The sequence below is a fragment of the Primulina eburnea genome, chromosome 3 (genome assembly GCF_022965805.1).
Source record: "Primulina eburnea isolate SZY01 chromosome 3, ASM2296580v1, whole genome shotgun sequence".
In the NCBI taxonomy this organism is placed as follows: domain Eukaryota; kingdom Viridiplantae; phylum Streptophyta; class Magnoliopsida; order Lamiales; family Gesneriaceae; genus Primulina; species Primulina eburnea.
The window spans coordinates 52,836,992-52,897,973 of record NC_133103.1 but is presented as its reverse complement, the minus strand read 5'-3'; the positions used below and the strand labels follow the sequence as shown (position 1 = coordinate 52,897,973).

General features: G+C 38.0%; 3 protein-coding genes across 9 annotated transcripts; 2 read left to right on the top strand and 1 right to left on the bottom strand.

Moving 5' to 3' along the window:
- Window positions 1-19,213: 19,213 nt before the first annotated feature.
- Window positions 19,214-22,142, top strand: LOC140827928 (uncharacterized). The gene is made up of 6 exons (XM_073190887.1): window positions 19,214-19,486; window positions 20,120-20,356; window positions 20,526-20,637; window positions 20,719-20,893; window positions 21,048-21,288; window positions 21,708-22,142. The coding sequence occupies exons 1-6, from the start codon at window positions 19,312-19,314 to the stop codon at window positions 21,998-22,000; spliced, it is 1,233 nt and encodes a 410-aa protein (XP_073046988.1). The 5' UTR covers window positions 19,214-19,311; the 3' UTR covers window positions 22,001-22,142.
- Window positions 22,143-22,806: 664 nt separating this feature from the next.
- On the bottom strand, window positions 22,807-28,960 carry LOC140827925 (protein FAR1-RELATED SEQUENCE 12-like). 7 transcript variants are annotated; one of them, XM_073190883.1, is made up of 4 exons: window positions 28,843-28,947; window positions 28,084-28,184; window positions 27,815-27,917; window positions 24,833-27,454 (listed from the first exon to the last, which is right to left on the bottom strand). In XM_073190883.1, exon 4 carries the CDS (start codon window positions 27,444-27,446, stop codon window positions 25,152-25,154), a length of 2,295 nt encoding a protein of 764 aa, XP_073046984.1. In that variant the 5' UTR covers window positions 27,447-27,454; window positions 27,815-27,917; window positions 28,084-28,184; window positions 28,843-28,947; the 3' UTR covers window positions 24,833-25,151. The 7 variants fall into 7 exon arrangements, with proteins under 7 accessions (XP_073046981.1, XP_073046982.1, XP_073046984.1 ...); XM_073190885.1 differs by having other exon boundaries at window positions 24,833-27,434; XM_073190880.1 differs by lacking the exons at window positions 27,815-27,917; window positions 28,084-28,184 and adding an exon at window positions 22,807-22,821 and having other exon boundaries at window positions 25,133-27,454; window positions 28,843-28,934.
- On the top strand, window positions 23,077-24,456 carry LOC140827926 (glutamine synthetase leaf isozyme, chloroplastic-like). The gene is made up of 5 exons (XM_073190886.1): window positions 23,077-23,199; window positions 23,285-23,322; window positions 23,418-23,577; window positions 23,860-23,920; window positions 24,101-24,456. Exons 1-5 carry the CDS (start codon window positions 23,110-23,112, stop codon window positions 24,238-24,240), a joined length of 489 nt encoding a protein of 162 aa, XP_073046987.1. The 5' UTR covers window positions 23,077-23,109; the 3' UTR covers window positions 24,241-24,456.
- Window positions 28,961-60,982: the final 32,022 nt, after the last annotated feature.

The window sequence follows — 60,982 nt, the reverse complement described above, 5'->3', positions numbered from 1 at the left end:
TCTCATGTGAGATCGTATCACAGATTTTAATTTGTGAGACGGATCAACCATACCGATATTAACAATAAAAAATAATACTCTTAGCATAAAAAGTAATATTTTTCATAGATGACCCAAATAAAGATCTGTCTCACAAAATATGACCCGTGAGATCTTCTCACACAAGTTTTTGCCTCATATGAACAAGGTAGCTGTCAATTTTTCGAGTCATTCCTAACTTGAAAATATGTATTTTTCTAAAAAAATTTGTCATAGTAAAATGATATTGACATTAATCATCTTGTTTTAATATTGATTTCTTATTAATTAGCTCCAATTTTATTGGGAAATAAACTAATTACAAGATTTCAACAACATTATTTTATTTGGCAAAAATCTTTTTCTAAAAGTCAAGAAGTGTACTATAGAAAAAAATAAAAATAAAAAATGAAGTGGCTATTAATATTCGAATCCTAAATGGCCACAAATTTATTGGTATGGATGTAAATTAAAGATTGAGGGTTTGGTGTAGGGACATTGTGCACCCTTACACTACACAAACATCACATGGAAAAAACCATATCTTCAAATCTTGCATTCATTAAACATCATTGCCAACCGTGTAATCCATCTTATTTGAATCCCATCTTTCTTCTCCTTGTTTTACTTAAATATCTAGATTTTTTATTTTATATAAAACATAAATAAGTGGGGGTCGATCGGGCTCGATCGATTTACTACGTAATCAAATTTACAGATTTAATGCATGTGTCATTTTATTTTTATAAAAAAATGCGCGATTTTTCTGTAGAGATATCGTACTAAATTGTCGTGTTTAGCTCAGTCGAAGAAGGAGAAGAGATTTTCTCCCTTTGTTTTTACCTTTATTTCATTTTCTAGTTAAATTAATGCATATAAACACGTACAATATAAAAAAGAGAGAGCCAGTACTGTTGGGATTTTATTGAGGATGATAGGTAGAGTAGATACACATTTTTTTCCTATATATATGTATATATATGCATATGTACTACACATAATGAAATTTCGATCGATCTCGAGCTGATTCCATTCCTCCCAAAATTGTTACAACTAGAACGATTTTTTCCGGACCAGGAGAAATACTAGCACATGCAGATGTATAGAGGGAAAGTCAAGAAACTGAATAATGATCATATAATTAAGTTGAAATTTTAGTAAAAATAAAAATCTACAGTAATTTGGTCCCTATACTCTGTGTGGAATGACAAAGCTAATTCAAATGATGCCCACGAGCATGCAAAAAGGAGTGGCAGAGAAGGGTTTTCAGACTACGACATGATGCCTTATCTCTCTAAAGCAAGAGAATCAAAGATAAGATTTCTAACAACATTTTTCCATCAATCTGGGCCCCTAATTTGATAGATAAAATAATAAATTTTTTTTAAATTCAAGTGGTGTCGTTTATGTATATGGTCGGTCCACTCTCCAAATATGTTGGGTACAATAATTGTCTCTGCTAGAGTAATCAGACCGTGATGTTTGAGCTGTTGTGCGGTTTAAAAGGTTTGAGTTGTAACATTACCACTAGCTATAGTTTTTGATAAAGCGGTAAGTACTCGGTCCTACAAAATGTTACCTTCTAAAATGTGGTAAATATACAATGTAAAAAGATAGACATGATAGGGACAAGGGTAGTATATATCTACCATTGGAATGTTGTGTGGATTGATTCAAGAGAAAAAAGATTTGATCCAAAAAAATGTAGTGGTCTAGTTTTTATTCATCATTTATGCATAAATTGCATTTTACAAGTACAAAATGTATAGAAAATTATTATTATTATTATTTCTACAACTGGAGATGTGACCAACTGAAACACCTCCGTCACAATATTCTCCTTTTTACGCAACATTAATAATTTGCCTTTCTTTATTTGACAATGTCTTCCGAATTCTTTGTATAATTAAATTTGATACAAGAAAATGTTGAGCTTTAGTGCAACAAAATCGAGTGATGGCAGATGTATGGTGTTGCTTGGTATTCAATTATATGATTTAATAATGCATGGAGAACGATTGTTTCAAATTTAATAATTCATTATTGATTAGTTTGTTAAAAGCAAAAATTTAATACATCATTACATACATCATCAAATACTAATTTTCAATATTTACAACTCTTATTTTCAACACTCGATCTCTTATTTTCAAAACTCTCATTTGTGATGATGATCATGATACAATGATTGTCTTCATTACGTGTTTTATACTGCATCGTTAAAAACCTTACTGGGAAAAACCCATTGGAATAAAAACCATAGTAAAGGAAAAAGAGTGTAGTCACGTAAATTCTCCCTCATGTTAACACGAACTATTATTCACAAATTTAATAGATTGTGCATCCCAATATGTTTTCTGAATATTGTCGTATGAAGTGCCTTTGTGAAAAGATCTAATGAGTTTTCACTTGACTGGATGTGATGAATATCAATATCTTTATTCTTCTCAAGCTTTTGGGTGAATGCAAAGAACTTAGGGGGATTATGTTTAGTTATGTCGTTTTTTATGTATCCTTTTTCATTTGAGCAACACATGCAGCATTATCATCATATAGTGTCGCATGTTTCTTATCGAATGATAATCCGTATGAGATTTGGATATGTTCGATCATTGATTTTAGCCATTCACGACTAGCTTCATGTAGTACAATAATCTCGGCATGATTTGATGAAGTTGTTATGAGTGTTTGTTTTCTGTGAATACAAGAAATTACAGTGCCTCTACGAGTAAATACATATCCGGTTTGGGAACGTGCCTTGTGTGGATCAGATAAATACCCAGCATCAGCATAACCTTATGCTTTGATTGGTATATTTTGAATACAAAAGTCACAAGTCTGTCGTTCTCGTAGATAACATAATATATGTTTAATCTAGTTCCAGTATCTCTTTGTTGGATATGAGCTAAATCTTGCCAATAAATTTACAGCAAAAGATATATCAGGTCTTGTACAATTTGTAAGATATATAAGGGCACCAGTAACACTTAGATATAGTATTTCTGGACCAAGAATAACTTCATCATCTTCACATGGACGGAATGAATCATTTTCTATGTTTAATGATGTAACAACCATTGTAGTACTTAAATGATTTGATTTATCCATATTAAAATGTTTAAGGACCTTTCTGTATAATTTGACTGATGAACAAATATTTCACATTCTTTTTGTTCAATTTGCAAGCCCAGAAAATATTTTGTTTTTCCAAAGTCCTTCATTTCAATTTCTTCCTTTAAGTACAACACAACTTCTTGAATTTCCTTATTTGTTACAATGATGTTTAAATCATCAACATATACAACAATAATTACGCATTCGAATGTTGTTTTCTTAATGAAAACGCAAGGGTATATTGAATTGTTTGCATATCTCTTTTTGATTAAGTGTTCACTTAGCCGATTATACTACATTCGACCGTATTGCTTTAACCTATATAATAATCTTTGCAATTTCACAGAATAACATTCTTTAGGTTTTGAACTTTCTGCTTTAGACATATTAAATCCTTCGGAGATTTTCATATATATATATTACTATTGAGTGATCTGTATAAGTAAGCCGTGACAATATCCATAATACCCATTTCCAAATTTTCAGATACCACCAAACTCATCAAATATCGAAGCGTAATTGCATCCATAACAGGATAATACGTTTCTTCATAATCAATTCCAGTTCGTTGAGAAGAACATTGTGCTACAAGTCCAGCTTTATATCTTACTATTTCATTTTTCTTATTTCGCTTGCGAATAAAAACCCATTTGTACCCAACAAGTTTTACACCTTCAAGTGTAAATATTATAGGTCCAAAAACGTTACGTTTATTCAGCAAATCAAATTCAACCTGGATGTCGTCTTTCTATTTTATTCAGTCATGTCGGTTTTTACATTCACCAAAAGATTTTGGTTCATGATCTTCATTGTCATTTATAATGTCAACTGCCACATTGTAAGAAAATATCTCATCGATTTATTTTATATTTTTTTGGTTTCATATTTTTCCAGTATTAATATAATTGATAGAGATTTCATGATTCTCATCAGTTTGTGGTTATAATAGAACATTTTCATCATCATGTATTTCTGCCGGAATATCATTCTCTATTTTGTGATTATCGTGTTTGTCTATGCTTTTTCTTTTTCGATAATTTTTATCCTTAGAACCAATTGGCCTTCCAGGCTTCAAGTATTTAATGATATCATCAGTGTCTTCAATTTGTTTCTTTAGAATTTCAATTCGAGCAAGGGAATTTACATCATGTATATGATTTAGTTTCTTTTTTTGTGTCTGCAAATGCATCTGGTATTTGGTTTGCTATTTTTTGCAAGTGCACAATTTGTTGTGAATCTTTTTCACATTGTTTAGTTCTTGGATCCAGATGTAACAATGATGATGTATACCAAGTAATTTTCTTTTCGATATGTTTCGTTTCTCCCCCTAACGTTGGGAAGATTTCCTCATTAAAACGACAATCAGCAAAATTTGTTGTAAACAATTCGTGTGTCTGAGGTTCAATATATCGAATTATTGATGGACTATTATAACCAACATAAATTCCGATCTTTCTTTGAGGCCCCATTTTTGTTCGTTGAGGTGGTGCAATAGGCACATATACCATACATCCAAAAATTCTCAGATGAGAAATGTCTGGTTCTTTATCAAAGACAAAGTGCAATGAGGAGTATTTATGATATGCACTTGGTCTGATGTGAATTAATGCAGCAGCACGTAAAATTGCATGTCCCCCATATAGAAACATAGAGTTTTGTTTTCATAATAATTGGTCTAACAATCAGTTGTAGAAGTTTAATGAGCGAGCTAGCTAATCCATTTTGTGTATGTACATGAGCAACATGATGCTCAACAGTGATTCTTATTGACATACAATAATCATTGAAATTTTGAGAAGTAAATTCATCAGCATTATCAAGTCTAATTTTCTTGATTGTATGATTGAGAAATTGATTCTAAAATTTTATTATTTGAGCAAGTAATCTTGCAAATGCCACATTCCGATTTTATAATAAGCATGCATGTGACCATCTGATGGAGGCATCGATCAATACCATAAAATATCTAAATGGTCCACATGGTGGATGAATTGGCCGGAAAATATCACCATGGATACGTTCAAGAAACATGAGGATTCATTTTGGATTTTAGCTGGTGATGGTCTTATAATAAGTTTTCCAAGAGAACATACTTTTCATTGAAACTTATTATTTTGAAAGATCTTCTGGTCTTTCAGCGGATGATCATGTGTATTTTCTATAATTATTTGCTTCATTGTTGAACCAAGATGTCCTAATCGATCATGTCAATTATTCAGTATTGAAGAATTAACAACTACCATGTTTGATTCAGTTGGTCTTATATGTGTATAATGCAATCCAGTATGGAACATTGATAGTTTTCAACTACATATTTTTTTCTCGATTACATGTCGTAAGACACATATATTTCTCATTTTTTTTCATTTATTGTCTAGTATCATACCCATGTGAATATATGTCATTAAAACTCAACAAATTTCTTTTCGATTGTGGTAAATATAAATCATCATTTATCATAAATTTTATACCATTAGGTAACAAAAAATGTGATTTACCACAACCTTTAATCAACTCTACAGGACCTGATATTGTATTCACCATTGTTTTTATTGGTTTTAGTTCCAAGAAATACCTTTTATCTCTGAGAATAGTGTGTGTTGTACCACTATCAAGTATGCAAACTTCCATATGATTAGTTCATTGTTTAGCTCTTTTTTTTTATAGCAGTTTCTATATTTGAACTTCAAAAAAATGTAATGAGAAAAAATTACTGACAATACATATGTAATTTATTGAAAAATATAGGACATATCATAATTATACAATAAAATATTAGCCATATGAGCACATGAAAAATAAAATATTTTACATTTCAGTTCCACCAATATATTGATCATTTTCATAGAAATCATTCAAAAAATCTGCAGTATCAAAATGAGTTGAATAACTCAAATGGTCACTGCGTATAGTGAAATTGGTCTCTTTTTTGAATAACTCAAACGGTCACTGCGTATAGTGAAATTGGTCTCTTTTTCTTTCCCTTTATCAATTTTTTTATAGAGTTTACAAAGGTGCTCGGGGGCTTAACAAATACGAGACCAATGTTTTGGAGTGCCGCATCTAAAACAAGAACTTTCAAATCGTTTTGAATGGTTTTCATTAACACTCATGTTCTCATGATGCCTTTTTCAGTGGATGGTTTGCGTGTCACGGCCCATGTTCTTAATTATTATTTAATTACCAAACAACAAGGATTAAATGGTGTAAACAGTGAAAACGAGTTTAATACAGAAATTTCGGCATGACCTCCCCGTAAGTAGGACATCCCAAAAATTTCAGAACACACCAACAACAATATACGCTCGAAATAACATCAAGTTCACAATCAACCAAACAAATATCCTACAGCCGCAATGTCCAGGATTAGACACAACATACCAAAAATAAAATCCAAAACAACATAAATACATCATCATACAGCTACACATGGCATCTCCCTGGCAATTGTATCAAACCACTATAATATATAGATATCTGGGAACTCTGACTCAAACCAAATGACTACTGGGTACCACTTGCTGACGCTCCACCAGATGCGTAAAATCCCCTGGAATGACCTGATATGGCATCAAAAACAACCACAACATAAAAAGAAAGCAGGAGTCGCACCCCAGTACGACAAACCAGTAAAATCACGACGTATATAAAAGACATGAGATAATACCAAGTAAATGAAATGGCATTCGATGCTTGAATGGTAACAATGGAATAACGGATACCAAATGGAATCCAAACGAATAGCATCATCAACAGTAATAGTGGCCACCCGTGCCAGGAATGCAACATCAAATCGTCGCTTATCCATGCACGTAGCATCGGGAATGCGAGTAGCTAAGTCGCTCGTCCCTAGCTGTCATCTGAGAATGTGGCTAATCCAAACCCACTCGTCCCTCTGATGACTCAATATATCTCAATAGAATCAACATAAATCCCCGTCAAAGGAGTCAAGGCTCAATATGTTATGCTAACATAATTAATGCATGAATGCAACAGAATAAAAATTCAAGGCACATAATAGCAAACAATATTCACCGAATATTCTTACACGACAATATAAGCGTCATAATGATATAGGTTTGAGCATACCTCAACTATAACTTACAATACCACAATAATTTCTTAAGTACTTCCTGATGAAACTCGTCCAACGATATAACCTACAATATAAATTCGCTATACACTTCAATATAATGCATTCCAACTGACTAAAACAATTTAAATCGGAGCGGTTAAAATTCAAATTCCGGGTAGCCAACAAAGCCCGTTTAGAATATGAAATTCCAAGCTTAATACCTCAAAAATCAAGGCTAAAACGCACGACTATGATCTTGCGAAGGTGGCTCGCCGGGAACACTATTCAGACGCCGGAAACCTAGCTGAAAAGTAGCTGGCAATTAGCTGAAAACAGGGAAATATAAAGGGCTTCTACTCCTTGCTAAATAAACCCACATCAACAGAAAAATTGAAGCTAGAAGCTCACCAAATCGAACAAAGAACGAAACTCAGCTGCTGCCCGAACGCGAAGGATGAAGCTCTGATTTCTACCGATTCATGGCAGGAAAAAAGTTAATAGAAGGAGGGAAGAAGATTGCTAAACTGCTGCACTAAAAAATCCGACTGCTGGCGGCGTTGCTCAACGGCTGCAGATACATGAGAGAAGCGACGAGTTGCAAGGCAGATGAATAGCTTTTAGGACTGAACGATCCTGCTATCCTTAAATCAAATGGGTTGGTTAATATATTATTGAAATGGGCTGGGCCCAACTTAAGTATTGGGCTCTCACATTGTGACACCTTTTTGAGATGAATTATAAAAGTAACTATCTCAATCATGGCCGCTACCACGACCACGACCACTTCCACATCCATGTCCACGACCTCGACCTCGACCAAAACCTTGTCTTTGAATTTGGTTTCTAGGTCTAAATTCATTTTTACTTACAGCATTTACTTTCTGGAAATGGAGTTGATCCAGTTGGTCGGGACTCATTATTTCTCATTAGCAGCATGTTGTTCTTTTCCGCCATAAGAAGACAGGTGATAAATTCAGAATATATCACAAATCCATATACTCTATATTGTTGTTGTAGAGTTATATTTGATGCGTGAAAAGTGAAAAATGTTTTTTCAACCATTTCTGATTCTGTAATCTCATGTCCACAAAATTTAATTGCGAGATTTTTCAATACATCGCCGAGTTGTAATCACTGACTTTCTTAAAATCTCGGAATCTTAACGTATTTCATTCATCACGTGCAGTCAGAAGTATAACTTCCCTTATTTGTTCAAATCTTTCTTCTAATTCTTTCCATAAAGCCGTTATATATTTACATTTTTAAAATTAATCAAGATGTTGACGCAAAAATATAATAACCTTTGCTTTTTCTTGTGATGATGAGATACCATTTTCTTTAATGGTCTCACTTAGACCCAATTACTTAAAATGCATTTCTACATCGATAGTCCATGACATATAATTTTTTTTCCGTAATATCGAACGCAACAAATTCGAGCTTTGCCAAATTTGACATGGTGGTACTAGAAAAATAACAATGCATTTTATTAGTTAAGTTTAAATCTATTAATATGACAATAAAAAGTAACAGATAAATTGTAATTATAAATATTCTTAAAAACAAAGAAAAAACAAAATACAAGACTAGTGAGTATAATAACCAAAATAATTATAAAAAATAACCTTGAAAAAACAATCTTCTTATTCTTCGAAAATGTTGATGAAAAATTTTTTTAGGGAGGAAGAATAAGTTTGTAGTGATTGACTGTGTTCATATAATCATATTTATAGGGTAAAACTAGTCGTTTATAACCGTTTATGACCGCTACAAAAATTTAAAAAAATAGATGTATGTATATGTAAATTTTATGGTAATAATATGATGTATATAATGTTAATAATGTTTAAATAATTATGTATATCATTTCACAATAATAAAATGAGATGTCAGGGGACTCCTTTTATATAACATTGTGACATTATACAAATATATATAATTATTATATAACACAATAAAAATATATAAACAGTGAAATAATAGGGACTCCTTTTATATAATATTGTGACATTATACAAATATATATAATTATTATATAATACAATAAAAATATATATACAGTGAAATAATCACATCACCTTATTATAATGAGGTGTCATAGACTCTTTTTATATAATAACATGATATTGTTCAAATATATACACACACACAATAAATAAATAGTAACACAATAAAATTATATAAGCAGTGTAATAACATAATCACATCACGATATTATAATGAGGTATCATAGACTCCTTTAATATAATAACATGATATTATATATTAAATATATACAAATAAAAATAAATAAACAGTAAAATAAATATTATTATTTTGTTACATTTTTCTTGTGTTTTTTAGCTTGGAAAAATATGGATCGAAGAACTGAACCTTCGAGTATTGTGCTGATAACGTGTTAAAAATAAAATTTACGGTAAAAAGTAAAAATCTCAAACTCACAAAATGTATTAAACTACACATTTTATAATATATTGTGTAATGCCCGGAATTTTGATCCCAGTAATCGGTAATTATTGATTTATAATTTGATATGATTACGAAAGGATTAATCGGGACACGAAAATACGATTACATGTGAAATTCGAGAATTTTGGGCAGAGAGTGTGGCGCCCGAGCGGTGATTTTTAACCGCCCGAGCGCCAATGTTCAATAGGAAAATGTTTCGGGCAGAAAGTGTGGCGCCCGGGCGGTAGTTTTTGACCGCCCAAGCGCCAAGGCGTGACAAGCTGAACACTTGGACAGAATGTTCGGCGCCCGAGCGGTAGTTTTTGACCGCTCGAGCGCCGCTTAAAATAAGTGAAATTCTGGAGAAGACACGTACGGATTGCATGCAATATATATATATGAAACAAGCTTCGTTTCTCCTTCATTATTTTCGAGAAAAGAGTCGAGAAAAGTCTCTGGAAAGTAGTGGGAAATCCTTACGCCTTTTCTGAGAAATCCGTCCGTCTGATTTTGAATCCGACTTCGGTACTGAGTTCCTAGGAACGTAGGCTACAACTGGACGTAAGTTTTGCTACGTTTTGACATGATTTGAAATTATGCTATTGTCAGAATGGAATAGGATTCATATATGATGTTCTTGACATGTTAGACATCATAGAATCGAAGTCAGATTAAGAAATAGACTGATTATGGAATTGTTATGAATTTCTGATTATAATCGGTTGATACCAGAAAGATTTGAATTGTGGCGGGATTACGGATTGTATGGGATATGAGTTATAGATTGTAACTGTTATCTGGTGAATTGGTATTGACGGGGATATTAAATTGTACCGTTATACCATTGATTTTGAATTAAATCCAGATTGATCAGATTGTTATGGAATTGACTAGTATATTGATATGAGATTATTGATATTGTCAGTACCAGACAGATTGTGAGTTCAGGACTTTGACTGAGCCAGAAACCGACGAAAGAAAGGTATATGTCAATGTGGTATTGGGAGATGGACTTGAGTCGGTTTAGACTTGGGTTTTCCTAAATCACATACTTTACTTTATTGCATTGATATTTGCATTGAGTTGATTGATATACTTGTGCTCTTGATTTTAGACATCAGGTATTAGACGAGTAGTCTTATGACACAAGTGCCGTTAGTGGTGGGATCGCCACGGGCACATTGCACGATGTCATAAGATGGTGTATTGGCGGTTGTGCCAAAGACTGTCACTGGATGTTTGGCTATCGATGTGGATAGGATGGTGGCTTTTTCTATTACTGTTAATCAGTATTGTATCGATGTGGATAGATTAGTAGCTCTTCTATTACTGTTAATCGATGTCATATCGATGTGGATAGAATTAGAGTTGCTTCTATTACTGTTAATCGGTACTATATTGATGTGGATAGAATAATAGCTTCCTCTATTACTGGTAATCGATACCGTATCGATGTGAATAGAACTGGAGTCTTTTCTATTACTGTTGATCGATACCATATCGGCGTGGATAGAACTGGAGTCTTTTCTATTACTGCTAGTCGATATACGCATGCCAACTTCTGGAATCGGGATCCCTAGACTAGGACTGAGTCTAGTCTGAATGATGTAGCTACGAGTATTGTCGACAGTTTGATATTGATTATGTTTCAGACTTTGTTACATATATCTGTTACCTGATTACATGTTTTATATTGTTTATATGATTGCATGTTTCGTTGATTTATACTGGGAGTATATTCTCACCGGTTTATCCGGCTGTTGTCTTGTCTGTATGTGTACTTGACAACAGGTGGGACAGGTTCAGGGTCGAGAAGATGAAGAGAGAGATCATGATTAGAGTGGTGGCACCGGACTTGGACTAGAGCTAGGGTTGAACACTTGATAGTAGTTGTCAAACCCTAGTTTGAATAAATGTGTTGTAATACAGGACTTGTATTTTATATACTGATATGTATATATGTTTTAATTTCACTACGTTCCGCATTTTAAAAAAAAAATTAGACCCTGTTTTTAATTGATTAAGTAGTCCCAATTATGATTAAGAACTTGATTAGCGTCGGGGTCCCCACAACAGGTGGTATCAGAGCGATAGATCCCTTAGACTGAGATAGAAGCTAGTGAGCGGGGTAGATTGATTTTCTTTCCTGCTTTTGATTGCTAGCATGATTCCTGTTTTAATATATGCTACCTGAATTATCTGATATTGATATGGTATTGTATATTATTGGAATGGATCAGCTGTAAGATGATCCGAGGAGGCTTGAAACAGGATTATTGTTGGAATTGCTAACCCTTTTGGTTATCAGCTATGCCTCGGAGAAGAATGCCAGAACAGGGGAGTACCTCGAATCCTCCCATGGATGTAACACCTACAGCAATGGAGAAATTGCTGAAAAGATTTCAGTCATTCCATCCACCGACTTTGAAAGGAACGGAGAATTCCGTAGAATGTGAGAGTTGGTTGGACGATATTGAATCGTTGTTTGAATCTTTGGAATATACTGAGGAAAAGAGGGTGAAACTGATCGGACACCAGTTGCATGACGTTGCTAAACACTGGTGGAACACGACAAAACGGGCTTTGGAATTACGAGGTACGGCTATTACCTGGAATGTGTTTAAGACTGAATTTTATCTACGGTTCTTTCCAGTTTCATATAGGAAGGACAAGGGAGCCGAGTTTGCAAACTTGAAACAAGGCCAGTTAAACATTGAGGATTATGTGGCTAAGTTCTCTACTCTGCTCCGATTTGCCCCTCATGTGGCTGGGAGTGATGAGGCCGTTGCAGACCAGTTCATAAATGGTCTAAATCCTGAAATCTTTACCCTGGTGAATACCGGGAGGCCAAACAATTTTACCGATGCCTTGAACCGAGCCAAGGGAGCCGAAGCCGATTTAATGAGACAGAGAGAGGCCTCGTTTGTGCCTTCAGCACCGAGATCACAGCTGCCTCCACCAGCTCCCCGATTTGAGAGCGGCGGTGGAAGTGGGAAGAAAGACTTCCTGAAAGCTATGGGGAAGAAATTCAAGAAAGCTGGAAGTAGTTCATCCAGTTCGAGTGGCTCTAGACAGACTGGTCAGGGCTAGAGTTACACAGGACCCTACTGTAGCACTTGTGGAGGGAAGCATTCCACCGAGCAGTGCCGAGGAGTGTTCGGCAACTGCCGCATTTGTAAACAGCATGGACACTTTGCTCGAGTGTGTCCACAAAGAGGTGCCCAGGGATCACAGGCAGCTGAGTCATCTGGATCAGTGGCCCAGACAGGGAGACGACCCTCTGCCGTTCATTCCTTTCAGACAGCACCGCCTCCCCAGTCTCATCTGAGGCCAGGAGGGGGCCAGACCGCGAGCCATCCTCCTAGATCGCAGGCCCGACTATTTGCTTTGACTGAGGAGCAGGCACAGGATGCACCTGATGATGTCGTGGCAGGTAACTGTTTTATTTCGGGTTATCCTGCGTACGTATTGATTGATACTGGTGCATCGCATACTTTTATTTCTGAGAGGTTTGCATTGAGTCATGCGTTGCCTATTGAGTCATTGTCTGCGGTAGTGTCTGTCTCTTCTCCGTTAGGGACATGTTTGATATCAGTGAAATCTGTGAAACCTTGTATACTGCAGTACGATGGGCATACGATTGAGTTAGACTGTATTGTGCTTAGTTTATCTGATTTTGATTGCATTATCGATATCGATATGTTGGCCAAGTACCGAGCTACAGTCGATTGTTTCCACAAGATTGTTCGATTCAGCCCTGAAATGGCTGAGGAGTGGAAATTTTATGGTAAGGGTTCTCGTTCTAGAATTCCTTTGATATCTGCAATGAATATGACTCGATTGTTGCAGAAAGGAGCGGATGGATTCCTGGTATATTCAGTTGATTTACTGAAATCGAGCCCATCATTGGCGGATTTGCCAGTGGTGTGTGAGTTTGCTGATGTCTTTCCAGATGAGATTCCTGGATTGCCTCCGATTCGAGAGATAAACTTCAGCATAGAATTGATGCCAGGAGCCGTCCCGATTTCGAGAGCTCCATACCGGATGGCACCAATCGAATTAAAAGAATTGAAAGAACAGTTGGAGGATTTACTGGCCAAGGGGTACATTAGACTGAGTGTGTCTCCTTGGGGTGCTCCAGTACTGTTCGTGAGAAAGAAAGACGGGTCGATGAGACTTTGTATCGACTACAGGCAGCTGAACAAGGCAACGGTAAAGAATAAATATCCATTGCCTCGTATTGATGATTTATTTGATCAGTTGCAGGGTTCTTCGGTGTATTCCAAGATCGACTTGAGATCTGGATACCATCAATTGAGAGTCAGGGACTCTGATATCTCTAAGACTGCATTCAGAACCAGGTATGAACACTATGAATTTATTGTCATGCCTTTTGGTTTGACTAATGCATCGGCGGTATTTATGGGATTGATGAACCGCGTCTTTCAGAAATATTTGGATGATTTTGTTATCATATTTATTGATGATATATTGATTTATTCAAAGAATATGATTGAACATGCTAATCATCTGAGGATTGTGTTGCGAACTTTGAGGGCAGAGAAACTGTATGCTAAACTGTCGAAATGCGAGTTCTGGTTGAAACAGGTGGTATTTCTGGGACATATCATATCCGGAGACGGGATATCAGTTGATCCTAGTAAGGTTGAAGCCGTGATTAGTTGGCCGAGACATACGTCTGTACCAGAAATTCGCAGCTTTATGGGTTTGGCAAGGTATTACCGACGTTTTATCCAAGATTTTTCGAGTATTGCCAAGCCTATTACACAGTTAACTCAGAAGAATGCTCCGTTTAATTGGTCTGAAGACTGTGAGACCAGTTTTCTTGAACTGAAAAAGAGATTGACCAGTGCGCCTGTGTTAACGATTCCTTCAGGCACTGGTGACTTTGTCGTTTATTGTGATGCATCTCACCGAGGATTGGGTTGTGTTTTGATGCAGCGGAGGCATGTGATTGCTTATGCCTCGAGACAGCTGAAACCCCATGAAACTCGTTACCCAATTCATGATCTTGAATTGGCAGCCATTGTCTTTGCCTTGAAGATATGGCGACATTACCTCTACGGTGAAAAATTTGAAATATATTCTGATCATAAAAGCTTGAAATATCTGTTTTCACAATCCGAATTGAATATGAGACAGCGAAGATGGCTGGATTTATTGAAAGATTTTGATTGTGAAATCAAATACTATCCGGGGAAATCTAATGCAGCAGCAGATGCACTAAGTCGAAAGGTATGTTCTCTATCCTTATCGACTATGTGAGTCTCGAATTTGATTAAGGACTGCTGTTTGTCTGGATTAGTATTTGAGACAGATAAGAGACCAATGAGATTATATACTATTCAAGCGGAACCAGAGCTGATTGTGAGAATTAAAGAAGCTCAAAAAGTTGATCAGAATATACAGAATTCGATTGCGATGGTCAGAGCTGGACATCGATCGGAATATCAGGTTCAAAATGGTATTTTGTATGTGAATAATCGTCTTGTTGTGCCAAATGTTTCGAATTTGAGACAGCAGATATTGACAGAAGCGCACAACAGTCGATTTAGCATTCATCCTGGTGGCCGGAAAATGTATAATGATTTAAAGACACAGTATTGGTGGAAACAAATGAAAGCGGACATTGCTATATTTGTATCAAAGTGTCTAAATTGCCAACAGGTGAAAGCTGAGAGAAAGAAACCTGGAGGACTGCTACAGAGTTTGTCCATTCCTGAATGGAAATGGGATCACATTTCCATGGATTTTGTGACGCAGTTACCGAGATCCTCCCGAGGTTATGATGCGATTTGGGTCGTGATTGATCGATTGACCAAATCCGCATGTTTTATTCCATACAAGATGACCTATAGATATGATCAGATGGCCGATATCTATGTCAAGGAAGTGGTTAGATTGCACGGAGTGCCAAAGTCGATTGTTTCAGACCGTGACCCTCGGTTTACTTCGCACTTCTGGCAGAGTTTGCAGCAAGCTCTAGGTACGAAATTGCATCTTAGTACCGCATATCATCCACAAACTGACGAACAGTCAGAACGGACGATTCAGACGTTGGAAGATATGCTGAGAGCAGTAGTGCTTGATTTTAGCATTAACTGGCAAGATGCATTACCTCTTTGCGAATTTTCGTACAACAATAGCTATCAAACGAGTATTGAGATGGCTCCATTTGAAGCGTTGTACGGAAAGAAGTGTCGATCGCCTCTTTATTGGGATGATATCTCTGACGTTCCTACGACTGGACCTGATATGATCAGAGATATGACTGAGAAAGTACAGTTAATTCAGAAGAAAATGAAGGCAGCCCAGGACAGACAAGCCAAATATGCCAACCTTCGACGTAGACCGTTGGTATTTGAGGCTGGAGACCGAGTGTTCCTGAAGATTTCACCTTTCAGGGGTGTTGTCCGATTTGGAAAGAAAGGGAAGTTGTCTCCACGATACGTCGGTCCTTATGAGATTCTTGAAAAGATAGGAGATCGAGCCTATCGACTTGCATTGCCGCCTTCTTTATCTGGAATACATGATGTCTTTCATGTATCAATGCTGCGGAAATATCTCCCTGATGAGTCTCATGTTATTCAACCAGACGAGACTGAGCTGGACGAGACATTGAGTTATGTCGAGAAACCGATCCGGATTATCGATCGTAAAGAAAAACAGCTCAGAACGAAGATAATTCCATTGGTGAAAGTACAATGGACTCGTCATGACATTGAAGAAGCAACTTGGGAGACTGAGTCTGATATGAGACAAGAATCCCCAGCATTGTTCCACTGATGTAAATTTCTTATACAGTTTTGTATATATACTACTTTTGATACGAATGAGATGCCTGTGATTTCGGGGACGAAATCGTATCTTAGGGGGGGAGAAATGTAATGCCCGGAATTTTAATCCCAGTAATCGGTAATTATTGATTTATAATTTGATATGATTACGAAAGGATTAATCGGGACACGAAAATACGATTACATGTGAAATTCGAGAATTTTGGGCAGAGAGTGTGGCGCCCGAGCGGTGATTTTTAACCGCCCGAGCGCCAATGTTCAATAGGAAAATGTTTCGGGCAGAAAGTGTGGCGCCCGGGCGGTAGTTTTTGACCGCCCAAGCGCCAAGGCGTGACAAGCTGAACACTTGGACAGAATGTTCGGCGCCCGAGCGGTAGTTTTTGACCGCTCGAGCGCCGCTTAAAATAAGTGAAATTCTGGAGAAGACACGTACGGATTGCATGCAATATATATATATGAAACAAGCTTCGTTTCTCCTTCATTATTTTCGAGAAAAGAGTCGAGAAAAGTCTCTGGAAAGTAGTGGGAAATCCTTACGCCTATTCTGAGAAATCCGTCCGTCTGATTTTGAATCCGACTTCGGTACTGAGTTCCTAGGAACGTAGGCTACAACTGGACGTAAGTTTTGCTACGTTTTGACATGATTTGAAATTATGCTATTGTCAGAATGGAATAGGATTCATATATGATGTTCTTGACATGTTAGACATCATAGAATCGAAGTCAGATTAAGAAATAGACTGATTATGGAATTGTTATGAATTTCTGATTATAATCGGTTGATACCAGAAAGATTTGAATTGTGGCGGGATTACGGATTGTATGGGATATGAGTTATAGATTGTAACTGTTATCTGGTGAATTGGTATTGACGGGGATATTAAATTGTACCGTTATACCATTGATTTTGAATTAAATCCAGATTGATCAGATTGTTATGGAATTGACTAGTATATTGATATGAGATTATTGATATTGTCAGTACCAGACAGATTGTGAGTTCAGGACTTTGACTGAGCCAGAAACCGACGAAAGAAAGGTATATGTCAATGTGGTATTGGGAGATGGACTTGAGTCGGTTTAGACTTGGGTTTTCCTAAATCACATACTTTACATTATTGCATTGATATTTGCATTGAGTTGATTGATATACTTGTGCTCTTGATTTTAGACATCAGGTATTAGACGAGTAGTCTTATGACACAAGTGCCGTTAGTGGTGGGATCGCCACGGGCACATTGCACGATGTCATAAGATGGTGTATTGGCGGTTGTGCCAAAGACTGTCACTGGATGTTTGGCTATCGATGTGGATAGGATGGTGGCTTTTTCTATTACTGTTAATCAGTATTGTATCGATGTGGATAGATTAGTAGCTCTTCTATTACTGTTAATCGATGTCATATCGATGTGGATAGAATTAGAGTTGCTTCTATTACTGTTAATCGGTACTATATTGATGTGGATAGAATAATAGCTTCCTCTATTACTGGTAATCGATACCGTATCGATGTGAATAGAACTGGAGTCTTTTCTATTACTGTTGATCGATACCATATCGGCGTGGATAGAACTGGAGTCTTTTCTATTACTGCTAGTCGATATACGCATGCCAACTTCTGGAATCGGGATCCCTAGACTAGGACTGAGTCTAGTCTGAATGATGTAGCTACGAGTATTGTCGACAGTTTGATATTGATTATGTTTCAGACTTTGTTACATATATCTGTTACCTGATTACATGCTTTATATTGTTTATATGATTGCATGTTTCGTTGATTTATACTGGGAGTATATTCTCACCGGTTTATCCGGCTGTTGTCTTGTCTGTATGTGTACTTGACAACAGGTGGGACAGGTTCAGGGTTGAGAAGATGAAGAGAGAGATCATGATTAGAGTGGTGGCACCGGACTTGGACTAGAGATAGGGTTGAACACTTGATAGTAGTTGTCAAACCCTAGTTTGAATAAATGTGTTGTAATACAGGACTTGTATTTTATATACTGATATGTATATATGTTTTAATTTCACTACGTTCCGCATTTAAAAAAAAAAAAATTAGACCCTGTTTTTAATTGATTAATTAGTCCCAATTATGATTAAGAACTTGATTAGCGTCCGGGTCCCCACATATTGTATGCTCAATTGTGTTGTTCTTCAAAAATTGAGAGACCTATTTATAGAATTTCTTTGAAAATAATCCAAAAATAAATATATCATTACATACATCATCATATACTAATTTTTTTAATATTTACAACTCTTATTTTCAACACTCAATATCTTATTTTCAACAAGATTTTATTTGTAGATATTTTTTAATTTAATATGGAAAATTTGGGCCGGTAGATCCACTGGGCCGAAATTTATTGGGTTAGGCCCACGACTTTGCATATCCCACCAAAATTAAAGATAATGAATCTTTTTTGTTTATATTTGTGGTTACACTATTAATTAAAATTAAATCTCAAAGTAATAATATATTGGTGGAGCTTATTTCAAGCATTTATTTTATTTCGGATTATATATATATATATATATATATATATATATATATATATATATATATATATATTATATATATTATATGAAGCAAATCTCATTATATATATATATATATATATATATATATATATATATATATATATATATATATATATATTATATATTATATGAAGCAAATCTCATTATATATTGAATATTTAGCATTATTCTTATTTTAAATAGGTGATTATTTAATTATTTGAAAATTTTTTTAGGAATCAGAATATTCCCATGTGTGTGTAGCTGCTTACAACATCAACAGGTAGAGGTAAAGCGGGAGATCGAAGAAGAGAGATGTCGTGCCTCGCATCGTGCTGTGTGTCGTTGACGTGCGGGCTCTGTTCATCGGTGGCGTCCAGCATCACCAAGCGCTCTGCCAGAATCGCATACTGCGGACTCTTCGGCTTTTCTTTGATCGTGTCTTGGATTCTTAGAGAAGTAGCTACACCTGTGCTTAAAAAAATCAGCTGTGAGTGTGTTTTGATTGAAATTGAGGGGGGATACAGTTTTAATTTTTTGCTTTTTGGGGGATTCTGAGCTTCGCGGGGAATGGGTTATCAGTGGTTTCGGCTTTTCTTGGTCATGTAGCGTGTTTGTCTCGGTTTTACTTTGGTTTTCTTGGCATATTCGCAAGTGTGTTGTTTCTGTGGGGCTCTTTGGTGGACCTATTAACCAAGGGGTTAGCTTCTTTGGAGCTGAAGAAGTTTGTGCTTTCTCTTTTTGAGAAAAAGATTGGATAGCAACGGTTTTATGTTCTTTTTTATGTATGAGATAGGGTACTAATGAGAGGAACCCTGAACACGTGTTGATGTGTGAATAGATATATAAATGAATTGATTTATTCAGTTTGCTGTTTATGTGTACATGAGACTGCTGGAATCTGATTATCAATAATCGAGTCGAATCAAAATTTTGTCTTTATTTGCTTACTTTGCAATGGAGGAAGTAGCTGTTATTGCTTGAAATATTTGTGCAGTGTCCTCTTTAAAGTGTCCAACTTTTGTTTCTTGATCAGTCCATACATGCATGAGTTGCCCGGTTTAAGATCATCATTTATGCGTGCAGACTGAGATGCTGGTATGATCTTTGGTGTACTTTGTAGGGATAAACACTTCAGACAACCTCCCAAAAGAATGGTTTCAAATGCAAGCTGTTCTTCGTGTTGGCTTGGGGAATTTCTTGTTTTTTGGAATACTAGCCCTCATAATGATTGGAGTGAAGGATCAAAATGACAAACGCGATTCATTGCATCACGGTGGATGGATTGCTAAGATGCTGGTTTGGACTTTGTTGGTTATCCTCATGTTTTTCCTCCCGAATGCCATCATATCAATATACGGTCGGCCGCCTCAATCCCTTTTTTGCAATATGTTATATAGATTTTTTGTAGAAGTTTAGCTAGTATTTGTAATCTTTTCTTACAAATTCTTATTGAAATGCTAATATTTATCTGATGCCTGATGGTGACATATTATTGACGGCCGGGGGAAAGCTTTTTGTTTGTATAGGATTTATTTCGAAGTTTGGTGCTGGGCTTTTCTTATTAGTACAAGTCATAATATTATTAGACGCCACACATTCGTGGAATGATTCATGGGTAGCCAAAGACGAGCGAAAATGGTAGTCCAAATAAAAATCATATTCTCTTTTTAATCCTGGCTGTTTTTGGTCTCCTGATAATTCTATCTTTGTTGTTTTCAGGTATATCGCCTTACTTGCTGTATCAATAGCATGCTATCTTGCTGCATTTACGTTTTCGGGAATTCTATTCATTTGGTTTAACCCTTCCGGACATGACTGTGGCCTTAATATCTTTTTCCTCTCGATGACCATCATTCTTGCTTTTATCTTCGCTGTTGTTGCATTACATCCCAAGGTGAATAATTATTTTCTATATATTATTGTGTTATACAACTTAAATTTTGAAAATTTTACGATATAAATTAGAAATAACACAAACCTGTTGCATGACCAGCTAGGAAAGCACTAGTTTATTATTTTTGAATTGGTAAAACTTTTTATTTCGACAGGTTAATGGCAGCCTCTTGCCTGCTTCGGTGATATCCATTTATTGTGCTTACGTTTGTTACACTGGACTCTCTAGTGAACCTAGAGATTATGTATGCAATGGTCTCCACAACAAGTCAAAAGCCGTTACCTTGAGTACCCTTATTCTTGGTATGCTTACTACAGTTCTCTCAGTTTTATATTCCGCTCTTCGAGCTGGATCGTCGACAACCTTTTTATCTCCACCAGGTTCACCCAGAGCAGGTATGTAAAACTGGCTTGGAATCTTATTAACTTTTCATGCTTGTAGTATTTGCTTTTTCCAATTTATCTTTTGGAACTTTGTTAAGAGACGTTTGGCTCACTTTTAATTATCAAAACCTTCAAATGGTAAGATATTATTGTTAGTTCCACATATTTACTCTTTTATGTTAATTGTAATTAATTTAATTCTTATTAAGGACTAAAAATATCATGATCCTATAACTACATGACTGCAAATGTCGTTTCTACCTCGTTAATAATGTCTCATCTCCTAATCTTATATGTATTTTATTTCAAATGTACCTTCCTTGACAATGATACTGTCTCTTACATTGTTCAAAATCTTTGCTCAAAATATTGTATGTATATTTTTTACATAGATTTTTATAGAATTTATGTGTTGCAACATTATGTGACAGGTGACAAGAAACCTCTTCTCGAGTCAGACGAACTTGAATCCGGTAAAGGAAAGGACTCAGAAGCACGGCCAGTTACTTACTCTTACATGTTCTTTCATCTGATATTTGCTCTAGCTAGCATGTACTCAGCCATGCTTCTTTCTGGTTGGACGAGCAGTTCAGAAAATGCAGACCTCATAGACGTCGGTTGGACGTCGGTTTGGGTTCGCATCTGTAGCGAGTGGGTCACAGCTGGATTGTATGTGTGGTCTCTAGTGGCTCCATTGCTGTTCCCTGATCGTGAATTCTACTAAATCTTTGTTATTATGTTTAGATGTTAATATCAGTATGCGTGGATTTGCAATGTGGTGTGCGAAGATTCTAAATAATCACATGTTTTATTTTATGTATATGGAAATGCTTATTATATGAAAAAGTTTCCGGTGTGGCTTCCCATTTTGGCTTTTGGTGTCTTGAATACCTCTAAACTTTTGAACAATTTTAAAAAGTTAAGTTTGAATATCACCCTACTTTTAAAACTATACAAAAGTTTATATTTAATACTATTAATTTTTTAAAGCATATAATTACACAAAATTTATTTAAAAATCTAAAATCAATATGTCCTACGACTCATTTCTCAAGGAACATGCAGAACAAAATTAAAGGAGAAAAAATTAAAGCAATTAGACAAGATTCATAAGATAATTGAGATTTAGACAATAGTAAGGGGCTAAGTTATCTCCGAAATATTTCATGCGGCCTAGCTATCACATGGGAGAAAATTGCAAGTTTGATGTCTTATAATTGCTTCTTTACGACTTTGGTTATTTATGATATTGAATTTCACTTTTAATCGGTTTTTATTTTATTTTTATAATTTTGATATTTTTCTGACATGACATTGAGATGTCGTCGAATTAACATTGACGTTGTCCTGAAGTGGTGTCAAGTCTGCATACTTGACGTGATATGATGCTGACCTATACAATGCATCATCGAAAATTGAAAAAAAATATGATTAAAACACAATTTTAATAATATAGAACACGTCACAAAATGGCAATTTCCCTGTTAATAAAAGTCCACGGAGCACTGTTGAATTTGCATTGGAATCAGCAACGTTTTTGGATTTCTGTTGGCCAAATTATATGTCTATCATTAGAAAGCAGATGAAATTAGCTCTGATTGTCATGAAGTGAAAATGGAATCTTGTCACAGAAAGTTAAAAGAAAGTTTTAACAAAGAATCTTGGTTAAAAAGAGAGACACCATAATTTTAGGGACAACCGCCTTTTTAACCCCGCCATGCTTGGTCCTCCGCGCATCTTATAGTTTCATCACTTCAATATAAGAAAAGTGGCAATCCCCGTAATAGTGATTTCTGTGAATATTATATTCAGAAAAATATAGAGCACGAACAAATGTGTAATTATATTTTAGATATGTTATATATCCAGAGAATAACAGAACAAGCAGGAGTTGTTCTCTCGCTTGACCCAAAACCAATAGAGGTACCATTTACATTAAGATAAACATGAGATTTCTTTCTGGGAAAAAGCAAGAAAATCTAAAGTAGTTTCTTATTGGATCATTCAGGGTGATTGGAATGGTGCAGGATGCCACACCAATTACAGGTATCCACTAATTTTATTAAACTTAACAGTCCTTCAGCATGCTGAGGTTATTTGGTTTGGACACGGGTAACAAACAATATGTTGGTGTTTTTCAGCACAAAAAGTATGAGAGAAGAAGGAGGTTTTGATGTAATAAAGAAAGCGATTTTGAACTTGTCGCTTCGCCACAAAGAGCATATAAGTGCTTATGGAGAAGGAAACGAAAGAAGATTAACGGGCAAGCATGAAACAGCCAGTATCAACACATTTTCTTGGGTATGTGTACTTAAATTACATATGTATACGGACTCGAACCCAAGGTTTAGGCATTGTGAAACCAAATGCTTTACCAGCAAAAGTTCCACCTTGAATTCATACAAGATGGAACACATTATCTTGGGGGTGTACGCTTAAATTACACATGATACACCGGATACCTACAGTGCTATGCCATTGCATATGACACGGATCCATGATCTAAGCATTGCAAAACCAAATTCTTTACCAGCAAAATTTCCATATTGAATTCACCCATTTTGCTTTTATATTTATATGCAGGGTGTTGCCAACCGTGGATGCTCAATCCATGTGGGGCGTGACACTGAGAAGAATGGCAAAGGTAATAGATGACACACCCTACATTTACCTCAGAGAAAGCAAATCGATATGGATTTCATTTATGCCAAAGTTAGGCCTAAGCTTTCTTTTATGGAAAAATAAACCTACGGCAACATCTACCAGTCCTAAGGTTTAGAAAAATTTAAACTGATATCAAATGTTAACTATTATTTTCTGATAGGTTATTTGGAAGATAGGCGCCCAGCTTCTAACATGGATCCATACGTTATGACTGCACTGCTTGCCGAAACTACGATCTTGTGGGAGCCAACACTTGAAGCTGAAGCTCTTGCTGCTCAAAAGCTCTCATTGAAAGTCTAAGCCATCAGATATTCAAGTAAACTGGCATGGAGTTAACAGGGTTTATGGGCCAAGGTGCAAAATCGTGTTCTGCAGTCGAGTAATCCCTTATGTAAGATGTTTGTAAATAGGGGATTGAAATAAGAGTCATGCTAATGTGCTAAAGGTTCCTTCAACTTATATTGTTTGAATTGGTTTATAGGAATATCTTGATCTTGGACTGTTTGGCACAATTCATTCTTATTTGGTTACCATAATCTATTGTGTTTAAAACCTATACTGTTTTGCAGCATCCCCTGTTAATTGCTCTAAGAGTAAGTGAACTAAATTGGTGCCTCGTGAAGCTTAATCTAATTACATAAGAACTATTGAGGTTAGAATGAAACAGACACCCTGTCATGGGTGGTTAATCCTACATTTAAACTTATTGTAAATTCACAAACAACATTTTGAGTGATAGTAGTGATTATTAGGCATTGACTAGTGCTTATGTAACACCACACTCAACAGATTGCCTGATGTAATGTACCCTTAAGAATACTACGGTAACGATGGGAAACAAGGAAAGAAAATAGTGAAAACAAAAAATATGGTAAGATGGAAAGCAAATAAATCATCCTATAAACAGCTTAATGCAACAGTTGCTTGCCTTTGCATCCAAAAAAGAAAAGGAAACGAGCACATTGAGGTTGACACAATAAGTTCTGTAGTGATGATATATTCAAGATTAATATACATGAGATATAAATCAAGCCAGCTAATTTGCTTTTAAAGAAGAGAGAAAAAGAGCTACAATCAGTGATATTACATGGTGTCATGGCTGAAAATGTGCAAAGCAAGAAGATTACGTAAGAGTTACCATGTTTGAAGATCAGATGAATATTTTATTAGAATGACAAAAGATCACTCTAACCTGTTTTTTGTGATATTCGCTAGTTCTGCCAACAGAAATTCCTTCTACCCTCCTGCATGATCTCAAAGGCAAGTTTGTATCTTTCTAAAGATGCAACTCCTGCTTCGATATAATTCCGGGCCTCTTCTCTTAAACTCCACAGCATCAAAGGTTTCAAATCTTGCAGCCCACCTCCTGAATCAATATCTCTTATTATACCATATTTTGCATTTTTACTCCATCTATGCAAGATATAGCGAGACGGAAGTTCCTTTATATTCATTATTTGAAACACCTTCAAAGCATGCCTACAAAGAATACCTTCAAACTCAAACATTCTACAGCTACAACTGATATTCATATTTGACGTATTAAATGCAATGGTGTTCCTCTCATCACGATTTCCACACTTTTGCACCAGATATCTATTAATGGATCCTTCAACATTTATCTTTATTCCAACATAACTAAAGCATTCCAGAAGCTCTTTCTGAAAAACTTTGAACATTGAGACAGTGTAAAGAGTTCTACATTGCTCTTCTATCGGGTCTTTTGTGTGCAGAATTGCTTGCAAATTATATGAATTGAAATCTTCCTTTTTTTCCTCTTCACGGCAATTTTCCAGAGCTTTCTCATACCGTACAACAAATTCACTCAGAGGTGTTTCTGCAGTCAAAAGTGTACCGAAATATGACTTTAAGCTTCCGTCCACTGGGATTCCAGCAAAGAATGTTCCCTTTATGTACAAGGGAACCCAACTTTTACGCATTCTATACATCTCTTGAAGCCATGCATTCTCTCTCAGATTATATTTGTTCATAATCATGTTCCAAGCAGAATCAAATTCACTGGCTGTCTGACTTTGGAAAATGCAAGTTTCATATTCATATTTGAACTCAGTATTCATGGAGAGTAATGCACCCAAATTCTCCTGCTCTTTAGCGAGAATTTGCCAGGCAGAAAATCGATGATGTGTCCCAGGAAAAACTTGTGCAATTGCACGTTGAATGTTCGTGTCCTGATCGGCTATTATAGACACAGGGCGGCGTCCCAACATTGCTGTAAGCCAAGCCTTGAAGATCCAAGTAAACGACTCCTCGGATTCATCAGCAATTAAAGCACAACCAAGAAGAACAGGTTGGCGATGATGGTTGACACCAACAAATGAAGCAAATGGCACCAAATAATTACTTCTCTTGTATATTGAATCAAACACAATTGCATCTCCAAACTGAGCAGAGGAAAACCTAGATCGAGCATCAGCCCAGAAAATATTCATACCTTTACCATCACGGATTTCCACAGAGTGAAAGAACCCTGTATCTTCAGATTGCCGAGATTGAAAGTATTCAAGAAGCGTATTATACCAATCACTTCCAATTTTGCTTTCATGAACTCGTTTGACAAGGCTAAGGCCTCCATTTGTTTCGACCAAATCCAAGTTTTCCAAAACGCTGCTTCCTTCCTCTCTATATCCCTTCGATGCCACAGTCACCGGTCTACTAGGAGCTGTTGGACTGTCAAATTCATGATTGTGTTCTTTCTGAAGACGATCAACCACCCACCTTCCCGATTCTTGTCTTTGAATTCTCATGTATGCTCCACAGCCAACCCTTGAAGGATGCTGACGCCCTTCCTTTGAGCACACAAATCTTCTAGATGTAATTGATCCATCATGTTTAGAGCGGAATAATTGGCCGATCCTCACTTTGAACCCAGCACTAGCAGCAAAAGTGTTGTAGAATTTGTATGCTTCATTGGCAGAATTAAATTCAAGACCTTTGTAAGGTTCACAAGAGGAACCTACATATTCATCCATCCCTTCATTTCTGCGCCTTTTTACATCAACTTCAGATAGATCATCATTCTCATATGATCTGATTCCTGTCCTACTAGCTCCACCAGCAGATGATCGTGGAGTTGGAAAACTCTTCCTCTGTACCTGTGGTGGAGAAAGTTCTCCAGAGACTTCAAACTCATGATTGTGTTCCTTCTTTATATTAGCTAAGACCCATTTCCCAGAATCTACCTTCTGCACTCTTATGAAAGCCGGACAACCAGTTCTTGAGTTTGTCTGAAATCCCTCCTTCGAACACACAAATTTCCGGGAAATGATAGCACCATCAACTCTGGATCTATACAGCTGCCCTATCCTGATTTTGAACCCCAATTGACTAGCATAGGTATTGTAAAATTCTTGTGCCTCTTCAGCCGAATCAAACTCTAACCCCACATAAGGTTCCATCTTAGATTCTCCATCATTCCTATGCCCATTAATTCGAGGTGGAAGCTGTGTTCTAACAGTCATGATATTTCCCAGTACCTCCAAATTCATATCAATTTCTGCAAATGTCAGTAACATAAGAAATTATAAAAGCAAAATATGCTATGTGCACATGTATTCAAGCTTATCTAACAGTAGACTGCTTTTGAAAAACGAGTGCAATCACGGAGGTAATAGGCAGATACGAAAACATAAACATTACCTCAAAAGGCCAAAATACACATAAATGCAGGAACCATACGGTGTTATGGTAAGGACTAAATAAATAAATCTTAAAGCAATTTAACCTTAGTAAAGTTCAACATGATGATTTTGAACAGAATAATCAGTCTACACACAACGAGTTAACAAAATTCTTAGAAACTGAAGAATGAAAGAAAACCAATTCCAGAGAGTTCATAGGGTTCAGCGACACGTACCAAATTACACCCAGTTTGAAATCCACATAAACTGAAATTTGTTATAAAGAGTGCAAGATTGTATATCAGCAGAAACTGGCCACCAGGTTTTCTGGAGGACTACCTGCTCAGCATACAATATCATCAACTTACAAGTGTAACAGGGAATAAACTGAAACTGACATCAAATATAGTAGGTGAAACCAAACTTTAGAAATAAGGATTGCTGATTTGGGTGCCAGCAGATTAACTGAAATGTACAAGTGTAACAGGGAATAAACTGAAACTACCATCAAATATAGCTGGTGAAATCGAACTTTAGAATAAGGGTGACTGATTTGGGTGCCAGGAGGTTAACTGAAATTGTTGATGGAGTTCAACTGTCCGAACACTACATGATAATTAAAATGTTACAATTTAAACCTGGAGTTCATGTCGAGTCGCCCACCAATAAAATAAATTTCCATACACGGATCCATCTTGCAGAGGTAACAATTATAATCAATAAAACAAATCTTTACGCCCAGAAATTGACATAAAAGATGGAAAAAGCTCATAGATTCATAAACCCCGTGAATTAGATCCCATCACAGAGTTAACTACACAAAACTTTCATACACTAAATAGATTCCAAAGCTACAATTTACATTTCTTCTTTCCTCCCAGCTAAACTCTACCAGTTAAAAAAATATAAATCATAACGGCTAGCCATAGACTCAGCAATTGGCAGACCTAAAAGAAATCAACCAAATTCCAAAATCCTGACCAACCAGTTCAGTACATACAAGAAGCGTCACAAAATGCACAGAAAACAGTGACGACCAAATGTTTGGAAACAAATGAGGAACACCGAAAAAACAAGGAAATAAGCAATCAAAGTTCACAAAAAGCCGTGAACCCACTAGAAAGGAGTTAAAAATCCAAACTTTTCAGTTCCCAAAAAAATGAAGATCGATCCAATTTCATCACACTCCAACAAAGATCACACACATAGGCACAAAGATCAAGAAAATACATGAGTACAAATTAAGAACCAATTAGGGATTTACCTATTGCACACCCAAGGAGCTGAATCAAACTCCCATACAAAGGGTTCATCCCATGTCAAATATCACAAAAAAATGGGCGAGCCTCGCTTAGCAACTCCGAATAATATATATATATATATATATATATATATATATATATATATATATATATATATATATATATATATATATAAATATATATATATATATTTAATATATATATATATATATATATATATGTGTGTGTGTGTGTGTGTGTGTCGGGAAAACGAGGAAAAAGGAATTCACGGAAGAGTTTATTAAGAAAAAAGAGTGAATGTAATTTATTTTTTCATCTTTTGTTTAAAATTTGTTTAAAAACTAATTTTTTTATGGGCAATTTGGAAAAAAATACATCTGCACATGATTTACTTAAGATTCAGTACCTATCAGTTTTTTTTCTATTTTAATACCTGACAAAAGACAAACTTAGTTTTTAGTACATGTTTCATGCATTTTTACCTTTTTACCCTTATAATTAATAAAAAAATATATATATAAATACATATTTTTGTTTGTTATCTTCTCTTTCCACTCATGATCGATGCATTTGGATGATATGTATATTTAATTTAAAAAATTTTTATTTAAAAAAAATAAATTCACAACTAAGAATTGAATTTTTTGAAATACTTAGTTTTACTTACGAAATACTTAATTTAAATTTTAAAATACTTAATTTAGTAAATTAAATACTCAGAATGTGTATTAAAATACTGGATATTTGAATATACAACGCAAGTTAACCAAATGCTCTCATTTCCATCCAAGATGCATTTGGATGACACGTTCATTTCATTTAATTATTTTTTTACTGTTAAAAAACAAATTTCAACTAAGCATTGAAGTTTTTCAAGTACTTAGTTTTACTTGTGAAATACCTAATTTCAGTTTTAAAATATTTGATTTGGTAAATGAGATACTCAGAATGTGTATTAAAATACTAGATATTCAAATATGCAATGTAAGTTCACCAAATGCTCGCATTTCCATCCAATATGTATTTGGATGACATGTTCATTTCATTTAATTATTTTCTTTATTTAAAAAACAAAAACAAATTCGCAACTAAGCATTGAATATTTAGAAGTATTTACTTTTATTCGCGAAATACATAATTTCAATTTTAAAATACTTGATTTGATAATTGAGAGACCCATATAAAAGTTAATAAAATACTGGATATTTTAGTAGGCAATGTAAGTTCACAAAATGTTGGCATGTCCATTCAAGATGCATTTGGATGACATGTACATTTCATTTAAATATTTTTTTATTTAAAAAACAAATTTGCAACTAAGCATTGAACTTTTTCAAGTACTTAGTTTTACTTGCGAAATACTTAATTTCAATGTTAAAATACTTGATTTGGTAAATGAAATACTCAGAATAAGTATTAAAATACTGGATATTAAAATATGCAATGTAAGTTCACCAAATGCTCGCATTTTCATCCAAGATGCATTTGGATGATATGTTCATTTCATTTAATTATTTTTTTATTGTTAAAAAACAAATTTGTAACTAAGCATTGAACTTTTTCAAGTACTTAGTTTTACTTGCGAAATACCTAATTTCAATTTTAAAATACTTGATTTGGCAAATGAGATACTCAGAATAGGTATTAAAATACTGGATATTCGAATATGCAACGTAAGTTCACCAAGTGTTCGCATTTTCATCCAAGATGCATTTGGATGACATGTTCATTTCATTTAATTATTTTCTTTATTTAAAAAAATCGCAACTAAGTATAGAACATTTTAAAGTACTTTCATTTAATTATTTTCTTTATTTAAAAAAATCGCAACTAAGTATAGAACATTTTAAAGTACTTACTTTTATTTGCGAAATAACTATTTTCAATTTTAAAATACTTGATTTGGTAAATGAGATATTCAGAATGCATATTAAAATACTGAATATTCGAATATGCAATGTAAGTTTAACAAGTGCTCTCATTTCTATCCAAGCTATATTTGGATGACATATTCATTTAATTTAATTGTTTTTTTATTGTAAAAAAACAAATTTGCAACTAAGCATTGAACTTTTTCAAGTACTTAGTTTTACTTGTGAAATACCTAATTTCAGTTTTAAAAAACTTGATTTGGTAAATGAGAATATGAGATACTCATAATGAGTTTTAAAACACTGGATATTCGAATATGCAATGTAAGTTCACCAAGTGCTCGAATTTCCTTCTAAGATGCATTTGGATGACATGTTCAAGGAGTTTTCAGCAGCTACAAAGCTTTGAAAGAGAAAAATAGGCTTGAAGCAAATGTTTGAAGATTCCAGGCAATGTTCTTCGAGAGAGTAGCCTCTGATAGGAACGAGTAGCATAATCCGTGGATTTACAATTTACATAGAAATATGAAGTCAGATACCCGTCGATAGTCATAGTCAAGTAGGTCGAAATAAAACGACATGCAATTCACCCTTGATAAATAATTAAAGAGATTTAGTTACTTCATTAAGTTGAATTAGTTTGACATAGCTTGAAAGGGCATGTTCAATTGGATAGGAAATCTCTTCGAAAGAATAGATCATTGTCGAACGAATTAAGTAGATTAGCGAGGGGTAGGTGAACCGAGATTCTCAACAAATTCATTTCTCATTGAACTTTAATCAATCATTCTAGCTTATTTATTTCATCATTTAATCTTTGAACCATTTCATTGAGTTTTTATTTAATAATTGTAGTAGTAAACAATCATCTGAAGTATCGCTGCTAAAAATTGAATAAATGAGAATAATAATTGAGAAATACAGTCCTTAAAGGAACGATAATCATACTCTTGTACACTATATTATTACTTGATATCGTGCACTTGCGATTATTTCGAGCTTGAATATTATTAATTTTTACTAAGAATTTTACAATGAAAGATTTGCTCGATCACTAAGCATTGAACATTTTGAAGTACTTACATTTACTTGTGAAATACCTAATTTTAATTTTAAAATACTTGATTTGGTAAATGAGATACTCATAATATGTGATATATTACTGGATATTTGAATATGCAACTTAAATTCAGTCATGGTTGGTTTTTCCAACTAAGATTTATTAAAATACTTATTCATGTCATTTAAAGAAATGAACACAGTTCAGTACTAATCGTGGAGTAAGAGTAAGTTGTTTGTAGATCAAAATAAGCTTGTTTGTTGATCAAAATAAGCACTTACTTTTAACAAAAATATAGTAGCATACTTGTCCCGGAGTAAAAGTAAGTTCTTTCTTTGTATATCGAAATAAATTGTTATTTTTATTTAATGAGGAGTGATGAACAATGTATTTGTTAAAATTTCAATTGCATTGAAATTTCATCATGATGAATATTGGAAATATCCAGTATTTTATTACCTATTCTGAGTATCTCATTTATGAAATCAAGTATTTTAAAACTGAAATTAGGTACTTATCAAGTAAACTAAGTACTTTAAAAGTTTCATGCTTAGTTGGGAATTTGATATTTTTTTTTTTACAAAATAGACATCACATGAGAATGATATATCGTCCAAATACATCTTTCGAGGAAAGACCAATAATTGGTGAATTTACGTTGTATATTCGAATATCCTGTATTTTAATACCCAGTATGAGTATCTCATTTATCAAATTAACTATTTTAAAATTGAAATTAGATATCTCGCAAATAAAAGTAAGTATTTGAAAAAATTCAATGCTTAGTTACGAATTTGTTTTTTTTTTTTTTACAAAATAGATATCACATGAGAAGGATATGTCGTCCAAATGCATCTTTCGAGGAAAGACCAACACTTGGTGAACTTACGTTGCATATTCGAATATACATTATTTTAATACCTATTATGAGTATCTCATTTATCAAATCAAGTATTTTAAAATTGAAATTAGATATTTCACAAGTAAAAGTAAGTATTTGAAAAAATTCAATGCTTAGTTACGAATTTATTTTTTTTACAATAAAAAAATACTTAAATGAAATGAACATGTCATCCAAATACATCTTCAATGAAAATGCGAGCATTTGGTGAACTAACATTGCATATTCGAATATTCAGTATTTTAATATTCATTCTGAGTATTTCATTTACTAAATCAAGTATTTTAAAATTGAAATTAGGTATTTCGCAAGTAAAAATAAGTATTTCAAAAAGTTCAATGCTTAGTTGTGGATTTGTTTTTCTTTTAAAAATAAAAAAATATTTAAATGAAATGTACATGCTATCCAAATGCATCTTGGATGGAAATGAGAGCATTTGGTGAACTTACATTGCCTACTAGAATATCTAGTATTTTATTAACTTTTATGAGTATCTCAATTACCAAATCAAGTATTTTAAAACTGAAATTAGATATTTCGCAAATAAAACTAAGTACTTGAAAAAGTTCAATGCGTAATTGCAAAATTGTTTTTTTTAAAAATAAAAAATAATTAAATGAAATGAACATGTCATCCAAATGGATCTTGGATGGAAATAAAAGCACTTGGTGAACTTGAATTGCATATTCGAATATCTAGTATTTTAATACCTATTCGGAGTATCTCATTTACCAAATCAAGTATTTTAAAACTGAAATTAGGTATTTCGCAAGTAAAATTAAGTACTTGAAAATGTTCAATGCTTAGTTGCGAATTTATGTTTTTAAAAATAAAAAAAATAATTAAATGAAATGAACATGTCATCCAAATAGATCTTGGATGGAAATACAAGCACTTGGTGAACTTGCATTACATTTTCGAATATTCAGTATTTTAATACCAATTCTGAGTATGTCATTTACTAAATCAAGCATTTTAAAATTGAAATTTAGTATTTCCAAGTAAAACAAAGTATTTCAAAAAGTTCCATGCTTAGTTGTGATTGTTTTTTAAATAAAAAAATATTTTAATTCAATGTACATGTCATCCAAATATATTTGTTAATTAGGAGTGGAAAGAGAAGGACTAACAAAAATAAGAATTTAAATAGTTTTTTATTAGTTAAAAAGGGTAAAAAAGTAAAAATACTTGAAACAAGTAGTAAAAACTAAGTTGATCTTGTGTCAGGTACTAAAATACAAAAAAAAAACTTGTGGGTACTGATTCTTAAATTAATCATTGGCAGATGCATTTTTCTCAAAATTACTGTTTTTTTATTAGTGTATTTTAATTTTATATATAATACAATTTTTAATTTAATTAAATAAAAAAACTTCCTCGACTAAATTTTTCTATCTTTTCTGACTCAATCTTAGATTTCATTTTATTTTTATCTTCACAAAAAATACTTTTCTTCTCAATCTTCTATCCTCTCATTTTTTGGCTAACAATTAACCACGAGCAACAAATCCAAAAAAAAAAAAACTATATATCAAAAAAGAATTATTTTGAAATATAAAATTTTGTGGGTCTCGTCAGTGTTCATGACCCAAGATGAAGAGCTTCACCCTGGGTTGTAATGCCCAAGATTTTATATCATGTTAAATTACGATTATAGATGTTTAATCGAGATGAGTATGGAATACTAATTTAATGTGATTATTAAAGGGCTATTACGAGACCAATCGGGCCAAGCATATGAATTTCATATTATGTGGACAGAGAGTCTGGCGCCCGAGCGGTAGTTTTTGACCGCTCGAGCGCCAGTGTTCATCACAAATATGTTCCGGGCAGAAGGTGTGGCGCGCCAAAGGTGCATTTCGAAAGTTCTCGGGCAGTGAGGGCCGCGCCCGAGCGGTAGATTCCAACCGCTCGAGCGCCGACCGTAATTCACAAAAAGATAACACGTTGCTCGGACATGCAACGTAGAATATATATATGTATATACAGATAAACATTTACAATTCAGAAGAAAGAAAAGGAACGAGAAATCTCCGTGAAAATCCTTACGCCTTTTTATTTCAATCCGTCCGTTAGATTTTAAATCCGACTTCGGTACCAAGCTCCTATCAACGTAGGCTACAACTGGACGTAAGTTTTATTACGTTTTGACATGTCTTGGAATTATGATGTTGTTAGAATTGAATACACGTCATATATGTTGTTCTTGACATGTTAGAAAGCGTAGAATTGAAGTCAGATTAAGAAACGGACCGAATATGGAATTGTTATGATTTTCAGAATGAAATTGAATGAGATGTGATATCAGATTGCACAGGGATTGATTATAAATTATTAGAACTGGTATATACTGGTTTGGTATCGCCGGTATCGCAAGATTGTACGGTTGTACCGTCAGAATTTGATAAAACAGAGATGTTGTGATTTGATTAGAATATTGATACAGAATATATTGATATGTCATTGCCAGATTAAACAGTGACAGACTTTGAATCGAGACTTCAATTGTATCAGATCGACAGCAAGAAAGGTATAAATAAATGTTGATTCGGGATTGCACAACTCGAGTTAGGTTTGACTTGAGTTTTCCCTAAATCACATACTTTACTTTATTGCATTGATATTTGCAGATTATCAGATTGATATGTGCATGTATTGACTTAGAACAGGGTCAGAGTCCGAGTCTAGGGCTGACAGCCTAGCTAGGGCAGAACCGCCGAGTCTTTCTCAGAACCGATAAGACTCTAGACTTACGGTGTATCGACGAGCTTCAGATGTAGATCGACGTCTATCTCAGACACACTCGATACAGAATACCAAAGTCTAAATTAGATTGGGATCCCTAGATTTGAGATAAGATAAGATTAGATCACGATTCATTGATTCATGTGGTCAGATTAGATACATGCTTCGATGTTTGTTTATGCTTTTATATATGTTTTATATGATTGCATTTAATACATTGTTTATACTGGGATATTTATATCTCACCGGAGTTATCCGGCTGTTGTCTTGTTTGTATGTGTGCATGGCAACAGGTGGGACAGGTACAGGGTCACAGAGATGAAGACAGACTGAGATTAGAGTGGTGATACCGGACGTGGACTAGCGCTAGGGTTTGAACACTTGATAGTAGTTGTTGAACCTGAGTTTGTATGATTGTATATTTTATCAGATTTGTACTTTTATACTGATATGTATAGGAGTTTGATTCCATTACCTTCCGCATTTTAAAAAAAATAATAATTTAGACCCTGTTTATTATAATTGATTAATTAGTCCCAATCATGATTAAAAGATGATTAGCGTCCGGGTCCCCACAACAGGTGGTATCAGAGCGATAGTTCCTTTAGATTAAGATAGAAGAGGCTAGTGAGCGGGGTAGACTGAGGTTTTCTTTCCTGCTTTTGAATGCTAGCATGTCTTACTGCTTTATTACATGTTACTTGTTTATCTGATTTGATATAGTAATATGTTTTATTGAGATTGGATCAGTACTGATTCTAGATCAGCAGTAAGATGATCAGAGGAGGATTAAAACAGAATTGTGGTATTTGTTACTAATCTATTTGATTATTAGATATGCCTCCGAGACGAGTACCAGAACAGGGAAGTACATCCAATCCTCCAATGGATGTCACGCCGACTCCAATGGAAACGTTACTGAAACAATTTCAGTCATTTCATCCGCCAACCTTGAAAGGCACAGAGAACGCTGTGGAGTGCGAGAGTTGGCTTGATGATATCGAAATGTTGTTCGAATCCTTGGAGTATACAGATGAGAAGAGAGTGAAGTTAATTGGACACCAGTTACACGACGTTGCCAAGGACTGGTGGATCACAAGAAAGAGAGCCATGGAGCATAGAGGTACGATGATTACCTGGAATATATTCAGAACTGAATTTTATCAACGATTTTTCCCAGTGTCGTATCGGAAGGATAAGGGGGCAGAGTTTGCCAACCTCAAGCAGGGACAGCTGAATATAGAGGAGTACGTGTCAAAGTTTTCCTCCTTGCTGAAATTTGCTCCACATGTGGCTGACAGCGAAGAAGCTACTGCTGACCAGTTCATCAATGGCCTGAACCCCGACATTTTTACATTGGTGAACACAGGGCGACCGGATAATTTTACTGATGCTCTGAACAGAGCTAAGGGAGCAGAAGCCGGTCTGATGAGACAGAAAGGGGCTTCATTTGTGCCTCCAGCACCGAGACCACAGCAACCACCTCCCAGATTTGAGAGTGGCAGCAGTAGTGGAGGAAAGAAAGAATTTTTGAAAGCTAAGGGAAAGCAATTCAAGAAATCGGGGAGTAGTTCTTCCAGCTCCGGTGGTTCCAGACTGAGCCAGAGTTACACTGGAGTTTACTGCAAGACTTGCGGAGGAAGACATGCAACCGAGCAATGCCAGGTAGTGACTGGTAGTTGCAATTTCTGTAAGCAGCCGGGACACTTTGCTAAAGTGTGTCCCCAGAGAGGTTCCCAAAGAACTCAGGGGGCCGAGTCATCAGGATCAGCAGCACAGACTGAGAGACGATCAGCTGCTGTTCATACATTCCAGCCAGCGCCAGCTCAGTCACAGCAGAGGCCAGGAGGAAGCCAGACAGTTGGTCAGCCTCCGAGACAGCAGGCCAGAGTCTTCGCTTTGACAGAGGAGCAGACCCAGGATGCACCAGATGACGTTGTGGCAGGTAACTGTTCTTTATGTGGTTACCCTGCTTACGTATTAATTGATACCGGTGCTTCACACACATTTATTTCAGAACGATTTGCATTGAATCATGCATTGCCTGTAGAGTCGTTAGCTACTGTAGTATCGGTATCTTCGCCTTTGGGGATAGGATTGATATCTGTAAATTCTGTTAAGCGTTGTGTACTACAGTATGACGGGCATGAGATTGAATTAGATTGCATCGTACTTGGATTGTCAGATTTTGATTGTATTATCGGTGTTGATATGCTAACCAAGTACAGAGCGATAGTTGATTGTTTCCACAATATAGTGAGATTCAGACCAGATATGGCTGAAGAGTGGAAATTTTACGGTAAGGGTTCTAGATCGAGAATTCCTTTAGTATCCGTATTATCTATGACTCGATTGTTACAGAAAGGAGCAGAAGGATTCCTTGTATATTCAGTAGATTTACTGAAGTCGAGTCCAGCATTGGCAGATCTGCCAGTGGTACGTGAGTTTGCTGACGTCTTCCCAGATGAGATCCCGGGATTACCTCCAGTTAGAGAGATAGACTTCAGCATTGAACTGATGCCAGGTACAGTACCGATTTCTAGAGCTCCGTACAGAATGGCACCAGTTGAATTGAAAGAATTGAAGGAACAGCTGGAAGATTTACTGGCCAAGGGGTACATCAGACCGAGTGTTTCTCCTTGGGGTGCTCCAGTACTGTTCGTAAGAAAGAAAGACGGTTCGATGAGACTCTGCATCGACTATCGGCAACTGAACAAGGCAACGGTAAAGAATAAATATCCTTTGCCTCGTATTGACGATTTATTCGATCAGTTGCAGGGTTCTTCAGTATATTCCAAGATTGATTTGAGATCGGGATATCATCAGCTGAGAGTCAGGGATTCTGATATCTCAAAGACGACATTCAGAACCAGGTATGGACACTATGAATTTATTGTCATGCCGTTTGGTCTGACGAATGCTCCAGCTGTATTCATGGGATTAATGAACCGTGTATTCCAGAAATATCTCGATGATTTTGTGATTATTTTCATCGATGATATTTTGATTTATTCAAAGAATATGAGTGAGCATGCTGAGCATTTAAGAACTGTGTTGCGGATTCTAAGAGCTGAGAAATTATATGCTAAACTGTCGAAATGTGAGTTTTGGCTAAGACAAGTAGTATTTCTGGGTCATATTATATCAGGAGATGGTATATCAGTTGATCCCAGTAAAGTGGAAGACGTGATTTCTTGGCCAAGACCGACATCAGTACCTGAAATTCGCAGTTTTATGGGTTTAGCGGGATACTACCGTCGTTTCATTAAAGATTTCTCGAGTATAGCTAAACCAATTACTCAGCTGACTCAGAAGAATGCTCCATTTGTTTGGTCTGAAGAATGTGAGACCAGTTTTCTGGAGTTAAAGAAGAGGTTGACCAGTGCACCGGTGTTGACGATTCCATCCGGTACTGGTGATTTTGTGGTTTATTGCGACGCTTCTCACAGAGGGTTGGGATGCGTGCTGATGCAACGAGGGCATGTTATTGCTTATGTCTCAAGACAACTTAAACCACATGAGACCCGTTATCCGATTCATGACTTAGAATTGGCGGCCATTGTCTTTGCATTAAAGATATGGCGACATTATCTTTACGGGGAAAAGTTTGAGATATATTCTGATCATAAGAGTTTGAAATATCTGTTTTCACAATCTGAATTAAATATGAGACAGCGAAGATGGCTTGATTTACTTAAAGATTTTGATTGTGAAATCAAATACTATCCAGGAAAGTCTAATGCAGCAGCTGATGCATTAAGTCGAAATGTATGCTCTTTATCCTTGTCGACGATTGGTGTTTCAAATCTGATAGAAGACTGCTGTTTTTCTGGATTAGAATTTGAAACAGATTATAGACCGTTGAGACTTTATACAGTGCAAGTAGAACCAGAGCTGATTATGAGAATTAAGGCAGCTCAGCGAGGTGATCAGAATGTACAGAAATCAGTATCGATGGTTAGAGCAGGACATCGATCAGAGTATCAGGTACGTGATAACGTCTTGTATGTGAATAATCGTCTAGTTGTGCCGAATATTTCAGAGTTGAGACGACAGATATTGTCAGAAGCGCACAACAGTCGATTCAGTATTCATCCTGGTGGCAGAAAGATGTATAACGATTTGAAAAGACAGTTCTGGTGGAAACAAATGAAGACTGACATTGCCGAATTTGTTTCCAAATGTCTGAATTGCCAACAGGTGAAAGCAGAAAGAAAGAAACCAGGAGGTTTATTACAGAGCTTGTCCATTCCTGAATGGAAATGGGATCACATTTCCATGGACTTCGTGACACAGCTGCCGCGTTCCTCCAGAGGTTGTGATGCGATTTGGGTCGTGATTGACAGATTAACCAAATACGCATGTTTTGTACCGTACAAGATGACGTACAGATTTGACCAGATGGCAGAGATCTATATCAGAGAAGTGGTCAGATTACATGGAGTGCCGAAGTCTATCGTATCAGATCGTGATCCACGATTTACTTCGCACTTCTGGCAGAGTTTGCAGCAGGCTCTTGGTACGAAGTTACATCTGAGTACCGCATATCATCCACAGACCGACGGACAGTCAGAGCGGACTATCCAGACACTGGAGGATATGCTGAGAGCAGTAGTGCTAGATTTTAGTACTAATTGGCAAGATGCATTGCCGCTTTGTGAGTTTTCGTACAACAACAGCTATCAGACGAGCATTGAGATGGCACCATTTGAAGCGTTGTACGGAAAGAAATGTAGATCCCCTCTCTATTGGGATGATATCTCTGAAGTGCCTGAAATTGGACCAGATATGATCAGAGATATGACAAAAAAAGTGAAGCTAATTCGAAAGAAAATGAAGGCAGCACAAGACAGACAGGCCAAATATGCCAATGTTCGACGTAGACCATTGGTATTTGACGTAGGAGACCGAGTATTTTTGAAAATTTCACCTTTCAGAGGAGTTGTCAGATTTGGCAAGAAAGGAAAATTGTCTCCGCGATACATTGGGCCTTATGAGATTCTCGAGAAGATAGGGGATCGTGCCTATCGACTCGCCTTACCGCCTTCATTATCCGGAATACATGATGTTTTTCATGTATCGTTATTAAGGAAGTACCTTCCTGATGCTTTACATGCTATTCAACCAGACGAGGCTGAGCTGGATGAATCACTAAGCTATATTGAAAAACCGATCCAGATCATCGATCGTAAAGAAAAACAGCTCAGAACGAAGATGATTCCACTTGTAAAAGTGCAATGGACTCGTCATGGTGTAGAAGAAGTGTAAGGCTCGAGAATTATCGATACTATTGATGTTGGAATTGTAGAGATAAGAATGCACAATTATGAGATTTTGAGCAACAGGGCCGAAGCCACACCGCACCCGCGGTGCTAAGACTACCGCCCCCGCGGTGAAGGTGACAGAAATTAGTGGAATTTTGCGAACAGACACCGCACCCGCGGTGTAATGCCCGGAACAATGATTGACATATACGAATATGTTGTGAAGATTGTACATAACCATAAGAAATAAGAAATGATATCATATATGATTTTCAGTATGATTATGACTTGTTGGGACAGAAGTACTGTATTGGATTATGATTGAGAATATGATAGTGTTGATATCTATTGAGAATTAGATTGACCGGCATCGAGAATATTGGAGTATTTATATTTCGGTGAGACCGGAAGGACCGAACCGAGATCGGAACGTACGATCAGAGTTCGCACCGTCCGTTCGGAGTTCGGAGCGTCCGAGCCAGGTGGCTGGACACATGGATGGCATGCAATAGTTCGGATCGACCGATCGTAGTTCGGATCATCCGAGACAGTTGGCTGGAGACGTGGAAGACATGCAGGATTCGGAACGTCCGAAGTGAGTTCGGAGCGTCCGAAGTATGTCAGATCGGATCGTCCGAAGTAGATCGGATCTTCCGATCGTTGTCTATAAATAGAGGCGCGAGGTCTCAGTTTAGAGTCATTCCTACGAGGTCTCAGTATAATTAGAAGTGTTAGAAAGTCATTTCTATTTCAGATTCATCTTCTCGACTGTGACAGCAATTCTACGACGGAAGGTATACTACATGCTTTGTTTTGGGGAATCACGACTCAAATGAGATCACATTTGAGTTTCCCAACTAAAATCACATACGAGTTTTATTGTTTATATCTTGATATAGGTATTATTATAGATTTGTTTATATGCAAATCTCGTTATGCTTTGTTTACAGATCATGTTACATTGCATTAGATGTTTATTAGAACTTGTATTCAATTCCTATTATGCTTTGTTTACAGATCATGTTACATTGCATTAGATGATTATGCTTGTTTACAGATTTTGTATTCATGCATTAAGATAGGACAGTCTGGAGATCAGGCAGACTTCTAGACGTTCGGTTCTATCCCAGCTTAGGGGAAGATCACCCCCCTATTGTAGACGTGGATACAGATCAGGCCGAAGTCTAGGAATAAGACGTACCGTCACCCCGATTGGGAGGGTAGGTGATAGATCGTCTTATTCACACCGGGATCCCTAGAGTTTTAGTCGAGTCGCATCTAGACATGATTAGGCTCGCATTTCATGATTTTATATGAATGACATTCATATCAGCATGTTTCATGTTTTATAGTATTTATATGCATGTTCACATGTTTATACTGGGATTTGTTCTCACCGGTTTTCCGGCTGTTGTTATGTCTGTATGTGTGCATAACAACAGGTGGGGCAGGATTTGGGTCGAGACAGAGATGATCGTGTTAGCGTGGAGATCTCGGGCCTAGCAGACGGACCAGTAGTTGTCTTTTGTTATGTACTGTATTTTATTACTGGTTAGTTGAGGACATACGGAACAGGACATAGATTTTATGTTTGTATGTTGTAAATTAAATAAAGAACTTGTGCTTGTCTAGTTACATTTTGATTTAAATATAAAAGCGAAAAATTGACCCACATTTTAGAATAACAATCCATTTAATCCCAAGAGAAAGAATTAGAGCCCGGGTCCCCACAACAGGTGGTATCAGAGCCGATAGTTCCGTTAGACTGGCCGATAGTTCCGAATGAGAGGGGTAGATCGAGTCTTCTTCCTTGCTTGATGATGTGCTAGCATGATTATTGCTTTCTTATTACATGTTGTTTGGTATTTGATTAATTTCAGCATGTGATTGACTGAATCAGAACCGAGTCTAGATCAGAGGTAACTGACTAGATGATGGCTGAGACAGTTGTATATCTTGTTTACTAATCAGTTGGATTATTAGATATGCCTCCTAGAAGAGCAGCCGTACCTCTACGACCAGCAGCGCCAGAGCAGGGGAGTACATCCGGAGATTCTATGGATGTTACGGCGACCCCTATGGAGACGTTGCTGAAGCGATTCCAATCCTTTCGACCTCCCACTTTAAAAGGTACCGAGAATGCCATCGAGTGCGAAAGTTGGCTTGAAGATATTGAGATGCTATTCGACTCGTTGGAGTACAGTGATGAGAAGAGGATCAAGCTAATTGGCCATCAATTGCAAGATATAGCAAAGAATTGGTGGTTGAACATTAGGAGAGCTTTAGAGCAGCGGGGTACCGAAATTTCTTGGAAGATATTCAAGACCGAGTTTTATCAGCGATTCTTCCCTGTATCCTACCGTAAAGATAAAGGCGCTGAATTCGCAAACCTGAGGCAAGGGCCATTGAACATTGAGGAGTACGTTGCTAAATTCTCTTCTTTGCTTCGTTTTGCACCTCATGTTTCAGGAAATGACGAGGCCATGGCAGACCAATTTATCAATGGCCTAAATCCTGACATCTTTACCTTAGTAAATACTGGGAGACCCGATAACTTCTCGGATGCATTGAATCGTGCCAAAGGAGCTGAAGCAGGATTGCTTAGACAACGGAGTGCTCCGTATGTTGCACCGAGTCCAAGACCGCCACTACCTCCATCCCAAGTTCCTCCTCCTCGAGTCGAAAGTGGTGGTAGTGGTAGTGGACGCAAAGAACAGCTGAAGGCGAAGGGGAAACAGTTTAAAAGACCAGGGAGCAGTTCGTCGAGCTCCAGCGGATCAAAACAGAGTGGTTTTGATCAAAGTTCAAGGTTTATCGGTGGTTATTGCAGTTCCTGTGGAGGAAAGCATGCGACTGAACAGTGTCAAGGGGTGACAGGGAGATGCAACTATTGCAGGCAACCAGGGCATTTTGCCAAAGTCTGTCCACAGAGAGGTGTACAGCAAGGCCAGAGTGGAAGAGCATCCGGTTCAGTACCTCAGTTTGAGCGGCAGGCATCGTCGGTTCACTCTTTTCAGCCTCCACCAGCACCGACTCCACCCAGAGGCCGAGGTAGTCAGACTGTGACTCAACCTCCGAGGCAACAGGCCCAAGTGTTTGCGTTGACAGAGGAGCAAGCACAAGATGCACCAGATGATGTTATAGCAGGTAACTGTCTCCTTTATGGTTATCCTGCTTATATCTTGATAGATACAGGTGCATCGCATACATTCATCTCAGAACGATTTGCATTGTTGCATTCATTGCCTGTTGAGTCTTTGTTAGACGTTGTGTCTATTAATTCTCCGTTGGGAAGTGGATTAATATCTGTAACTACGGTTAGACATTGCATTCTACAGTTTGAGGGGCATGAGATTGACCTAGATTGTATAGTGTTGGGTCTAGCTGATTTTGATTGTATAGTCGGTATTGACATGCTAACGAAGTATAGAGCCACCGTGGATTGTTTCCACAAGATTGTCAGATTCAGACCCGAGATGACAGACGAGTGGAAATTCTACGGGAAGGGTTCCAGATCTCGGATTCCCTTGATTTCGGCTCTTACTATGAACAGACTGTTACAGAAAGGAGCGGATGGTTTCTTTGTTTATGCTGTAGATATGCAGAAGTCGAGCCCGGCATTGGCAGATCTGCCAGTAGTACGGGAATTTCCAGATATTTTTCCAGATGAGATCCCAGGATTACCTCCGGTTCGTGAGATAGATTTTAGCATTGAACTTGCGCCAGGTACCGTACCTATTTCGAGAGCTCCATATAGGATGGCACCCATCGAACTCAAAGAATTGAAAGCACAATTAGAAGATCTTCTAGCCAAGGGATATATCAGACCTAGTGTATCTCCTTGGGGCGCTCCGGTGCTGTTCGTGCGAAAGAAAGATGGGTCGATGCGGTTGTGTATCGATTACCGGCAGTTGAACAAGGCAACGATCAAGAATAAATATCCTTTGCCTAGGATCGATGACCTATTTGATCAGTTGCAGGGATCCTCGGTCTATTCTAAGATTGATTTACGTTCTGGTTATCATCAGCTCAGAGTTCGAGATATAGACATACCAAAGACAGCGTTTCGAACCAGGTATGGACATTACGAATTTATTGTCATGCCTTTTGGTTTAACAAATGCTCCTGCGGTATTTATGGGCTTGATGAACCAAGTGTTTCAGAGATATCTAGATGAATTTGTGATTGTCTTCATTGATGACATTTTGGTGTATTCGAAGAACAGAAATGAGCATGCAGAGCATCTCAGAATTGTGTTGCAGACGTTGAGAAATGAGCGACTGTATGCTAAATTGTCAAAATGTGAGTTTTGGTTGAATAGAGTTGTCTTCTTAGGACATATCATTTCTGGAGATGGTATTTCTGTTGATCCAAGTAAAGTGGAAGCTGTGATCAGTTGGTCGAGACCAACTTCTGTACCAGAAATACGCAGTTTCATGGGCTTAGCCGGATATTACAGAAGATTTATAAAAGATTTCTCCAGTATTGCAAAACCAATAACTCAATTAACACAAAAGAATGCACCATTTGTTTGGTCAGAGGAGTGTGAGTCTAGCTTTGTTGAATTGAAGAAAAGGCTGACCAGTGCTCCAGTATTGACGATACCTTCAGGTACAGGTGATTTTGTTGTATATTGTGATGCTTCTCATAGAGGTTTGGGATGTGTTCTTATGCAACGAGGTCATGTGATCGCATACGCCTCGAGACAATTGAAGCCACATGAAGTTCGATATCCCATTCATGATCTTGAATTGGCGGCTATCGTGTTTGCATTAAAGATCCACTTGTAAAAGTGCAATGGACTCGTCATGGCTATCGTGTTTGCATTAAAGATCCACTTGTAAAACAGCTCAGAACGAAGATGATTCCACTTGTAAAAGTGCAATGGACTCGTCATGGTGTAGAAGAAGTGTAAGGCTCGAGAATTATCGATACTATTGATGTTGGAATTGTAGAGATAAGAATGCACAATTATGAGATTTTGAGCAACAGGGCCGAAGCCACACCGCACCCGCGGTGCTAAGACTACCGCCCCCGCGGTGAAGGTGACAGAAATTAGTGGAATTTTGCGAACAGACACCGCACCCGCGGTGTAATGCCCGGAACAATGATTGACATATACGAATATGTTGTGAAGATTGTACATAACCATAAGAAATAAGAAATGATATCATATATGATTTTCAGTATGATTATGACTTGTTGGGACAGAAGTACTGTATTGGATTATGATTGAGAATATGATAGTGTTGATATCTATTGAGAATTAGATTGACCGGCATCGAGAATATTGGAGTATTTATATTTCGGTGAGACCGGAAGGACCGAACCGAGATCGGAACGTACGATCAGAGTTCGCACCGTCCGTTCGGAGTTCGGAGCGTCCGAGCCAGGTGGCTGGACACATGGATGGCATGCAATAGTTCGGATCGACCGATCGTAGTTCGGATCATCCGAGACAGTTGGCTGGAGACGTGGAAGACATGCAGGATTCGGAACGTCCGAAGTGAGTTCGGAGCGTCCGAAGTATGTCAGATCGGATCGTCCGAAGTAGATCGGATCTTCCGATCGTTGTCTATAAATAGAGGCGCGAGGTCTCAGTTTAGAGTCATTCCTACGAGGTCTCAGTATAATTAGAAGTGTTAGAAAGTCATTTCTATTTCAGATTCATCTTCTCGACTGTGACAGCAATTCTACGACGGAAGGTATACTACATGCTTTGTTTTGGGGAATCACGACTCAAATGAGATCACATTTGAGTTTCCCAACTAAAATCACATACGAGTTTTATTGTTTATATCTTGATATAGGTATTATTATAGATTTGTTTATATGCAAATCTCGTTATGCTTTGTTTACAGATCATGTTACATTGCATTAGATGTTTATTAGAACTTGTATTCAATTCCTATTATGCTTTGTTTACAGATCATGTTACATTGCATTAGATGATTATGCTTGTTTACAGATTTTGTATTCATGCATTAAGATAGGACAGTCTGGAGATCAGGCAGACTTCTAGACGTTCGGTTCTATCCCAGCTTAGGGGAAGATCACCCCCCTATTGTAGACGTGGATACAGATCAGGCCGAAGTCTAGGAATAAGACGTACCGTCACCCCGATTGGGAGGGTAGGTGATAGATCGTCTTATTCACACCGGGATCCCTAGAGTTTTAGTCGAGTCGCATCTAGACATGATTAGGCTCGCATTTCATGATTTTATATGAATGACATTCATATCAGCATGTTTCATGTTTTATAGTATTTATATGCATGTTCACATGTTTATACTGGGATTTGTTCTCACCGGTTTTCCGGCTGTTGTTATGTCTGTATGTGTGCATAACAACAGGTGGGGCAGGATTTGGGTCGAGACAGAGATGATCGTGTTAGCGTGGAGATCTCGGGCCTAGCAGACGGACCAGTAGTTGTCTTTTGTTATGTACTGTATTTTATTACTGGTTAGTTGAGGACATACGGAACAGGACATAGATTTTATGTTTGTATGTTGTAAATTAAATAAAGAACTTGTGCTTGTCTAGTTACATTTTGATTTAAATATAAAAGCGAAAAATTGACCCACATTTTAGAATAACAATCCATTTAATCCCAAGAGAAAGAATTAGAGCCCGGGTCCCCACACGCGGTGCTAACTCGACCGCACCCGCGGTGTGAGACCGCACCCGCGGTCATGTAAGGACCGCACCCGCGGTCTAAGTGCTGAAATTTTAGATTAATTCGCCGTGAGCATAGCGCACCCGCGCTGTTAGTGTACCGCACCCGCGGTCATGCGTGTCCTTTGAAGAATAAGACATGTGTTACAATGCATGCAAGATATATATATGTATTGTTCGATTCTTCTTCATTTCAGAACATGATAGCACCGAGAAATCCCGTTATTTCCTTCAAGCTTTTGCATATTAGAATTTAGATTGTGCAACAATTTGCCATCCGATTTGAAATCCGAGTAGAGATTCGTGTTCCTCTTGACAAGGGCTACGAAAGGACGTAAGTTTCTTACATTTCCAGCATGTTTCGAAATTTATATGTTGGAGAAGTTATGATTTGCTTGAAGATATGTGTTCTTGATATCTTGAGCTTGATATAGTTGCTATCGAATCGATTTTCGGATATCGTATGCCATTATTTCGAATTCCAGCCTATATGTGTATGATGGGTACCGATTTTGAAGGGATAATGAGATTATTGTGATGATTAATGAGGTTATGATATTGTTATATGTTGAGATTTAGTTACGGTATCAAAGAAATACGCCGTTATGCCGTCGATTGTTACCGGGATGGAGTATTGACTTGTACAAGATTTTGATATGAGTTATATCTTGATAGAATGCATTGTTATATTGTCATTTCAGATTAGTTTTGACAGAGTGACATTCCGACCTCGAGATCTCGACAGACAGTGCGACAAGAAAGGTATAATTCATGTGGTCTTGGGATTGCACAACTCGATTCAGATTTGATACGAGTTTCCCTAAATCACATACTAGATTGTTATTACATTGATTATGTAATGCTTTGTTTATTGATTTCTATTCGAGTCCTGAGATAGGAGATATTGGCAGATTGCCAAAACTAGACGTTTCGGTGTATCGACGCATAGGAGCAGATTTGCTATATGTGTAGACCCTCGATACAGAGTTGACCGAAGTCTAGGAATAAGACGTACCGTTGCCCCGAGTGGTTGGGTAGGTGACAGACCGTCTTATTCACACCGGGATCCCTAGATTAGAAAAGAGTCGAGTCAAGATTTAAATGTTGAATACAGATTTGTATTCTTCTACATGTTTAGATTTATATTCATGTTACTTGTTACATATGCTATGCTTTTGTACATGATTATTACATTGCATGCATCCATGTTTTATACTGGGATATGTTCTCACCGCAGTTATCCGGCTGTTGTCGTGTCTGTATGTGTGCATGGCAACAGGTGGGGCAGGATCAGGGTCACGACGAGGATGAGAGAGTTGATAGCGTGGTGATGCCGGGTGTAGTAGCAGATTACCAGTAGTTTCTGTTTAGATTTGAACTACTTGTATTTGAGATTCGAACACTAGTGTATGGTTGTACCAGACATATATGTATGTACATTATGTTGTTTATTTCAGTTAACGACATGTTATGCTTTATCTATACATTTGAATTAATGTTAAAAGCAAATTTTTGACCCACATTTTCGAACAAAGATCCAATTAAATCCCAAAAGAATTGAGTTAGAGCCCGGGTCCCCACAACAGGTGGTATCAGAGCAGTAGGTTCTGTAGACTGAAATCGAATAGAATGAGCGGGGTAGATCGAGTCATCTTCCTTGCTTTTGAGATGCGAGCATGATTTATTGCTTTCCCTATTATATGTTGTGTTGTATTATCTGAATTGATTTACAGCATGTCAAGCCTGAATCAGAACCGATTCTCGATCAGAGGTTATGATCAGAGGAGGGCTGAGACAGATGATATTGATTGTGTACTAATCAGTTTGATAATCAGATTTATGCCGCCTAGACGTATACCACAGCCAGAGCAGGGTAGCACATCAGGTGCACAGATGGATGTTACCGCTACACCGATGGAGACCTTATTGAAGAGATTTCAGTCTTTCCATCCGCCTACCCTGAAGGGCACAGAGAGTGCAGTAGAGTGCGAGAGCTGGCTCGATGATATCGAGATGTTGTTTGAGTCTTTGGCTTACACTGATGAGCGACGTGTGAAGCTGATAGGGCATCAGATGCAGGAGGTTGCAAAGAGCTGGTGGTTGACGACAAAGAGAGCCTTGGAGCACCGAGGCATTGATATCACGTGGAAAGTTTTTAAAGATGAGTTCTATCAGCGCTTCTTCCCCGTTTCCTACCGGAAAGATAAGGGAGCTGAATTTGCAAATCTGAAGCAGGAACAGTGGAACATCGAGGAGTATGTTGCTAAATTTTCTGCATTGCTTCGATTTGCACCGCATGTGGCCGGGAACGATGAAGCAGTGGCCGATCAGTTCATCAACGGGTTGAACCCAGATGTTTTTACTTTGGTGAACACGGGACGGCCTAACACTTTTTCGGAGGCACTGAACCGAGCGAAGGGAGCAGAGGCTGGCTTGATCAGGCAGCGAGGAGCTTCCTACGGTGTTCAGGGGCAGAGACTGCCACAGTCCACGACCGTACAGTTTCCACCACCTCCTCCTCGTTTTGACAGTGGAGCTAGTGGTAGTGGCAAGAAGGAATTTCTGAAGGCTAAGGGCAAACAATTTAAGAAATCCGGGAGCAGTTCATCGAGTTCGGGTGGATCTCGACAGAGAGGTCAGGGGTCAGATTATAGTGGCGCATACTGTGGTTCATGCGGAGGGCGACATGCGACGGAGCAGTGTCAAGGAGTTCTGGGACGCTGTAACATCTGTAGGCAACAGGGACATTTCGCCAGAGTTTGTCCCCAGAGAGGTGCACAACGATTCCAGAGCACAGGATCATCAGCACCAGCGCCACAGATGGAGAGACAGGCATCTTCTGTACACTCCTTTCAGCCACCCTCCACACAGACACAGCAGAGGCCAGGAGGTAGTCAGACGGTGAGTCAGCCTCCTCGACAGCAGGCACGTGTCTTTGCCTTGACAGAGGAGCAGGCGCAGGAGGCGCCAGATGACGTCATTGCAGGTAATTGTTTCCTTTGTGGTTATCCTGCATATGTGTTGATAGACACAGGGGCATCACATACATTCATATCTGAACATTTTGCATTGAGACATGCATTGCCTGTTGAGTCAATGTCGACAGTAGTGTCTATAGCTTCTCCGTTGGGAAGTGGCTTGATATCTGTGACTACTGTTAGGCACTGTATGCTTCAATTTGAGGGGCATGAGATTGATCTTGATTGTGTAGTACTTGGTTTAGTTGATTTTGACTGTATAGTTGGTATAGACATGTTGACCAAGTACAGGGCCACGGTAGATTGTTTCCACAAGATTGTCAGATTCAGACCCGACATGACAGATGAGTGGAAATTCTACGGCAAGGGTTCCAGATCTCGGATTCCCTTAGTATCTGCTCTGACTATGAGTAGATTGCTTCAGAGAGGAGCAGAGGGTTTTCTCGTATATTCAGTAGATTTACTGAAGTCGAGCCCAGCATTGGCAGATCTGCCAGTGGTTTGCGAGTTTGCAGATGTATTCCCAGATGAGATTCCAGGGTTACCTCCAGCTCGAGAGGTTGATTTCAGCATAGATCTTATGCCCGGTTGTGTTCCTATCTCGAGAGCTCCATATAGGATGGCACCGATAGAGCTGAAAGAGTTGAAAGCACAGTTGGAGGATCTTTTGTCCAAGGGATATATCAGACCCAGTGTATCACCTTGGGGTGCTCCGGTGCTTTTCGTTAGAAAGAAAGATGGTTCGATGCGACTGTGTATTGATTATAGGCAGTTGAACAAGGCAACAGTGAAGAACAAATATCCGTTGCCGCGCATCGACGATTTATTTGACCAGTTACAGGGATCTTCGGTATATTCGAAGATTGATTTGAGATCAGGGTATCATCAGCTCCGAGTTAGAGATGTTGATATTCCAAAGACTGCATTCCGAACCAGGTATGGACATTACGAGTTTGTTGTTATGCCTTTCGGTTTGACGAATGCACCTGCGGTGTTTATGAGTTTGATGAACCGCATTTTTCAGAGATATTTAGATGAGTTTGTGATTGTGTTTATTGACGACATTTTGGTGTATTCGAAGAGTTTGACTGAGCATGCAGATCATCTGAGAATTGTATTGAAGACTTTGAGGAATGAGCGGTTGTATGCCAAACTGTCCAAGTGTGAATTCTGGCTGCGACAGGTTGTCTTCTTGGGGCATATTATATCTGGAGATGGTATTGCGGTAGATCCGAGTAAAGTTGAGGCTGTGATCAGTTGGCCAAGACCGACTTCTGTGCCTGAGATATGCAGTTTCATGGGTCTAGCCGGGTATTATCGTCGTTTTATTCGAGATTTCTCCAGTATAGCGAAGCCTATCACCCAGTTGACACAGAAGAATATGCCATTTGTGTGGTCCGAAGATTGTGAAGCCAGTTTTGTAGAGCTGAAGAAGAGGCTGACTAGTGCGCCTGTCTTGACGATTCCTGCAGGTACAGGTGAGTTCGTTGTATACTGTGACGCATCTCACAGAGGGTTAGGATGTGTTCTTATGCAGCGAGGGCACGTGATAGCGTACGCCTCTAGACAGCTGAAGCCACACGAGACTCGTTATCCGATTCATGATCTTGAATTGGCGGCGATTGTGTTTGCACTTAAGATCTGGCATCATTATCTGTATGGCGAGAAATTTGAGATCTATTCCGATCATAAGAGCCTGAAGTATCTCTTTTCTCAGTCAGAGTTGAACATGAGGCAGCGACGATGGCTTGATCTGTTGAAAGATTTTGATTGCGAGATCAAATACCATCCAGGAAAGTCGAATGCAGCGGCAGACGCCTTAAGTCGAAAGGTATGTTCTTTGTCCTTGTCGACTATAGGTGTATCGAGTTTAGTAGAAGATTGTTGCTTGTCTGGATTGACATTTGATACAGAGAGTAGACCGCTGCGACTTGCTGCGATTCAGATTGAGCCAGATCTGATTTCGAGGATCAAAGAAGCACAGAGAACTGATCCGAGCGTGCAGAGATCGATTGATATGGTCAGAGCTGGTCATATATCAGAATATCAGGTCAGAGATTCTGTTCTGTATGTGAATAACCGCTTAGTAGTGCCAGAGATTTCAGATTTGAGACGACAGATCATGTCGGAGGCACACTGTAGTCGGTTCAGCATTCATCCTGGTGGCAGAAAGATGTACAATGACTTGAAGACACAATTCTGGTGGAAGCAGATGAAGACAGACATTGCAGAATTTGTGTCTAAATGCCTGAATTGCCAGCAGATGAAGGCAGAAAGAAAGAAGCCCGGTGGTTTACTTCAGAGTTTGTCTGTTCCTGAATGGAAATGGGACCACATTTCCATGGACTTCGTGACGAAGTTACCTCGATCTTCGCGGGGCTGTGACGCAATTTGGGTTGTGATAGACAGATTGACCAAATCTGCCTGTTTCATTCCGTACAGAATGACATATCGACACGATCAGATGGCCGAGTTGTATGTCAGAGAGGTCGTCAGATTGCATGGTGTGCCGAAGTCGATCGTATCAGATCGTGATCCACGATTCACTTCTCACTTTTGGCACAGTTTGCAGCAGGCTTTGGGTACGACTTTACACCTGAGCACTGCTTATCATCCCCAGACAGACGGACAGTCAGAGCGGACTATCCAGACTTTAGAGGATATGCTGAGAGCTGTAGTACTAGACTTTGGTACTAATTGGCAAGATTCATTGCCGTTGTGTGAGTTTTCATACAACAACAGCTATCAGACGAGCATAGAGATGACACCGTTTGAAGCTTTATACGGAAAGAAGTGCAGATCTCCGTTGTACTGGGATGATATTTCTGAGGTACCAGTGTTAGGGCCTGATATGATTCGTGAGATGACAGAAAAAGTGAAGATCATTCAGAAACGAATGAAGACGGCACAGGATAGGCAAGCGAAATACGCCAATATCAGACGTAGACCGTTAGTATTCGAGCAGGGAGACAAAGTGTTTTTGAAAATTTCACCTTTCAGAGGCGTTATCAGATTTGGCAAGCGTGGAAAGTTGTCTCCTAGATACGTCGGTCCGTATGAAATCCTTGAGAAGATTGGCGATCGAGCTTACAGACTTGCTCTTCCTCCTTCATTGTCTGGTATACATGACGTTTTTCATGTATCGATGTTGCGCAGATATATGCCAGATGATCCTCATGTTATTCAACCTGACGAAGCCGAGTTAGATCAGACTTTGAGCTACGTCGAGCAACCGATACAGATTTTGGATCGGAAGGAAAAGAAGCTTAGAACCAAGACCATTCCGCTCGTGAAGATTCAGTGGAGTCGTCATGGCATCGAGGAAGCAACTTGGGAGACAGAGTCTGAGATAAGACAGAGGCATCCCGAGCTATTTGTATGATGTGAGTTTTCTTTCAGTTCTAATGTCATTTCTTCCTTTACTATAATTGATTAAGTTGTTTGCGAGTTCGAGGACGAACTCCTGTCTAAGAGGGGGAGAAATGTAAGGCTCGAGAATTATCGATACTATTGATGTTGGAATTGTAGAGATAAGAATGCACAATTATGAGATTTTGAGCAGCAGGGCCGAAGCCACACCGCACCCGCGGTGCTAAGACTACCGCCCCCGCGGTGAAGGTGACAGAAATTAGTGGAATTTTGCGAACAGACACCGCACCCGCGGTGCTAACTCGACCGCACCCGCGGTGTGAGACCGCACCCGCGGTCATGTAAGGACCGCACCCGCGGTCTAAGTGCTGAAATTTTAGATTAATTCGCCGTGAGCATAGCGCACCCGCGCTGTTAGTGTACCGCACCCGCGGTCATGCGTGCCCTTTGAAGAATAAGACATGTGTTACAATGCATGCAAGATATATATATGTATTGTTCGATTCTTCTTCATTTCAGAACATGATAGCACCGAGAAATCCCGTTAATTCCTTCAAGCTTTTGCATATTAGAATTTAGATTGTGCAACAATTTGCCATCCGATTTGAAATCCGAGTAGAGATTCGTGTTCCTCTTGACAAGGGCTACGAAAGGACGTAAGTTTCTTACATTTCCAGCATGTTTCGAAATTTATATGTTGGAGAAGTTATGATTTGCTTGAAGATATGTGTTCTTGATAACTTGAGCTTGATATAGTTGCTATCGAATCGATTTTCGGATATCGTATGCCATTATTTCGAATTCCAGCCTATATGTGTATGATGGGTACCGATTTTGAAGGGATAATGAGATTATTGTGATGATTAATGAGGTTATGATATTGTTATATGTTGAGATTTAGTTACGGTATCAAAGAAATACGCCGTTATGCCGTCGATTGTTACCGGGATGGAGTATTGACTTGTACAAGATTTTGATATGAGTTATATCTTGATAGAATGCATTGTTATATTGTCATTTCAGATTAGTTTTGACAGAGTGACATTCCGACCTCGAGATCTCGACAGACAGTGCGACAAGAAAGGTATAATTCATGTGGTCTTGGGATTGCACAACTCGATTCAGATTTGATACGAGTTTCCCTAAATCACATACTAGATTGTTATTACATTGATTATGTAATGCTTTGTTTATTGATTTCTATTCGAGTCCTGAGATAGGAGATATTGGCAGATTGCCAAAACTAGACGTTTCGGTGTATCGACGCATAGGAGCAGATTTGCTATATGTGTAGACCCTCGATACAGAGTTGACCGAAGTCTAGGAATAAGACGTACCGTTGCCCCGAGTGGTTGGGTAGGTGACAGACCGTCTTATTCACACCGGGATCCCTAGATTAGAAAAGAGTCGAGTCAAGATTTAAATGTTGAATACAGATTTGTATTCTTCTACATGTTTAGATTTATATTCATGTTACTTGTTACATATGCTATGCTTTTGTACATGATTATTACATTGCATGCATCCATGTTTTATACTGGGATATGTTCTCACCGGAGTTATCCGGCTGTTGTCGTGTCTGTATGTGTGCATGGCAACAGGTGGGGCAGGATCAGGGTCACGACGAGGATGAGAGAGTTGATAGCGTGGTGATGCCGGGTGTAGTAGCAGATTACCAGTAGTTTCTGTTTAGATTTGAACTACTTGTATTTGAGATTCGAACACTAGTGTATGGTTGTACCAGACAGATATGTATGTACATTATGTTGTTTATTTCAGTTAACGACATGTTATGCTTTATCTATACATTTGAATTAATGTTAAAAGCAAATTTTTGACCCACATTTTCGAACAAAGATCCAATTAAATCCCAAAAGAATTGAGTTAGAGCCCGGGTCCCCACAAGAAGCAACCTGGGAAACTGAATCAGATATGAGACAAGAATTCCCAGAGTTGTTTAGATGATGTAAATTTGTTATACAGTTTTGTATATATACTCCTTGTTGGTAGAATGAAATGCTTGTGGTTTCGAGGACGAAATCGTATCTTAGGGGGGGAGAAATGTAATGCCCAAGATTTTATATCATGTTAAATTACGATTATAGATGTTTAATCGAGATGAGTATGGAATACTAATTTAATGTGATTATTAAAGGGCTATTACGAGACCAATCGGGCCAAGCATATGAATTTCATATTATGTGGACAGAGAGTCTGGCGCCCGAGCGGTAGTTTTTGACCGCTCGAGCGCCAGTGTTCATCACAAATATGTTCCGGGCAGAAGGTGTGGCGCCCGGGCGGTAGTTTTTGACCGCCCGAGCGCCAAAGGTGCATTTCGAAAGTTCTCGGGCAGTGAGGGCCGCGCCCGAGCGGTAGATTCCAACCGCTCGAGCGCCGACCGTAATTCACAAAAAGATAACACGTTGCTCGGACATGCAACGTAGAATATATATATGTATATACAGATAAACATTTACAATTCAGAAGAAAGAAAAGGAACGAGAAATCTCCGTGAAAATCCTTACGCCTTTTTATTTCAATCCGTCCGTTAGATTTTAAATCCGACTTCGGTACCAAGCTCCTATCAACGTAGGCTACAACTGGACGTAAGTTTTATTACGTTTTGACATGTCTTGGAATTATGATGTTGTTAGAATTGAATACACGTCATATATGTTGTTCTTGACATGTTAGAAAGCGTAGAATTGAAGTCAGATTAAGAAACGGACCGAATATGGAATTGTTATGATTTTCAGAATGAAATTGAATGAGATGTGATATCAGATTGCACAGGGATTGATTATAAATTATTAGAACTGGTATATACTGGTTTGGTATCGCCGGTATCGCAAGATTGTACGGTTGTACCGTCAGAATTTGATAAAACAGAGATGTTGTGATTTGATTAGAATATTGATACAGAATATATTGATATGTCATTGCCAGATTAAACAGTGACAGACTTTGAATCGAGACTTCAATTGTATCAGATCGACAGCAAGAAAGGTATAAATAAATGTTGATTCGGGATTGCACAACTCGAGTTAGGTTTGACTTGAGTTTTCCCTAAATCACATACTTTACTTTATTGCATTGATATTTGCAGATTATCAGATTGATATGTGCATGTATTGACTTAGAACAGGGTCAGAGTCCGAGTCTAGGGCTGACAGCCTAGCTAGGGCAGAACCGCCGAGTCTTTCTCAGAACCGATAAGACTCTAGACTTACGGTGTATCGACGAGCTTCAGATGTAGATCGACGTCTATCTCAGACACACTCGATACAGAATACCAAAGTCTAAATTAGATTGGGATCCCTAGATTTGAGATAAGATAAGATTAGATCACGAGTCATTGATTCATGTGGTCAGATTAGATACATGCTTCGATGTTTGTTTATGCTTTTATATATGTTTTATATGATTGCATTTAATACATTGTTTATACTGGGATATTTATATCTCACCGGAGTTATCCGGCTGTTGTCTTGTTTGTATGTGTGCATGGCAACAGGTGGGACAGGTACAGGGTCACAGAGATGAAGACAGACTGAGATTAGAGTGGTGATACCGGACGTGGACTAGCGCTAGGGTTTGAACACTTGATAGTAGTTGTTGAACCTGAGTTTGTATGATTGTATATTTTATCAGATTTGTACTTTTATACTGATATGTATAGGAGTTTGATTCCATTACCTTCCGCATTTTAAAAAAAAAAATAATTTAGACCCTGTTTATTATAATTGATTAATTAGTCCCAATCATGATTAAAAGATGATTAGCGTCCGGGTCCCCACAACAGGTGGTATCAGAGCGATAGTTCCTTTAGATTAAGATAGAAGAGGCTAGTGAGCGGGGTAGACTGAGGTTTTCTTTCCTGCTTTTGAATGCTAGCATGTCTTACTGCTTTATTACATGTTACTTGTTTATCTGATTTGATATAGTAATATGTTTTATTGAGATTGGATCAGTACTGATTCTAGATCAGCAGTAAGATGATCAGAGGAGGATTAAAACAGAATTGTGGTATTTGTTACTAATCTATTTGATTATTAGATATGCCTCCGAGACGAGTACCAAAACAGGGAAGTACATCCAATCCTCCAATGGATGTCACGCCGACTCCAATGGAAACGTTACTGAAACGATTTCAGTCATTTCATCCGCCAACCTTGAAAGGCACAGGGAACGCTGTGGAGTGCGAGAGTTGGCTTGATGATATCGAAATGTTGTTCGAATCCTTGGAGTATACAGATGAGAAGAGAGTGAAGTTAATTGGACACCAGTTACACGACGTTGCCAAGGACTGGTGGATCACAAGAAAGAGAGCCATGGAGCATAGAGGTACGATGATTACCTGGAATATATTCAGAACTGAATTTTATCAACGATTTTTCCCAGTGTCGTATCGGAAGGATAAGGGGGCGGAGTTTGCCAACCTCAAGCAGGGACAGCTGAATATAGAGGAGTACGTGTCAAAGTTTTCCTCCTTGCTGAAATTTGCTCCACATGTGGCTGACAGCGAAGAAGCTACTGCTGACCAGTTCATCAATGGCCTGAACCCCGACATTTTTACATTGGTGAACACAGGGCGACCGGATAATTTTACTGATGCTCTGAACAGAGCTAAGGGAGCAGAAGCCGGTCTGATGAGACAGAAAGGGGCTTCATTTGTGCCTCCAACACCGAGACCACAGCAACCACCTCCCAGATTTGAGAGTGGCAGCAGTAGTGGAGGAAAGAAAGAATTTTTGAAAGCTAAGGGAAAGCAATTCAAGAAATCGGGGAGTAGTTCTTCCAGCTCCGGTGGTTCCAGACTGAGCCAGAGTTACACTGGAGTTTACTGCAAGACTTGCGGAGGAAGACATGCAACCGAGCAATGCCAGGGAGTGACTGGTAGTTGCAATTTCTGTAAGCAGCCGGGACACTTTGCTAAAGTGTGTCCCCAGAGAGGTTCCCAAAGAACTCAGGGGGCCGAGTCATCAGGATCAGCAGCACAGACTGAGAGACGATCAGCTGCTGTTCATACATTCCAGCCAGCGCCAGCTCAGTCACAGCAGAGGCCAGGAGGAAGCCAGACAGTTGGTCAGCCTCCGAGACAGCAGGCCAGAGTCTTCGCTTTGACAGAGGAGCAGGCCCAGGATGCAGCAGATGACGTTGTGGCAGGTAACTGTTCTTTATGTGGTTACCCTGCTTACGTATTAATTGATACCGGTGCTTCACACACATTTATTTCAGAACGATTTGCATTGAATCATGCATTGCCTGTAGAGTCGTTAGCTACTGTAGTGTCGGTATCTTCGCCTTTGGGGATAGGATTGATATCTGTAAATTCTGTTAAGCGTTGTGTACTACAGTATGACGGGCATGAGATTGAATTAGATTGCATCGTACTTGGATTGTCAGATTTTGATTGTATTATCGGTGTTGATATGCTAACCAAGTACAGAGCGATAGTTGATTGTTTCCACAAGATAGTGAGATTCAGACCAGATATGGCTGAAGAGTGGAAATTTTACGGTAAGGGTTCTAGATCGAGAATTTCTTTAGTATCCGTATTATCTATGACTCGATTGTTACAGAAAGGAGCAGAAGGATTCCTTGTATATTCAGTAGATTTACTGAAGTCGAGTCCAGCATTGGCAGATCTGCCAGTGGTACGTGAGTTTGCTGACGTCTTCCCAGATGAGATCTCGGGATTACCTCCAGTTAGAGAGATAGACTTCAGCATTGAACTGATGCCAGGTACAGTACCGATTTCTAGAGCTCCGTACAGAATGGCACCAGTTGAATTGAAAGAATTGAAGGAACAGCTGGAAGATTTACTGGCCAAGGGGTACATCAGACCGAGTGTTTCTCCTTGGGGTGCTCCAGTACTGTTCGTAAGAAAGAAAGACGGTTCGATGAGACTCTGCATCGACTATCGGCAACTGAACAAGGCAACGGTAAAGAATAAATATCCTTTGCCTCGTATTGACGATTTATTCGATCAGTTGCAGGGTTCTTCAGTATATTCCAAGATTGATTTGAGATCGGGATATCATCAGCTGAGAGTCAGGGATTCTGATATCTCAAAGACGGTATTCAGAACCAGGTATGGACAGTATGAATTTATTGTCATGCCGTTTGGTCTGACGAATGCTCCAGCTGTATTCATGGGATTAATGAACCGTGTATTCCAGAAATATCTCGATGATTTTGTGATTATTTTCATCGGTGATATTTTGATTTATTCAAAGAATATGAGTGAGCATGCTGAGCATTTAAGAACTGTGTTGCGGATTCTAAGAGCTGAGAAATTATATGCTAAACTGTCGAAATGTGAGTTTTGGCTAAGACAAGTAGTATTTCTGGGTCATATTATATCAGGAGATGGTATATCAGTTGATCCCAGTAAAGTGGAAGACGTGATTTCTTGGCCAAGACCGACATCAGTACCTGAAATTCGCAGTTTTATGGGTACATCGGTCCATATGAGATTCTAGAGAAGATAGGAGATCGTGCCTATCGACTTGCGTTGCCGCCTTCATTGTCAGGAATACATGAGGTGTTTCATGTATCGATGCTGCGGAAATATCTCTCCGATGATTCACACGTGATTCAGCCAGACGAGACTGAGCTGGATGAGACATTGAGTTATGTCGAGAAACCGATCCGGATTATCGATCGTAAAGAAAAACAGCTCAGAACAAAGACGATTCCTCTTGTGAAAATTCAATGGACTCGTCATGGCACTGAAGAAGCTACGTGGGAGACTGAATCTGATATGAGACAGGAATTCCCAGCATTATTTTACTGATGTAAATACATGCTCGCCTGTAATTCCAGTCCTTCTTAATGATATGATTTGATTATCGATGATTTCGAGGACGAAATCGTATCTTAGAGGGGGAGAAATGTAATGCCCGGAAATTTAATCCTAATAATCTGTAATTATTGAATTATAATTTGATATGATTACGAAAGGATTAATCGGGACACGAAATACAAGTACGTGTGAAAAGTGTGTGTAAGTGTAAGGAGGCAGCACGCACATGCGCGGACCCATGCGCGCACATGCGCGCATCGAACAGTGGGCTTCGCGCATATGCGCGGGTGATTGCGCGTATATGCGCGAAGGGGACAGTAGCCCCCCTAAATTTCGATTGGCCCCGCGCATATGCGCCGATAGCGTGCGCGCATATGCGCGAGGCGAAGTGTGATACACGCGCAGGGACAATGGTCTCGCGCATATGCGCGAAGACAATGCGCGCATATGCGCGAGAGGCTGGGGACGAAT

Excerpts from the sequence above, each read along its gene's own strand:
- LOC140827928 (XM_073190887.1), top strand. The coding sequence starts at position 19,312 with ATGTCGTGCCTCGCATCGTGCTGTGTGTCGTTGACGTGCGGGCTCTGT. Across the intron at positions 20,357-20,525 it reads TGCCATCATATCAATATACG|GATTTATTTCGAAGTTTGGT; the intron begins GTCGGCCGCCTC and ends TTGTTTGTATAG. Across the intron at positions 21,289-21,707 it reads ACCAGGTTCACCCAGAGCAG|GTGACAAGAAACCTCTTCTC; the intron begins GTATGTAAAACT and ends ATTATGTGACAG.
- LOC140827926 (XM_073190886.1), top strand. The coding sequence starts at position 23,110 with ATGTGTAATTATATTTTAGATATGTTATATATCCAGAGAATAACAGAA. Across the intron at positions 23,200-23,284 it reads TTGACCCAAAACCAATAGAG|GGTGATTGGAATGGTGCAGG; the intron begins GTACCATTTACA and ends TGGATCATTCAG. Across the intron at positions 23,578-23,859 it reads GTATCAACACATTTTCTTGG|GGTGTTGCCAACCGTGGATG; the intron begins GTATGTGTACTT and ends ATTTATATGCAG.
- LOC140827925 (XM_073190880.1), bottom strand. The coding sequence starts at position 28,891 with ATGAACCCTTTGTATGGGAGTTTGATTCAGCTCCTTGGGTGTGCAATA. Across the intron at positions 27,455-28,842 it reads GCTCCTTGGGTGTGCAATAG|AAATTGATATGAATTTGGAG; the intron begins GTAAATCCCTAA and ends TGACATTTGCAG.